The 72,089-nt window shown below is 46.0% G+C and overlaps 1 protein-coding gene across 1 annotated transcript; it reads right to left on the minus strand.

Moving 5' to 3' along the window:
- Positions 1-25,521: 25,521 nt before the first annotated feature.
- Positions 25,522-53,001, minus strand: LOC142254569 (transmembrane protein 272-like). Its single transcript, XM_075325681.1, has 6 exons — positions 52,941-53,001; positions 51,478-51,508; positions 46,999-47,058; positions 42,533-42,709; positions 39,862-40,030; positions 25,522-28,005 (listed from the first exon to the last, which is right to left on the minus strand). Exons 2-6 carry the CDS (start codon positions 51,497-51,499, stop codon positions 27,996-27,998), a joined length of 438 nt encoding a protein of 145 aa, XP_075181796.1. The 5' UTR covers positions 51,500-51,508; positions 52,941-53,001; the 3' UTR covers positions 25,522-27,995.
- Between the last annotated feature and the right edge of the window lie 19,088 nt (positions 53,002-72,089).

The raw sequence follows: 72,089 nt of genomic DNA on the forward strand, positions 1-72,089 counted from the left end.
CGGGAGGCGGTGCACCAACAGAGGAAGTTAGGAGCCAATTCACACACAGTTCAGTCAGAACTTAGCTCCGGGCGCAGCCAGCGTCAGGAGGTACTTGGGAACAGACAAGCAAGCAAAGACACGAGTCGGGGGCCCGTGGTCTAGAGCTGGAGACTCGACCCGGGTTTTTAGGAAAGAAGGAGAATCCCAGGGTTTGCAGGGAGTGCAGAAGGCACCCGTGACCTGTTCCACGGCCCAGGAGCTGGGGTGGAGGGAAACTGTCAAAAGGTGATGCATAGAAGGAAACACCGGCCTCGACCTCCAAAGTATCTGGGATCGGCTGAAGCCCATCACAGCGTAGCCCGGCACTCCAACGGCGGTGTGCTTCTAGTGAGTAAAAGAACTTGAACTGCACCCTCTGTGTTGTCCCATCACTGCCGGCGCTCCTAGCATCGCGCCCCTCCACTATAGGAGACTACTACTCTCACCATCCTCCCTGGGGCCCTAGCTCTGCCTGTGGAGAGTTGTACCATCCAAGCTGCGTTATCATCCACCCCAGAGAAGAAGTCACGCAGAGGCTGCTAATATTGGCGCACACCAGAAGTGGCATCACGAACAACTATTCCCATCATCCACATCCCAATCTTTTTTTACACCGCCAGGTCACGCCACTGTGACATCCCAAACCCACACCGGCCCGGTGACTAATACACCCCCAAGGCCCCGCGAACGTTTCAGTCTAATGACTGGGCATGCAGGGCTTCTAATGGGCCTGGGTCACTAGTATTTATTGATGATGTGACTGAAGACAGAAGCAGCCGGATGAATTCTGAAGTGTACAGGACAAGACTTTCTGCTCAGATTCCACCAAATGCAGCAAGTCTGATCGGACGGCACTTCACCGTACAGATTGACAATAATCCGAAACATACTGTGAAAGCAACCCGGGAGATTCTTAAGAAGTGGAATATCCTGCAATGGCCGAGTCAATCACCAGATCTCAACCCCATAAATCTGCATTTCACAAGCTTAACCCTTTCACTGCTGGGTGATTTTCCGTTTTTCCTTTTCGTTTTTTCCTCCTCTTCTTCCAAGAGCCATAACTTTATTTTTCCATCAATATTGCCATATGAGGGATGTGTTTTGAAAGACAAGTTGTACTTTTGAATGACACCCTTTATTTTACTATATATTTTACTAGAAAGCAAGTAAACAATTCTGACCAAAAATGTGCAACTAAACAATTGTTTTTTGTTTTTTTATTTACCATGTTCACTATATGGTAAAACTGGCCTAGCATTATGATGCCTCAGGTCGGTGCGGGTTCGTAGATACCAAACATGTATAGTTTTACTTTCATCTAAGTGGTGAAAAAAATTCAGACATTAAAAAAAAAAAAAAAAAAAAAAAAGAATTGCACTTTTGTAACCATTTTCCGAGACCCGTAGTATTCTTATTTTTCGGCATCTGGGGCTCAGTGATGGCTTATTTTTTGCGTCTTGAGCTGACATTTTTAATGATGCCATTTTGGGGTAGATGCAAATGTCTGATCGCCTGTTATTGCATTTTGATTCAATGTTGCAGCAAGAAAAAAAACATAATTCTGGTCATTTGATATTTTTTTTGCTATACTGTGTACCAATCAAATGAACCAATTGTATATTTTGATAGATCGGGCATTTCTGAATGCGTAGATACCAAGAATGTGTTTTTTATTATTATCATTATTATTATTATTATTATTACTGTCTGTAGTACCCGGTGTTGCCCGGGATAGTAACTAAGTGTCTCTCTCACTTTCCCTCTTTCTAAGGGCGGCTTTGCACGTTGCGACATTGCACGTGCGATGTCGATGGGGTCAAATCGAAAGTGACGCATGTGACGACATGGACTCTCATGGGTTAAAGTTTCTTAACATTCAGCCAGACTATTGTTCTTATGTGTGCTAAGTCATGTTTGCTTAGCTATTGCTCTCCAGACTTTTCCAGTAACCATTGTATTGTAGTTGTGTATTGATAATGTAATTACCTTAGTAGCCATTGTCTAGTCGGTGACTTGCCGACTCCATGTAGATATACTGAGTCTTTCTATGCACATCATTTAAATGAACATTATCCATGCAGCTTGAAATTCATCCAATGGGAGAAGCAATCTTGTCCAACCAATCGATGAGGATGCAGTGTATCCAAAGGGAAGGCTGTGGCTATAAAAGGGACTTCTTTAAGCCACCAGGGTTGATGAAGGTTGATGGATCCAGTCTAAAGGCCCCGTCACACTAACCAACATCGCTAGCAACATCGCTGCTAACGAACAACTTTTGTGACGTTGCTAGCGATGTTGCTGTGTGTGACATCCAGCAACAACCTGGCCCCTGCTGTGAGGTCGTTGGTTGTTGCTGAATGTCCTGGGCCATTTTTTAGTTGTTGCTGTCCCGCTGTGAAGCACAGATCGCTGTGTGTGACAGCGAGACAGCAACAACTAATTGTGCAGGCAGCAGGAGCCGGCTTCTGCGGAGGCTGGTAACCAATGTAAACATCGGGTAACCAAGAAGCCCTGTCCTTGGTTACCCGATATTTACCTTTGATACCAGACTCAGCCGCTCTCACTGCCTGTGCTGCCGTCTCCGGCTCTCTGCACATGTAGCTGCAGGACACATCGGGTTAATTAACCCGATGTGTGCTGTAACTAGGAGAGCAAGGAGCCAGCGCTCAGTGTGCGCTGCTCCCTGCTCTCTGCACGTGTGGCTGGACACTGGTTGCTGGTGAGCTCACCAGCAACTCGTGTAGCCACACTCCAGCGATCCCTGCCAGGTCAGGTTGCTGGTGGGATCGCTGGAGCGTCGCAGTGTGACAGCTCACCAGCAACCTCCTAGCAACTTACCAGCGATCCCTATCGTTGTTGGGATCGCTGGTAAGTTGCTTAGTGTGACTGGACCTTAAGCTCTTTGGAGCTGACTAGAGGATCAGGACATCTTATAGCTTCAATCTAGGGACTCCGGTTCCGGTTGGAGACCATATCCACAGCCTAGGGATTTCGACTCCGGCTGCCAGGATTGTAACGTCATACCAGGACTACCTAAGGAGGACACTCAGGTTGGGACAGTTCAGTCACCTGTTACAGACTTTGCAGACCTCACACAGCTTCCTGAATCTGGCGTTATTCCTTTCTCGGTGGGTGCCCGCCAAAAGCGGGGTGCTGCTGGACTGGAGTAAGCGGCCCTGGAAGCTCTGAGGCATGGACATTCTAAATCCCTGGTGAGCCAGCGGAAGGGTGAGACTCTGTTGCCTGTTACATTTGTGTGTTTTGCTGGTTATGTGTTATGTGCCGTTAATTGTTTGGGGATCCAATAAAGTCTAATTATTGTGGTTCCCTCACCCTGTGTTGTCTGAGTAGTGTTACGCCCACGGTTAAGGAGGCCGGCGTTCAGTTGGGATGAGCCCTGAGCCACGCTGTCTTTCTAAAGGCGGCGGGTTTTAGTGGACGAGAGCACCCACTGAGCCCCGTGTCTCCACAACGCACATCGTCGCAGTCGATATCGCAACGTGTAAAACCTTTTTGATACGATGAATGAGCGCAAAAGCGTCGTTATCGCATCATCGCTGCAGCCTCCGACATTTCCATAATGCCGATGGTGCGACAGGTACGATGTTGTTCCTCGTTCCTGCGGCAGCACACATCGCTGTGTGTAAAGCTGCAGGAGCGAGGAACTTCACCTTACCTGCCTCCCGGCTGCAATGAGAAGGACCTAGGTGGGCGGGATGTTTACATCCTGCCCATCTCCGCCCCTCCGCTTCAATTGGCCGCCTGCCGTGTGACGTCACTGTGACGCCGCACGACCCGCCCCCTAATGAAGGAGGCGGGTCGTCGGCCAGAGGGACGTCGCACGGCAGGTATGTGCGTGTAAAGCTGCCGTAGCGATAATAATCGCTACGGCAGCTTTCACTAGATATCGCACGTGCGACGGGGGCGGGACTATCGCTGCAGCATCGGTAACACATTGTTACCGATGTCGCAACGTGCAAAGCCCGCCTAACTCTCTGTGTGTCTGTCTCTATGTGTCTCTGTGTCTGTGGGTTTCTGTCTCTGTGTGTCTGTCTCTGTGTGTCTGTGTCTTTGTCTGTGTCTGTGTGTGTGTCTCTGTCTCTGTACCAGTCTCTGTGTGTCTCTGTGTCTGTATCAGTCTCTATAAGTGTATCTCTGTGTCTCTGTGTCTGTCTCTGTGTATTTCTGTATGTGTGTCCCTCTGTATGTCCCCCTGTGTGTGTCTGTCTCTGTGTCTCAGTCTCTGTTTGTCTTTCTGTGTCTCTGTCTCTGTGTGTCTCTCTGTTTGTCTCTACCGACATATTACCTCACACATAAGCTTCTTATACTAATAATGTCCTTCATTGCCTATAGCAACCAATCACAGCTCCTATTAATGACCTGTAGCTCCCAGCTCCAATGACTTTAATGGAAGCAGGTTTTTTGGTGAATAACTGTAAAGAGCTGGGTTAAAATTTCCCCTATAAACAGTCTATGACATTCGCTGAGTCACATGCAGCGGCTCTGCAAAGTTTTCTGATTTCTGATTGTAAATGCAACGGTGTGGATTCCTTTATAGGACACACACACACACACATACACAAACACACATACACTCAGCTTTATACAGTATATTAGATTGTGTTATTTTCAATGGGGTATAAGACGTGTGATTTGAGTTTTTGTGGGGTTTTTTATTTTTTCATAGTAATAAAATAAATGTTGTACTTTTTATTGATTTTATTAGTCCCCCTGGGGGACTTTATGTCTGCACTGTCAGATCTTTTCTGCTGATCAGAGCGATGCTTCAGCACCACTCTGAAGAGCACAAATGCTGTGTTCCTGTGAGTACCGGCGCTCAGCCGACATTTACAGGAACTTCATCATGACAGTGACAGGGGTCATCAGTTGACCCCCCCTCTGTGATGACAACCTAGCCACACCCTGTTATTGCATCATGGGGCTATTGATGGCAACGGGAAATGGCGCAATCCCAGCTGGCAAGTGCTAGATTGCACTGTCAAAGTTTGACAGCGCTATCTAAATATTTAACAGGCGCGGGTGGATCTCTGATCCACCCGCTCCTGTTAGCTGCACATGTGTGCTGATCAGATCAGCAGACATGAGTGGGGAATAATGCGGGCTCTGCATCAAAGTCAGGAACACAACCAAGGAATTATACAGTTAGGTCCAGAAATATTTGGACAGTGACACAATTTTCACGAGTTGGGCTCTGCATGCCACCACATTGGATTTGAAATGAAATCTCTACAACAGAATTCAAGTGCAGATTGTAACGTTTAATTTGAAGGTTTGAACAAAAATATCTGATAGAAATTGTAGGAATTGTACACATTTCTTTCCAAACACTCCACATTTTAGGAGGTCAAAAGTAATTGGACAAATAAACCAAACCCAAACAAAATATTTTTATTTTCAATATTTTGTTGCGAATCCTTTGGAGGCAATCACTGCCTTAAGTCTGGAACCCATGGACATCACCAAATGCCGGGTTTCCTCCTTCTTAATGCTTTGCCAGGCCTTTACAGCCGCAGCCTTCAGGTCTTGCTTGTTTGTGGGTCTTTCCGTCTTAAGTCTGGATTTGAGCAAGTGAAATGCATGCTCAATTGGGTTAAGATCTGGTGATTGACTTGGCCATTGCAGAATGTTCCACTTTTTTGCACTCATGAACTCCTGGGTAGCTTTGGCTGTATGCTTGGGGTCATTGTCCATCTGTACTATGAAGCGCCGTCCGATCAACTTTGCGGCATTTGGCTGAATCTGGGCTGTAAGTATATCCCGGTACACTTCAGAATTCATCCGGCTACTCTTGTCTGCTGTTATGTCATCAATAAACACAAGTGACCCAGTGCCATTGAAAGCCATGCATGCCCATGCCATCATGTTGCCTCCACCATGTTTTACAGAGGATGTGGTGTGCCTTGGATCATGTGCCGTTCCCTTTCTTCTCCAAACTTTTTTCTTCCCATCATTCTGGTACAGGTTGATCTTTGTCTCATCTGTCCATAGAATACTTTTCCAGAACTGAGCTGGCTTCATGAGGTGTTTTTCAGCAAATTTAACTCTGGCCTGACTATTTTTGGAATTGATGAATGGTTTGCATCTAGATGTGAACCCTTTGTATTTACTTTCATGGAGTCTTCTCTTTACTGTTGACTTAGAGACAGATACACCTACTTCACTGAGAGTGTTCTGGACTTCAGTTGATGTTGTGAACGGGTTCTTCTTCACCAAAGAAAGTATGCGGCGATCATCCACCACTGTTGTCATCCGTGGACGCCCAGGCCTTTTTGAGTTCCCAAGCCCACCAGTCAATTCCTTTTTTCTCAGAATGTACTCGACTATTGATTTTGCTACTCCAAGCATGTCTGCTATCTCTCTGATGGATTTTTTCTTTTTTTTCAGCCTCAGGATGTTCTGCTTCACCTCAATTGAGAGTTCCTTAGACCGCATGTTGTCTGGTCACAGCAACAGCTTCCAAATGCAAAACCACACACCTGTAATCAACCCCAGACCTTTTAACTACTGCATTGATTACAGGTTAACGAGGGAGACGCCTTCAGAGTTAATTGCAGCCCTTAGAGTCCCTTGTCCAATTACTTTTGGTCCCTTTAAAAAGAGGAGGCTATGCATTACAGAGCTATGATTCCTAAACCCTTTCTCCGATTTGGATGTGAAAACTCTCATATTGCAGCTGGGAGTGTGCACTTTCAGCCCATATTATATATATAATTGTATTTCTGAACATGTTTTTGTAAACAGCTAAAATAACAAAACTTGTGTCACTGTCCAAATATTTCTGGACCTAACTGTAAGTGTGTCCTTGGTCATAGAGTGGTTAAGACAAAACTTAAGGTGGAAAGACCCAGAAACAAGCAACAACTGAAATGAGCTACAGCAAAGGCTGGCAATATTGTATTATAAATGATGACCACTTACCTGCTACAAACCAGATAAAGCTGCTGATAATACATATATATTCTGCAGCAATGCACAATTTCTGCAGCTGAGATTTTAGAAGCAATAATACAACCAACACCAAATGTATGACTCCATTAATCAGGAGAAAGATAGGCATGTACGGCATAATTGGACAGTCATCTTTATGAATGGCTCCTGTGGATAAGAAGGAAAACAGAATAAGTGGTGGGGATCAGGTTACACAGAGGAGATTATACGGCACCAGACACTTACTCCTGTAGTGATAATCTCCTGCTGATAAAATACTGATTTTATTGAAACAGCAACATAGAGCCTAATAAATAACACATTGTTGGAATCAGGGTCTCTGTCCCAACATCATGCTGCTCAAAGATTACATAGCTGTCACGCATGACAGACAGTCATGTAGTGTCCAGCTGTAGAAGGTCACAGTGTGTGGCTACACAACCTTGGCCCTGGTATTCTATTCTTCCTGCTGGTGTAAATGGTATCCTATGTATCTTCTCTGCTTGGGGTTAATACCTTTCCTTTTAGGACCCTGCGGATATCCTCACCTCTCATCTGTTAATCATCATCACTTCCCCTTGTGTCCTTAAATACCCACATTGGTGTTTGCTGGTGATAGAGTTATATTCCTATACAGGCCTTGGATGCAAACAGTCAGCTTGTATTCATCTGAAGAAACATTGTTTGTTGTTGTTCTTGTCCCAGAGTCATCCTGGAGATTAGTTGTTCATGTACTTTCCCCTATGTGTGTTCCCTGTGTCTTCTTTAGATCTTAGTGGGGTTGACTAAGTGCTCATTGTGACGACATGGACTGTCATGGGTTCAAGTTTCTTAAAATCCAGCCAGACAGCATGATAGATTGTCTATAGACGGGGGAGAAGTCCCTCATTGCTTTTACAAGACTCTTGTTGACTCAATGTAATTGTGTTGGCCACTGAAAGCCAAACGTATTGTTTCTCCAGACATTTCCAGTAACCATTGTATTGTAGTTGTGTATTGATAATGTAATTACCTTAGTAGCCATTGTCTAGTCGGTGACTCCCAGTTTACATGTACACCCTCAGTCTTTCTATGCACATCATTTAAATGAACATTATCCATGCAGCTTGAAATTCCTCCAATGGGAGAAGCAATCTTGTCCAACCAATCGATGAGGACGCAGTGTATCCAAGTGGAAGGTTGTGGCTATAAAAAGGACTTCTTTAAGCCACCAGGGGTTGTTGATGGATGCTGATGGATCCAGTCTAAGCTCTTTGGAGCTGACTAGAGGATCAGGATATCTTATGGCTTCAATCTATGGACTCCGGACCCGGTTGGAGACCATATCCACAGCCTAGGGATTTCGACTCCGGCTGCCAGGATTTTATCATCAACCCAGGACTACCTAAAGAGGACACTCAGGTTGGGACAGTTCAGTCACCTGTTACAGACTTTGCAGACCTCAGACAGCTTGGAACCTGTGAGTCATGGACATTCTAATCCCTGGTGAGCCAGCGGAAGGGTGAGACTCTGTTGCCGGTTACATTTGTGTGTTTTGCTGGTTATGTGTTATGTGCCGTTAATTGTTTGGGGATCCAATAAAGTCTAATTATTGTGGTTCCCTCACCCTGTGTTGTCTGAGTAGTGTTACGCCCACGGTTAAGGAGGCCGGCGTTCAGTTGGGATGAGCCCTGAGCCACGCTGTCTTTCTAAAGGTGGCGGGTTTTAGTGGACGAGAGCACCCACTGAGCCCCGTGTCTCCACACTCATCCCGCCTGTTCATTAGCTAAGGTTATCCAGGGCCAGGTATCCTGCTTGGTGCAGAATCTATCTGGAGGAATAAGGGGAGCCAGGGGCCAGTTGTAGGCTTGGTCAGAGGTCACCTTCTCCCCATTCCCTAGAGACAGGGTTTCCTTCCCTGTCGCCATGGTACTTCCCCATACCTTCAGTGACTTTAGCAAAAATCTGCTATCAAATTCCCTTTAAAAAAATTGTCAATGCAATGAACAGTTATCACTTACCTAAGGAGGAAAACTAATTTGGCTAACACTTAAAGGGATATTCCCATCTCATACATTTACAGTATATCTGTGATATGCCATCGATGTATAGTAGATCTATGTCCCACCAATGGGATCCGCATCAATCATAACAACAGGGACTTTGTGGGCATTGCTGTCAGTGGTGGGCACAATGTCAATAAAAATTACTGGGAATTACGACCACATCTCCAATGAAATTGGGGCTCCATATTCGAAACAGATGTGGGTCCAGTTGGTGGGACTCAAATCTACTATTAGGCCATATCCCACCATAAACTCACACTACAAAATTAGAATAAGTTCAGATGGAGCGCCGGTGCTGGTACCGTGATACATAAGAAAAAAGTTTCTAAATGGGAAAATGTTTTTGCAAGAGAACAGCTGTTCCATCTTGTCTATCTCTCGACCGATCTCCTCTCACTTCAGGGGCTCCCACACAATGCAGCTCTAATGACTAACCAGACCTTAGGTCTGTCTCTATCACACGCTAGGCCCTGTCTGACCTTCTAAAAGAAAAACAGTCACTGTCCCTGCACTCAAGCCCATCCCACTCTTGGCTAGTCCCAAACATTAACTGTTTCTTGCCCTACTGTCATCAACATACCATCTATCACTAAACCTTTGTTATAATTCACATTTTACATTACGTACCACAACAATAACACATGACATAATGCACATTACACATCACAGTTCACATTACATATTATAAAAACAATATTGGTGTCTTTAAGGGGGGAACACGACATTATGTCAATCCCCCTTACATCATGATGCCGTGTGTGATGGTGGAATATGGGGGGGGTTGTGTATCATTTTGTGTAGGTTCGTATTTTTGGAATGGTGCTCTGTCCATTTTGTGTACATTGTCCTGTTAAGTTAGGTTAATCACCCCCTGCTGGGCTTTTGTCCCTAAGTCTTGGGGAGGGGGGCCTGGGATCCACCTAACTGTTTGCTAACTTGGGAGATTATGCAGTCTGTCTGAGAAAGAGAAGAGAGAAAGAGTAAGATTTATCCTCTGGGGGAGAAGCTACGGCTACAGGCAGCACCCCAGAGAGCCGTTGAGAAACCCTGATTCACCTAGAAAAGGACTGCTGGAGGATTGTGACTCATCCCCGGGACATTTATCCCGTTACTGGACTATTTTACCCTGTGTGTTGGATTATTTGATGGACATTCTGGATTGCATGGAATAAATATTTTTTGGATTGTTCAATCATCTCTCGCTCTGTTGTGTGATATCGGAGAAGGAACCTGCGACACTGTGAGTCCTTAACTTTTCACGTATTTGTGCCGAATCCTATCAGGCCCAATCAAAGCTGGAGGTCCTAGCCCAGCATCAGAGGTCCGGGGATTTTAGCTCAAGCTGATTTATACAGTTAATTTTCAGATGATACATTCCATGTATCTGGAGAACCAGTTTTCAGATAACCTATTAATTTACTATTAGTCACCGATCGTCCTACATGATAAGTAACAAGAAGAGAATGAAATGATCACTTACCCATAACAATCATAGCTATGCCTAATCCAAACCAGACAATTAAAAGAGATGTACGAACAACTAAAAAAAAATCAAAGAGATTGTAGGTAAATGACTTTTGTTAAAAAATAAAAAAAATAATGTAAAATTATTATTTCCTTATATGGGGGTCTTACAGGATTAATCTATTTTACTGTAAAAATAATAAAATTAGCCAATTACAGTATATGGCCATCACTGCTAAGCCCAATAATTGGCTGCAGTGGTCTCATGCTGTATTCATGATGTCACCACTGCAGCCAATTAACAAAGACCAGGGGAAGCGCTGGACCTGCAGAGGCTGAGAAAAACATGTTATTATTTACAGTGTACAAATCTTGTGAGTATAAAAAATAATAATCATAGAAAACACTTTCCTGTTTTTTTGGGGGAGTCAATCACCATATTCATATTATGCATTTCATCTACTTCAGCTGCTACATTGGAAATATCGTCCTTGATGCGATTTCTCCAGGCTTCATGAAGTCGGTGTGTTAGGATTCAGTGTGTAAAATGCTCCGACAAAGAACATTTAGACAACAAATCAATTACCACACCTCCCTTTTATACCTTTATGAATATGCGAGAGGATGGAGAGCTCTTAAATGCAAAATTAAATGCAAATTGTTCTTAAAAGTGATAGTTTTTGGGCACCTTTCACAACCTACTTTATAATTTTAGTGAAATACCACCATGTGACTGCAGGATAGTGAAGGAAAGGGGGCTCCTATGCTGTCTCTCATGCTAAGGGTCCCTAGGCTATCTGTAACGTCAGGGTTACCCCTAATGGTGGAGATGCCGGAGTCCTTTCCCTGGCTATTTTCCTGACCAGATCTAATCTGTTACAACCCCCCCCCCCCCCAAGGAAGGAAGGGGCAGAAGTATGATAGTAACAGAGAGTAACACAGACAGGGGAAAACCAAAACTCAGACACACTGCAAACTCACAGGAATAAACAGTAAGAGACTAAGGAGAAAAACAAGGGCAGTAAGGTAGCAACAAAAAGCATGTCATCAAAGAGACTAACAAGCAGCCCAGCAAAGATTAATAACTTTTTCTAGCCTGCCTATGCCTATGGGTCGACGCCAGTGTCTCCCTTCGCTGATCACAGACATCAGTGAATTTAGCAGGCAGAGGGCCAGAATCTGTAGTTTCCACAGATCCTGACGCCACCATGACAGTTGGCGATGCCTACAAAAACCCCCTTGTGACATGGGAGGTAAAAAAAGATACCAATAGCATATACCCATATGTACTGGTCTATAGCACCTTAAAAGACAATGTCTATAGATTTTTCGCCAAAACTATGCCCTTTATAAATCTACATCAATTGTCTAATAGTCAGATAAATGTGAAGTACTAACTTTTTACCTCTGTAAATCTGCCACACTATATTACCGTCTATTCACATACTATTGTGCATTTTGTACTTTGTGTATCTGAGTCCTACTTCTTCTTTCCATATATACAACATTACACTTATTGTTTTCCTTAACGTTTCTAACCTTACACTAATTCATCCCGTGGGAGAATTTAGATATGTTTATTGCACCTGCACTTTAATCCTTTTTTAATCATGGCCATACAATAGTATTATTACTTTATGCCTTTCTGTTTACTTTTTATCCAGATTTATTATTATCGGCTATGGCTCTTTTTTTAATTACCAGTTCCCATAGATTGGCTGTTAAAATCATCGGTATGGGAAGTAAAAGCCCCTGCTTGGCTTGAGATGCAGGTAAAGCAAACAAAGGTATCCAGCCGTTTAGATTTAAAACTTCACAAATTAATTGCTGCAGCTTAAAATGCTCCAGGTACATTGACAATATTGCATCAAGGCAAAACCTTGATCTAATGTGTATAAATAATGTAAAAATGTCATTTACTGAAAACAGCCAATAAAACAGGGATTGTGTCAAAATTTATTTTGTACTAAAGGCATCCATTAATTAATTATTGTAATCATGTTTAAAGATCTTAATTTATAGAAATTCAACACAAAAAGATGCAAAAGTATGAATATTGCACCAACCCCATATCAAAATAATTAATTATAGCATATAAATAATTAGTCCCAGGATCTAGGCAATTATAATCCAGTTATAAAATATAAAATGGATTAAATATATAAATAAATACAATAATATATGATGCATAGTAGCACTATGCATCATATACTATTGTATTTATTTATATAATTATTTATATATTTAATTTAACAGGAAAATAAATAGTTAATAAGGTGTGTATAATGGTAATAAATAATTTATCCTGTGACATAAGCAATTAAAGTCCAGTTATAAAATATATAAACCGGATAAAAGAAATAAATATTCAGATATTTATATTGCACTGAACTCAGTAGGAATTTAAATGTAATAATTCATAATTTGATAAATATTCACAAAATACGACTGAGCGGGACTAGTGCTATAATTACAAAAGATTGGAAATGAGTATAAGAAAATTTAAATGAGCAAAATCAAATGTAAGTAATGCAAAAGTGGCTGTGAATAAGTGATTTACTTAAAAGAAAAAAGTCTGTCCGATCCTACAGCTCCAACGTACGTTTCATGTATATGTTCACTTCTTCAGGGAGCGCTCCCTGAAGAAGTGAACACATACATGAAACATACGTTGGAGCTATATACAGTGTGTCCACCCTTATCCTGTCCACCGCCATTAACTTGAGAACGGCAGCAGCTATAGGCATAGAAGTGGTGTCTAGGTATAGTGAAGTAGCTATGCGCTACGCAATGAAACCACCTATAGCGCCACCTGGTGGAAAACAACGGAGTTAGCATTTTTATCTCGAAAACGGAACAGGATAGAGAAAAAAAGTAAATCACAAAGTTGTGGGGCATCATCAATTCAATACGAATCGACACCTTGCATACAGAAAAGCTATGATTAGAACGTCTAAAACTCACAAGGCTGCGGACGTGAAGCGATACCTCATGGAGACCTTCCTACAAGTCATTGGGTATGGTGGCTGTGTGGAGTGGCCTCCACGCTCACCTGACCTGACCCCATTGGACTTCTTTCTGTGAGGTCACATCAAACAGCAGGTGCATGCGACCCCTCCACCAACATTGCAGGACCTACGACGACGTATCACAGATGCTTGTGCAAACGTGTCACCTACCATATTACACAACGTGCAGCAAGATAAAGTATGCTGTGCAGAGGCCAGATGTGCATTGCAGCTGACGGGGGCCACTTTGAGCATCAAAGTTAAATGAGCGCCATAAGCGGGACCAGCATTCAATGTTTTCGGGGAGTCATGCGTTTCATATCATAGCATTTCTGTATGCAAGGTGTCGATTCGTATTGAATTGATGATGCCCTACAATTTTTTTATTCACTTTTTTCCTCTTTCTCATCCATTTTCGAGATAACAATACTAACTCCGTTGTTTTCCACCAGGCGGCGCTATAGGTGGTTTCACTGCGTAGCGCATGGCTACTTTACTATACCTAGACACCACTTCTATGTCTATAGCTGCCGCCGTTCTCAAGTTAATGGCGGTGGACAGGATATGGGTGGACACGCTGTATCATGATATACATTTAGCAAGCTCTGAATGAACACACTTACCTAATCCCCAGGATATTGCCATATCTTCAGTCTTATAAAAGCTAGTACCTTGTGCAAAAAACTGAGAAAAAAACAGATATTACTTTGCCAAAAAAACAACGTGCCCTCAGTGTAACATGCGGTATTGTGTTTTACTAACTGAAGACATAAGTCAGTAATCATCAACAATCAGAAATAGATGTTATTCGTTACATTATGTTGGAATCAGTAGATTTGCGCTTGATACATAGTCACTCACCTCTGATCTGTAGAAAATAAGGATATGGATTATAGTCAAAAGTTTCAAGTAGGAAACTTCTGTGAATAAGGAAACAAAACTAGAGTAACCACGTGACCGAGGGCTGTAAAAAGGTAGAAAACTGCCTGCTACTAATATTACAGATTAATGATGATGAATTATGGCTTTACTAATCTTTAAATATAATATAATTAATACTCAAAGTAGAAAGCGACCCACACAGCACAACCTTATATCTCCAGATGTAATGAATGACAACAGAACTGTCATGGGTGACAGACAGTCATGTGGTTTCTGGCAATAGAAGGTCACAGCGTTTGGCTGTACAAAATGCTCTCTGACTTTCTATTGTTCCTGCTGTCAGTATTCATTGTACTACGTAGCTTTCCTGCTGGGTTTTCATCTCTCCCCCTTTAGGACCCAGCAGAGCTCTCCTTCTGTCCAGCTGCTGATTATCAGTATACACCTTGTGCTTAAATACTCTCATCTTCCCTGGACTGGTGCTGGTGATATTATTCAGTTCATTCAAGCTCTGGTTGTAAGCAGGTGGCTTGTACTTGTGACGCCCTGGCACCGCCAGGTGGTCACACAAATAGGCGCCCGCACAACACCTTCCCTCACAGGGTTAAATTTTGCCAACCAAATCCTAGTCACCCCACCCACGGTAGGACAGGCACACCAGTGGGCCGGACCAGGCAGATGAGAACCGTCCACCTAGGGGTCTGGAGAACCTGGGGCGAGAAAAGAGTCAGTTCAGTTCAGTGGAGTCTAAGTTACAGTTCAAGTGGTGAGTGAGGAGGAGAAAGTGAAGGCTGAGACAGAAAGGAAAGGCGTCGGGGTTGGAGCCCCGGCGAACTGGCTAGGTGGCAGACAGTGGTCCGTGTCTGTCAGGAGATGGGAAGATGGCAGCCGGAGATCCGAGGTGGACCGGGGCAGAGTTGGAGCCCGCCGGTACTGACACTGGAGAACCGACCCGGAAAACGTGCACAGAGCGGGTACTTGGACCCTGAAGCCAGGACCGGAACCAACAGCCTAGCTAATTAACCAATTGAGGGCAGGATTACAGGTCCTGTCCCAACCAAAGTCCCAAAAGCAGACAACCACCCACAGACAGGGATAGGGCATCCGCTAGGGCCCGGTAGATCCCACGGGTCAGCGTCAGCGGGCATGGCTCCCAATAGAAGTACCGGCAGCGGACTCCCACATTCCACACCGGGAAGTCCACCATATCACAACACAGTGCAGAGGAAAGTGACACAGACCATCATCCCGGGTGAGGGTCCAGAATACACCCGGCCGCGGCGGCCGGCCACCAGCACCTTGGTTAACCATTGGACTTGTCTGATTTATTTAATTGTGAGTAAACTGAGACTCCCTGGTCTGACCAGGTGCGCCGGCCCCTGCCATCACCATCCCCTGCACCGAGTCACCGGCCCCGGGGCAACCATCCTTACCCACGGAGGGGTTAACAACCAGCTGCCATCCCATCGCCCCCAGGTGCCCCACAACAGCAGCGGTGGTACCACACTTCACCACACACCGTGGGTGGCGTCACAGACTGACTACAGCAAATCCCGTACAAATACGTCCCCTTTCATTTGGAGTGTCCGTGCGACCCCCGGGTCCGGAGGATCCCTCGAGCCACACTGCGGATCCGGATCAGAGCAGCCTAGCTGCTACTGACGTAGGGGCGGCACATACTCATCTGTAATATCTGTTATAAACAATTAGTAACATCCCTGTTGGAAGGTACTATGGGGTTACCATCTGGGTGTTTGTCCTTGGTACTTTGTAAGGTATATTCACTTGCTGGCAATAACATACCTGAGCTCTATATGGCTGTATTATCTGGGTTGATGTGTGGAGCTCTTTCTTCCTCATCTGTCGTTTATCCTGTTTATTTATTATATGTATTTTCCATCTCCCTGCACCTTTTTTGATATTTAATAAAAACATTCTTTTTATACCTTGATATCGGTGCTTTTTTCCTATCAATTCTGATTTGGAGATGTGATGTTATGTGGGCAAATATAAAGGCTTTTTTGTTCCCTGTTTGCATCATCTGTAGTATCATTGCTGAAGTTTTGTTGAACTTCTGCCTGACTCATTTGTGAATAAATAGTTCATGCACTTTTCCCCCCCATGTGTGTCCCCCCTTGTGTCTTCCTTTAGAGTTTAGTGGGGTTGACGAAGAGCTCATCCCACCCAATTCCAATTTAGGCTCCAGCACTAGGGTCATCCTAGGGTCAGGTATCCGACTCGGCGCATAGGTGCGGAACCTATTTAGGGTGGTGAGGGACCCCAGAGCCCAGATCAGGGTCAGCCTAAAGCCTGCTTTACACGTTGCAACGCCCCCATCCTATGTGTGGCACGTTCAATTTGTTGAATGTGCCGCACAAACGATTAACCCCCGTCACACGTACTTACCCGTCCATACGACCTCGATGTGGGCGGCGAACGTCCACTTCCTGGAGTGGGAGGGATGTTCAGCGTCGGCCAATAGAAGCGGAGGGGCGGAGATGAGCGGGACATAAACATCCCGCCCACCTCTTTCCTTCCGCATTGCCGGCGGGAGCTGCAGGACGCAGGTAAGATCTGTTCATCGTTCCCGGGGTGTCATACACTGCGATGTATGCTGCCCCGGGTACGATGAACAATCTGACGTTCAATTCTAGAGACAGGTATGATGTGTATGCGATGAATGTTTTACCGTTCAATCGCAATCGCACGTACCTGTCACACACTGCAATGTACCTTACGATGCCGGATGTGCGTCACTTACGACGTGACCCCGCCGACACATCGTAAGATACATTGCAGCGTGTAAAGCGGGCTTAAGGTTAGGTATCCGAATCGGCGCATAGGTGCAGAACATATCTAGGGTGGTGAGGGACCCCATGGACCAAGTCAGGGGTCATCATCTCCCCCTTCCCTAGACACAGGGTTTCCCTTCCGCCATTCACTCGGTACTTCCCCGTACCTAGAATGACACCACCCTACTGCTCCAAAGCTTCAACTAGAGATAAAATATCACCAGGTTTTTGGCAGAAAGTAAAAAGAAATTGACACATCTCTTAATGTGTCTAAAAATAGTTAAATTTAAGGGGTTGTCCTGGACTATTTTATTTTTTTTTACCATGGGCCTAAGAACTAACAGGCAGATCGGTCCTTGACGGCTTCTGAAGCTTCTCGTCCCCAGACCAGCTTTTCTTTTTCCGGGCTATACTGTCAACGGGCCGTGACTGCAGACACTGTGCTCATCGTTAGCTGGCTCCCCGCAGTTAGGCAGCAGGGAGCCTGGCTATCAATCAGCATGACGTCAGCAGTAACTCCCCGTCAACAGAGCAGAGTGAAAGAAAATGTCTGTGTCAGAACCACTGCACCCAGTAATCTAAGTGATACATCGTTGGATTCAGGGTCTCTTTGCATCCATCATGCAGCTCTCAGATGAGGTAACGAAAACTCGCTGACAGATTCCCTTTAACCTAAATTTCCAGGCACCATAAAGGGAAGTCACATAAATGCCTGGTAGAGAAAGTGTTTAAAGAGGATGTATCATTTCTGAGAAAAACTCAAGTGATAGGAAATTACAACATAAGCCTTTTTCTAAAAATCTATCATTAATAAAAGAGGATTTACCTCCTTAAAACATGGACATAACTTCTTTATATTTTATACCGCCATACAGCGCTAACCACTGAGCCACTGTGCTGATTTACCCAATAATTTAATCAAAATAATTTCCCAAGTGTTTTTGAAGCTGCCATCGAAAATTAAAAAAAAAAATTAAAAAATCTGCTAAAAAAAGCGTTTAAAAAAATTATGCGTGAACATTGCCTTGGGAGGGGGAGACATGCTGTTATTGAAACATGTTACCCCCATTTTATTTGGTCTTTTCCTCTCCTTTGATCTTTGTACAACTTTTAAGCAAAAGAGTAAATTAACCTTTTGCCAATGTACATATCTTTATAAGATTTCTGTCTGTTTTTAAAGGGAATCTGTCAGCAGGTTTTAACTATGTAATTTGAGAGGAGCATGATGTAGGCAAAGAGGTCCTGTTACCAGCGATGTGTCACTTACTGGATTGGGCTTTGCTTTTTAATAAAGTGTTTTATCAGTAGGAGATTATCACTATAGGACTATGTGTCTTGCGCCTCCTAGTCCAACCAAGATCTAACCACTAATTAGAAACTTTCTGTTAATATACAGTGTACACAGAATATGCTAATGTGTGGCTGGTGATATGGGGCTCAGCATTCTGAGCTCTGTTAGGAAAACACAACAGTTGCACCTAGTAAGCTAAGTGATACATTGCAGGAATCAGGGTCTTTGTTTCTTCATCATGCTACTGTCAGATTACATAGCAAAAACCTGCTGACAGATTCTTTTTTAATACAAACCAAACTCTTTTTTAACCCTGCAGTGGTATCTTCCTAAGTTCTCACCTGGACAGTAATTATTGAAATTAAGTCCAATTTGCATTTTTTTTCTGGGAGATATACTTTATTTTCTAGAACAATTTCAAGGGTGCTAATAATGACGTTATAGAACTTTCGTAGTTTTAGAATACCTTTAATGTATGTTCACTAGTCCGTGTGCCTGTCTCCTGCCTCTGACGCGCGTTTCATCTCCTTCATCATATTTATATGTATTGGTGTGTTTTTTCTTTTTTTTTATCTTGCATAGTGTCAACATACAGTGTACATTTTCTTGTTTACAGCAGACTACCAGTCTGTCTGTATGTAATAATATTGTACATGTGTATTATTTTTTGATAAATTATTGCTTTTATGCTTGTATCTTCCACACTGGTGATGTTTCTTGCATTTTATACTACTTTTAGAACAATGTAATAAAACTTGTGATATCTTTTACTTGTGTTAGTATGCCTTCATCCCTAATCTCATTGCAGTTTGTGGATATTCTGTAAGAAGATGAACAAGGCCTGGATTGGCCCAGACTTCTCAACTCCACCGGATGACAGCAGCGGAATATGAAGTCAATTCTAATGTTCATTTGTTTTCTACAATTCTCTAACATATATATATATATATATATATATATATATATATATATAGTACAGACCAAAAGTTTTGACTCACCTGCTCATCTCTAGAACAACAACAGGAGACTTTGTGCAGCAGGCCTTCATGGTAAAATAGCTGCTAGGAAACCACTGCTAAGGACAGGCAACAAGCAGAAGAGACTTGTTTGGGTTAAAGAACACAAGGAATGGACATTAGACCAGTGGAAATCTGTGCTTTGGTCTGAAGAGTCCAAATTTGAGATCTTTGGATCCAACCACCGTGTCTTTGTAGAAAAGGTGAACGGATGGACTCTACATGGCTGGTTCCCACCGTAAAGCATGGAGGAGAAGGTCTGATGGTGTGGTGGGGCTTTGCTGGTGACACTGTTGGGGATTTATTCAAAATTGAAGGCATACTGACCTTAACCCAATTGAAAACTTGTGGAAGGAGCTCAAGATTAAAGTCCACATGAGACACCCAAAGAACCTAGATAACTTGGAGAAGATCTGCATGGAGGAGTGGGCCAAGATAACTCCAGAGACCTGTGCCGGCCTGATCAGGCCTTATAAAAGACGATTATTAGCTGTAATTGCAAACAAGGGTTATTCCACAAAATATTAAACCTAGGGGTTGAATAATAATTGACCCACACTTTTATGTTGAACATGTATTAAAATTTAACTGAGCAACATAACTTGTTGGTTTGTAAGATTTATGCATCTGTTAATGTTTCTGTGATGCGGTCTGTGCTGACGCTGCTGGGGGAGTGACCAGGGAGGTATGGCGCCATGCTTAAAAGCATGTCTTATTCACAGCGTGGTCATCCCCCTGATGAAATGATCACACTCATAGGATCGTGAAACGTATACGTCGGGGTCTCCAGGGGGACCTCCTGCTGCCACTCACTGGCTGTGTGTGCTTTATGGGTATGCTTCCATTCAGGGTCCGCGCCCATTGTTTTCTACTCTATGCCTGATTCAGGCTCAATGTGATTGCCACCTTGTTTTGCTATGCAAATGTATTTTTCATGCCTACAATAGCATTTTGCCTGTGCTTCTATGGTTATATGTGATGCTGACGCTGTGTTGGATCATTGCATTTACAATTTATGACTCCTGCTTTACTTATGCGTATTAGCACTGATTACATGATTCATTCATGGCTCTCCCATGAGCACTTATGTTTCATCTTTTGCATATGCTATATGATATTTATTCATGGGTATTGTACTGATGGCCTTGAATTTTCCCGATGCATGATTTAATGGGGGGCACGTATTTTGTGCTTATGACATATTCCTCCATTTTTCACTGCATCTGGTTGTAATTACACGTGCATATTGGTCACATTTATGCAATTATGTTGCCATCCCAACAGTTTCTCATGTCTATTTAATATTTATTATCTCATGGTGGCCCATTGACACTATATTGTATGTTCTAACATCATCCATACAATTTCTTGTATCACACATGCCTTTGATGTTGCCGCTTATCCTCTATTGTGCCAGTCCTGTGTTTCAATAAATTTGTTATCTTTGCAATACACTCTGTTTGTTCTCCTTGTTCTTATACGACCCCAAGAATACCATCCCTACAGTCAAGCATGGTGGTGGCAGCATCATGCTGTGGGGCTGTTTCTCAGCCAAGGGGCCTGGCCATCTGGTCCGCATCCATGGGAAGATGGATAGCACGGCCTACCTGGAGATTTTGGCCAAGAACCTCCGCTCCTCCATCAAGGATCTTAAGATGGGTCGTCATTTCATCTTCCAACAAGACAACGACCTAAAGCACACAGCCAAGAAAACCAAGGCCTGGTTCAAGAGGGAAAAAATCAAGGTGTTGCAGTGGCCTAGCCAGTCTCCTGACCTTAACCCAATTGAAAACTTGTGGAAGGAGCTCAAGATTAAAGTCCACATGAGACACCCAAAGAACCTAGATAACTTGGAGAAGATCTGCATGGAGGACTGGGCCAAGATAACTCCAGAGACCTGTGCCGGCCTGATCAGACCTTATAAAAGACGATTATTAGCTGTAATTGCAAACAAGGGTTATTCCACAAAATATTAAACCTAGGGGTTGAATAATAATTGACCCACACTTTTATGTTGAACATTTATTAAAATTTAACTGAGCAACATAACTTGTTGGTTTGTAAGATTTATGCATCTGTTAATAAATCCTGCTCTTGTTTGAAGTTTGCAGGCTCTAACTTATTTGCATCTTATCAAACCTGCTAAATCTGCAGGGGGTTGAATACTACTTGTAGGCACTGTATTTTCAGTTGTTTCACACTTTTTTGTTAAGTATTTCATTCCACATGTGATAGTTTTGATGCCTTCAATGTGAATCTACAATTGTTAGGGGTACTTTGCATGCTGCGACATCGCAAGCCGATGCTGCGATGCCGAGCGCGATAGTACCCGCCCCCGTCGCAGCAGCGATTTCCTTGTGATAGCTCCGTAGCGAACATTATCGCTACGGCAGCTTCACATGGACTCACCTGTCCTGCGACCGTCGCTCTGGCCGGCGACCCGCCTCCTTGTTAAGGGGGCGGGTCGTTCGGCGTCATAGCGACGTCACACGCCAGGCGGCCAATCGGAGCGGAGGGGCGGAGATGAGTGGGATGTAAACATCCCGCCCATCTCCTTCCTTCCGCATATCCTACGGAAGCCGCAGTGACGCCGGTAGGAGATGTTCCTCGCTCCTGCGGCTTCACACACAGTGATGTGTGCTGCCGCAGGAGCGAGGAACAACATCGGACTGTCGCGTCAGAGTAATCATGGATTACGCCGACGCTGCACCGATGATACGATTACGATGCTTTTGCGCTCGTTAATCGTATCATCGAGCCTTTACACACTACGATGTCGCATGCGATGCCGGAAGTGCGTCATTTTCAATTTGACCCCACCGACATCGCACCTGCGATGTCGTAGTGTGCAAAGCCTGCCTTAGAGTCATGAAAATAAAGAAAACTCTTTGAATGAGAAGGTGTGTCCAACCTTTGGTCTGTACTGTGTACATATATATATATATATATATATATTTATTTATATATATATATATATATATATATATATATATATATATATATAATGTGCGTGTACCCCGAGGAGTAAATGTTTTTCATCTCTTGCACTTAGTGCATAGGCTTTACTAGTCTCGGAGTCCCACTCCTAAATAATGGGAAAAAAAATGTATTTTGAGGCCCACCTCTACCTGTCTTCCAAGGAGTATTGGAGTCCCTCCTTCTAATTTTTAGCAGCTCTTGCTCATGGTGCTAAGGCCTTACTAGTCTAGGTGTCCCACTCCTTAATAATGGGAGAAAATGGTTTTCTGAGGGCCTTCTCTTCTTTGTGTCTACCAGAGTTTTTTTTATTTTATTTACTATGTTCACTATATGGTAAAACTGACCTGACATTATAATTCCCAAGGTCAATACAAGTACGTAGATACCAAAATTATATAGATTTTTTTTTTTTGTTATTTAATTGGTGAAAAAAAATTCAGAAATTAAAAGAAAATAGCGCTTTTGTCACTATTTTCCGAGAACTGCAATGTTCTCACTTTTCAGGACCTGGGGCTGTGTGATCGCTTAATTTTTGTGCTTAGAGCTGACAATTTTACTGATAGATTTTTGAGTAGATGCAATGTTTTCATCACCTATTATTTTATTGCAATGTTGCAATAACCAAAGTAACATAATTCTGTTTTGTTTTTTTTTCGTTATCCTATCATATTCATTTATTTTATATTTTTATAGCTCGAACAGTTCTGAATGCAGTGATACCATATATGTGTACTTTTTTTTAAAATGTTTTACGTACAATGGGACAAAAGGGGGGTGATTGGAACATTTGTGTTTTTTTTTATTTTTTTTCATATTTAAAACTTGAAGCGAGGTCCCAGTCCCCGCTTATTACTGTAAGTCTGCTCAAGAAGCAACAGCTCTCAAGCATGGTTCTCCACCATGGCCGGATGGTCTCTCGAAACTGGTCACGGATCTTATCCTACAACTGGCCACAGATCTTCCTCTGGAACTGGTCACGGGTCTTTGGCTGTAAGTGTCACAAGGAGGTTTTTACAAGCATCGCTGACTGTCATGGTGGTGTCAGGATCCGGGGAAACTTCAGATTCTTGCACTCTGCTTTCTAACCTCTCATGTCTGTGATCAGCGCATGGTTACTTGGGTGTCAACTCACAGACCTGTGGTTCATAGTCAGGCTAACAAATGTTAATCTCTACTGGGCTGCTTGTTAGTATCCTTTGGTCACATGCTATGAGAGAGCCAGTCACATTCGCTCTCCTCCTATATATGCTGCTTGGACACCTGCATTAGTGCCAGCTATAGCTTGATTATTCTGGCCTGGAAAGGTGGATTTTTCCAAGCTTATTTCTGGATGTCATATTATTGTTGTATGCAGTTGTGGTGTTAACCCTTGTTGCCCTTTTGTTTCTGCCATACTTCATTTGCTTTTCCCATTTGTTTCTTACTGTTTATTCCTGAGATTGTGCAGTGTGACTGAGTTTCTGTTGTCCCTGTGTGTTTCTTCTGAGTTTCTATCACACTCCTGCCCCTTGCTTGTCTGTGGTGTGGTAGGGGGAACAGATTAGTGTTAATCGGGGGAGAGTAAGGTACAAGACTCCGCCATCTCCACCATTAGGGAAAATCCGGAGGTTATGACAGTAAGCCTACTCCGCTGGTCACACGACTATCCTGCTATAGGTTCAGGTGCCAACTCATTTCCTTCTCTGCTCTCTTGGGCTTTTATAATTAACAACTGACCTGGTGACTCATCCAATCTTCTCCCTTGGGGACAAATACTTCACTCTTCGGTTCCTGTCATTGTCATTCTCTTCCCTTTCTCCATTATTAATATCTTTGGTCAGCAGATGGCGATGTTTATTTGCAGACACTTTATTTAAGCACTAGTGTGTGTGTGTGTGTGTGTGTGTGTGTGTGTGTGTGTGTGTGTGTGTGTGTGTGTGCCTTCCCTCCATCATCCCTTTATAGTCCAATGGCAGACTACACATCCGTATTTTCCCAGATTAAACACGTACCCATTAAAATATATCTTGCTATCCACATGTACATTTGTGTGGTCTGTGTCTGTGCAAAATTCACAGAAATACAGTGGGTATGGAAAGTATTCAGACCCCTTTAAATTTTTCCCTCTTTGTTTCATTGCAGCCATTTGGTCTGATGAGACGAAGATAGAACTTTTTGGTGATAAATTTAAGTGATATGTGTGGAGAAAATCAGGCACTGCTCATCGCCTGCCCAATACAATCCCAACAGTGAAACATGGTGGTGGCAGCATCTTGCTATGGGGGTGTTTTTCAGCTGCAGGGACAGGACGACTGGTTGCAATTGAAGGAAAGATGAATGCAGCCAAGTACAGAGATATCCTGGAGGAAAACCTCTTCCAGAGTGCTCTGGACCTCAGACTTGGCCGAAGTTTCACCTTCCTACAAGACAATGACCCTAAGCACACAGCTAAAATATCAAAGGAGTGGCTTCAGAACAACTCTATGACCATTGTTGACCGTCCCAGCCAGAGCCCTGACCTAAACCCAATTGAGCATCTCTTGAGAGACCTGAAAATGGCTGTCCACCAACGTTCACCATCCAACCTGACGAAACTGGAGAGGATCCTCAAGGAGCAATGGGAGAGGATCCACAAATCCAGGTGTGAAAAACTTGTTGCATCATTCCCAAGAAGACTCATGGCTGTACTAGCTCAACAGGTGCTTCTACTCAATACTGAGCAAAGGGGCTAATTACTTATGATCATGTGATATTTCAGTTTTTCTTGTTTAATAAATTTGCAAAAATGTCTACATTTCGGTTTTTTTTGTCAAGATGGGGTGCAGAGTGTACATTAATGAGAAAAAAAAGTAACTTTTTAATTTACTAAGTGGCTGCAATGAAACAAAGAGTGAAAAAAAATAAAGGGGTCTGAATACTTTTCATACCCACTATATGTTCAGTTTTTTTTCCGGCAGCTTGGATGAAAAATGCCAATACAAGTCTATGGGTCCATGAAAATCACAAACAGCACACAGATATCATCCGTACTCTGTTTAACATTGAAAAGGATAGGAGAAGATTTTAGTTTATTTATTTATACCTCCATGAAAAACACTGATGATTCAGATCCAAAACACTGATGACACAAGTACCGTTTTTTTGTGTTTGTGAAAAATACTGATGTCTGAACCAGGCCTTAGGCGGGCTTTGCACACTACGACATCGCAGGTGCGATGTCGGTGGGGTCAAATTGAAAGTGACGCACATCCAGCATCGCATGCGACATCGTAGTGTGTAAAGCCTAGATGATACGATTAACGAGCGCAAAAGCGTCGTAATCGTATCATCGGTGCAGCGTCGGCGTAATGCATAATTACGCTGACGCGACAGTCCGATGTTGTTCTTCGTTCCTGCGGCAGCACACATCGCTGTGTGTGAAGTTGCAGGAGCGAGGAACATCTCCTACCGGCGTCACCGCGGCTTCCGTAGGATATGCGGAAGGAAGGAGGTGGGCGGGATGATTACATCCCGCTCATCTCTGTCCCTCCGCTCCTATTGGCCGCCTGCCGTGTGACGTCGCAGTGACGCCGCACGACCCGCCCCCTTAATAAGGAGGCGGGTCGCCGGCCAGAGCGACGTCGCAGGACGGGTGAGTCCATGTGAAGCTGCCGTAGCGATAATGTTCGCTACGGCAGCTATCACAAGGATATCGCAGCTGCGACGGGGGAAGGGACTATCGCGCTCGGCATCGCAACATTGGCTTGCGATGTCGCAGCGTGCAAAGTACCCCTTAGTGTTTGGTCAGTGTCCGTTTTCACCATCAGTGATGTTCTCATATTCCAGTATTTGAATAGCTGACGTCTAAACGAGGTCTAAGGCCACATTCACACGTCTCCAGGTTCCATGAACATGTTTTACGCATATTTTTTGCTGACATAACATGTACCCATTCTAGTTTATGAACAGTTTGACATCCAAATACTGATATAAAAATACTGACCAAACACTGACATGTGAATAAACCATAGAGGTGGCTCATACAAATATTTCATGGATAGGACTAATACTTAGTCTCTTCACATGTCGATGATTTTCTGGAGACAGAGTAGTCCACATGTAATAGAGGAGACATATCCGATACTGACCCAAATGTCTGGCATCAGTTTGCTGTCCATTTACTGTCTATGTAGTATAAGAAGCTGGAGAATGTTTTTTTTTTCCACCTGAGAAAAAGTGATGAAACTCTGATGGTAAAAACGGATACTGGCCAAACTATGATGAAGCTTTGAAGGGAATCTGTCAGCAGGTTTTTGCTACCTCATCTAAGAGCAGCATGATATAGGCAAAGAGACCCTGAGTTCAATGATGTATCACTTAGACTACTGTGTGCAGCCATTAGGCCACAGTGAAAGATTTTAGATTTTGCATGTAGCAGAGCTGGGAGAGCTGACCCCGCCCATACCAGGCTTTCAGTGTACATTCCATAGTAGACAGAAGCTGCTAATCACAAAATGAGGCGGAGTCAGACTTCAGCTCATGCACTGCTGAGATCCACTAATGATGAAGATAAGAGGCTTAAAATAACATTGCAGGTAAATAAAATAAAACTGAGATAACAGACACAGGGCTGAGGTTTCTGTTTAACTCTTACAGCATGCTGTCTTCAGATTACAATGCAGAAACTTGTCTTGAAGGCCTTCTTGATACCTCTATGTTTCTGGTTCATGTGGTTTCATTTTTTTTTTTACGGTACAGCACATATCTATTATAACCTATGGGGCTGCTTACATGTCCGTGTTGCCGGTACATGTAGCATCCATGTTTTACAGATACAACACATACCGATTATAGCCTACGGGGCTGCTCACGTCTGTGTTTTTATGTGAACCATGTGTCCATGCAACACACTTGGAGACACGTCCGTTTTTTTCCGGCAGCATGGATGACAATGGCCAATACAAGTCAATGGCTCCGTGAGAAACGCATACAGCACACGGATGGCGTCCGTGTCTCATCCGTGTGTCATCCATGATCTGTTCGGGTTTAACATTGCAAAGTATAGGAGAATCTTTTTAATTTCATTCATTCTTTATCCATACAGGAAAATAAAATAATGCAAAGATGCAAAACATTTACACCATTTTTTTCGCATACGTGTTTTATACGGATGTGTGACGGAGACCTAATAAGAAAAACTAATGAAACTTTGACCAAACGTCTTGTACAAGAAAAGTCACTGACATCTGAAGATTCGTACCAGAAACTTGGAACTCCATCATCATTTTTTTTTCCATACAAGAAAAACGGATAAAAATTGATTTTTTTTTCTTGCGCATAAGAATAAAAAAAATACCCAAAAACCTGTCGTGAATATACATTATTGCTCCACAGTTAGACGTGTCACATTTTTATATTACAGGATTCATGATACAGTCCTCTGTCTGGTTAGAAAAATCATTAAGCGAAGCCGCCATGGTAGGTGAATCTGCTCACATATGAAGGATTCTAAGATTCGCATTCCGCCTTCTTTTCACCTATCATCATTTTCTGGTAATTGCGGCTCCGATTTCTGTTCACTATGCGATTTGTCACTCAAGCCTAAAACACAATAGGGGGGGGGAGAAAAATAATTATAATTAATTATAATTTTATTCATTTATATAGCGCTATTAATTCCACAGCGCTTTACATACATTGGCAACACTGTCCCCATCGGGGCTCACAATCTAGAGTCCCTATCTGTATGTCTTTGGAGTGTGGGAGGAAACCGGAGACCCCGGAGGAAAGCCACGCAAACACTGGGAGCACATACAAACTCCTTGCAGATGGTGTCCTTGGTGTGATTTGAACCCAGGACCCCAGTGCTGCAAGACTGCAAGAAACATCAGCAAAAGATTACTTTTCATGTATCTAGCAAAGAAGTAAAAACTGCAATGTCATAATTATGTAATGCCAGCACCACCTACTGCGATACAGTGACAAAAAAAGAGACGTGTTACTCCTGTGTTTCCTCGAAAATAAGCCCTAGCAGGAATTTCTTGCTTTTTCGGAGTAAGCTTAAATATAAGTCCTGCCCAGAAAATAAGCCCTAGCAGGGTTCTTCAGCATTTTTGGTCTAAGGCTTAAATATAAGCCCTACCTAGAAAATAAGCCCTAGCAGGGTTCTTCAGCATTTTTGGTCTTAAGGCCGCTTTACACGCAACGACATTGCTAACGAGATATCGCTGGGGTCACGGAATTCGTGACGCACATCCGGCCTCGTTAGCGACGTCGTTGCGTGTGATACCTACGAGCGACCGCTAGCGATCAAAAACACCTCGGTTACTTACCGATAGCCGGTTTTTCCAGAACCCATGACAGCACCACGTGAGAGAGGGATCCGCCCAGCGAGGACAGGAAACCATTCTGAAATAAAAGGGCGGTACCTCTCCCCTTCGTCAGTTGATTACCGAGAATTGAGAGGACCTCCAACAAACGTTAGAACTTAACTCTATCACCAACTATAACACACACATGCACACCCAGAATAGTGCACACTAAGGGTGAAAAGGGAGGGATTATATGGGTGCTGTCATGGGTTCTGGAAAAACCGGCTACCGGTAAGTAACCGAGGTGTTTTCCCCTCACCCATGACAGCACCACGTGAGAGATTTCCAGAGAATAACGTAGTAGGGAGGGACCAACGTCTCAATCACCCTTCTACAAAACGAGAAATCAGCCGAGGAGGATAGATCTAACCGATAGTGACAGAAGAAAAAGGAGAATGTGAAGACCAGGTAGCGGTCCTACAAATCCGGTCAATAGATACTTGCGTCTTCTCAGCCCCGGAGGGCGACACCGCACCGGTGGAAAGGGCCCTTAAGCCCTCAGGGAAGGGAGCCCCACTAGATGAGTAGGCTAAGCAATGGCCTCCCTAATCCACCTAGAGATAGTGCAGTTTCACACCCACAGACCTTTCCTACTACAGAGAGGGCTATGAAAAAGTACTGTTTTCCCCACACTATACGTCACTGAGAAGTAGAGAAGCAGGGCCCTATGAACCTCCAATGTATGAATCTGTTTTACCCCTGTATTTGTAGGATTGCCGCAAAAGTAGGGAGGATTATACCCTGCGTGCTATGGAATCGAGAGGCGACCATTGGGAGAAAGGGTCCTATTAACACCTGACCCGGCCTATCGTTGAACAACTGAGCGTAGGGCCGTACTACCGAGAAGGCGTGTAAGCACTAATTCTGCGAGCGAACGCCAAGGCCCAGAGCAAAATCGTTTTCAATGTTAGGGAGATTTTTTTTTTTTTGGCAATAGGTTCAAAGGGAGGACTTGTGAGGGCGTCCAACCCTAATTTGATCCCCCGGTGGAACTGTCAGGCATGAACTCACAACCCCAAAAACCTTGAACCCACCGGTCTGCTGCAAGTTTTCCAATGTATAAGGTTCCCAGGGCAGAACAGGAACCCCTAGAGTGTACACTGAGATTCCTAGATCAACCCCGTCTGCAAGAATACCAATTTGCACGGAATAGGAACTCATACCCAAGGGACCATTTGCAAAGAAGGGGAACTGTTGCCCCCCTCTCCCATAGAGTGTAGTGGTAACCGGTTTATGGCTCTTCCGCAAGGAAGAGACCGGGTCAGAGGAGAACCCTTGCGTATCAGCAACAACCTCTCAAGTTCCATGCTGCGAAATGAAAAAAAAACATTTCCTGCACGAGGAACACAGGTAACTGCACTAACAGGTCCGGAATCCCCGGCAGAACCCCAGGATCCGGGACAGACAATGTCCTCAGGAGAGAGAGCCATGGCCCCTTGGGCCAGAAGGGGGCGAGGGGAAGGACCCTCGCCCGAGCTTCCCTGAGCTCTTGGAGAACCATTGAGAGCATGACAACAGGGGGAAATGCATAGGCTATTCCGAAGGTCCATGAAATGGAAGTGCATTCACCGCAAGGGCTGGATTGCTGGGAACATGGAACCAGAAGTCCATATGCCAGTTTAGCCTGGAGGAAACAGGTCTCTCCGTGGTATTCTCCACAGAGCCACTACCGTTGAAAAGATCCGCGGATTCAGGGATCATTCCCCTTGCCGCGGTTGATAGCGCCTGAGGTAAGCTGCCAACTACAGGAACGGCCCATCGGGATTCAAACCCACAAGCTCACACATCCAAGGCCACAAGCTTACCACGAGACCATGGAACGAACATTGGCATTTAGAATCCAGTGAAGTGTAGAGCCGAAGGGGATTCTGTCCCGCCCAGTAAAGACCATAAGATGCCAGAATGAGGGATGGGGATCTTGCCCCCCCCCCCCAGCATTACAGTGAGGAGACGGTAGACTGAGTGACCAACAGCAACCGAACGAGCTGACCCTGGAGGGGGGGGCAAAGGGAATGTAGTGCTCGTTCTTCAGACCCTAGCGTCAAGAGGCGTGAGGGCTGTGCTGCTTCCTGCGCTGACCACCAACCCAGGGATATCTGCACCTGGAGGCGAGCATCCCCAACCGTACCGGCTGGCATCAGCAGTGACCACCTTCAGATGCCGAGGTAGCCAGGAACCCCACAGACAGGTTGCCTATGGATGTCCACCAAAGCAGGGAAGTCTCGACTGGCAAGGAGAGAATGACGTCCCCTTCGAAATATCATCCTAAGGGCTTTCCTTTTGTTCTTTTTTTTTTTTTTTGTTTTTGTTTTTTTTTTTGTTTGTTTGGCAGACAGGATTTGCCATTGGAGAGCCCTGGAGTGGAACAGGCCCCATGGAACCGCCGGTAAGCACAATATCATAGTGCCCCGCAGAGATATAGCGTGTCTCAGAGACATGATGGCATGGCAGAGTGCCCCCAGGGCCTATTCTGACACCTTGAGTATCTACTCTGCTGGAACAAAAGGGATAACCTTTGGAAGGGCTGCTTAGCGTCGGATACGTTCCCCAACGCATCTTCCAGCTGTTTACCAAAAGGAGCAGAGCGACATATGGCCCTGAACATAATTCATGCTTGGTTTGCAGGCATATGGGACAGCCCTTCAACCATAATGCCATTCTGGCCAGATTAGACAATCCTGCACAACGGGCTCCCAGCCTGATAGCATCAGCTGACGACTCTGCAAGAATGCCGCTGCTCCCTGCAGCAGTGGTAAGTTTAGAAAAAGATATACTCCCGAGTTTTATCCTTCAGCTGATCTACATCAGTTTGTAGCCAGATCCTGAGAATCACGGGCCGTGCAGGGATTTGGCAATAGCCGGCTTCAGAATTCCTGCTGATGTTTCCCACAAGTGCGTGCATACAGGAGCGTGCACATGGGACCTGGAGAGTGAGTGCCGTAGCTGACAGTAACAAGCCCCCACTGTTAGTGACAGCTGTTAAGACAGAGCTGTCACTGTGTACATGTCAATGTGTAGGCATGGACCCCAACTTATGCTGTATGTCATAGGGGTGTTGTTGCCAACCGTGGAGGCTGCCGCTGCTGAATTGTCACAAAGGAAGGGGCTGCTACAAACCATAGAGCAATACATTGTGAGGATTAGCTCAGGTAGGCATATCCAAGGTCACAGGACGACAGTATCTTCATAAAAAATTCCAGCCGGTTATGAAAAACTTGTCATAAACGGTAAACACTAAACATAACAGGCCTCTCCTGGCTTAAGGCAAAAACATAGCACAACCACATACCGTGGGCTTCCAGTCCAATACGGTCTCTATTGGAAGTGTGGCGCCTGTACACACTGGCTCCTGCCAGGGAACAACACTTGCTGTGGCTCCGTCCAAAAACCCAGAGACACTCTGCAGACTCCTGTCTGTCTCTCCACTCAAGGAGAGCTTTGGTCCAGTAGCCACAGCACTAACCAGCCTGGCTTGCACACCACTTCCAGTCTAAACCCAGACTGAATTCCAGAGCCCTGTGTTCAGCCTCCAACAGGCTGATACATCCAGAGTTCCCTGCTCTGCTCTCACACTCTGCAGAACACACACTGAGTCTCCTAATCAGACCGGACACACCCACAGGTGGAGGTCAGTGATTCTCCACCCTGCACAGTACACTGAGCTTATTAAAGGGAACCTGGCCCTTAGTTGCAGAAAGAAGCCTTTGTGGAACTACAAGTCCCATAGCAACCTCTTCAGGTTAATATTGCAGCGACCTTCTCCACTGCGACATATAGCGACCATTTACCGTATTGGTGGTCGCTACCTCACAACATATACACATTTGTAACTCGCATGCAGCAATCCATAGATCGAAGCAGAGACATTGCCATCTATGCCCCACACAAGGGGTCTCCGACACACTGCCCGCAGGCCATATCGGCTCTCTGCACAGGGGACACTCCGTATGGATTTTAGGAGCCACCTAATGATGCAGATGACATTCACGAAGATCACTCACCACCACAGGAGATCAAGGGTACCGGTCCTGGAGGCTGCGTCGGAACATCCACAGGTCCCGCAGAAGTCGTGGAGCCACAAGAGGATTTGCCCTTCTGGCTATTGAGGCCGGGCAGGTCTGTTTCACTTAGAACGGTGACTGTTCATACGGCTATGCTGCCGGTGCTCCAGAGAGTGCTGCTGCCTTTCTGAAGCCATCCTGGGATGTAGGCACGAGCACCCGTGCTGCTCCTCCACCTTCCGGTCCCATAAGGTGCCCCCCCCGTTTCAATGCGCCCAGCGGTGTCCAGACGGCCGGCGTCTGCCCTGAAACACCGCCGCCTGCCCTTAAACACCGCCGCCTGCCCTGAAACACCGCCGCTGCTGCTGCATGGGCGCCACCATCCTCTTCAGGAGACGTCACGCAAGCACGCCTCCTGTACCCTGCATGCCTTGCGCGCGTCCCAGAGTGTGCCACATTCGGAAGTCCTAGGCAGCAGGGGAGCGCAAGGGGGGAGGACGGAGCGGCAGTCCGGAACCCCTGATGGGCCCTGCCACACCCCCCCGCACGGACACCAGGTTCCCTAAGGGCTGGTGGACGGCGCTTCCAGCCCCGAAGAACGGCACCGCAGGACTCACCCTGCTTTTCCGGACACCGGACGGGGCTGGGTAAATACAGCTTCTGTACTTCAAACTTCTTACTTCAACCGCCGTATTCCAGAACAAGGTCTCCCATCAAGGACAGGAAACCAACTGACGAAGGGGAGAGGTACCGCCCTTTTATTTCAGAATGGTTTCCTGTCCTCGCTGGGCGGATCCCTCTCTCACGTGGTGCTGTCATGGGTGAGGGGAAAATACTCACCTCATCGTTGATCGTTGACACGTCGTTCATTTCCCAAATATCGTTGCTGGTGCAGGACGCAGGTTGTTCGTCGTTCCTGAGGCAGCACACATCGCTCCGTGTGACACCCCGGGAACGACAAACAACACCATACCTGCGTCCTGCCGGCAACGAGGTGGGCGTGTCGTTAATGCGGCTCGTCTCCGCTTCTATTGGTGGGCCACTGTGTGACGTCGCTGTGACGGCGCACGAACCTCCCCCTAAAAAAAAAAAAAGAGGTTGTTCGCCGGCTACAGCGACGCCGCTAGGAAGGTAAGAAGTGTGACACGTCCTAGCGATATTGTGCGCCACGGGCAGCGATTTGCCCGTGATGCACAAACGACGGGGGGGTGCTTTCATGAGCGACATCGCTAGCAATGTCGCTGCGTGTAAAGCAGCCTTAAGGCTTAAATATAAGCCCTACCCAGAAAATAAGCCCTAGCAGGGTTCTTCCGCATTTTTGGTCTAAGGCTTAAATATAAACCCAACCCTGAAAATAAGGCCTAGTCGCGGTTCAATGATGAAGTGCCCATGCAGCTTAAAAAGTTAAAGAACAGGACACTTCATTATAGACAGCGAACACCCCACCAAAAAAGATAAGAAAGAAGAGGAGACCCCGTGATCATAATCCCCAGACTGAGATGTTGTGGTATGTGAGTGGCTGCGGTGGAACGCATTGAAGACATCTGGTGGAACGCATTGTTGCGCTCCACCACAGGTCCTCTCATTAACAGCGTCCCAGGTCCCCGTCTGCCAGCAGTAGTGCAGTGTCACCAGATGTGTGTGCCGGCCAGATGGAAGCAGGGGATGACCACTATGGTAAAAGACAGGGACCTACAGGAAGCGTCCGCTGAGGACCTAGGAGCGACGCAGATGTCTCTGGTGTTTGGTAAGTATGATTCTCCTGGGGTGGGAGTGTTCTGCCTTTTTGGGTGGGTGGAGTAAACTTACTCTCAACCTGTGTTTCTCTGAAAATAAGCCCTACCCCAAAAATAAGTCCTAGCAGGAATTTTCAGCATTTTCAATGTAAGGCTTAAATATAGGTCCTACCCCCAAAATAAGCCCTAGTTGCGAATCAATAATGAATTGTCTATGTAGCTAAAAAAGTTAAAAAATCCTACAGGACACTTTATTAGGCCTCTTTCACACGTCCCTGAAAATCATGCACGTTTTTCACGAACGTGTCAGAAGTGCGTTTTGCCCTTGGTGAGCCGTGTGTATGGCACACATGTGTTCTCCGTGTGTTATCCGTGATAACACACGGAGGACGGGAACTTTCTACTCACCTGGCGTTGCTGTCCGTGGTGCTGATCTTCGGTCTCCGGTCCTGCCGACTCCCCGCTGCTGCTGCTGCTTCCGGCCGCAGTGAAGTGAATATTCAATGAGCATAATGAGCGGGGGTCGGCAGCAAGTGACAGCAGCGGCAGAGACAGCAGGGCAGGAGAAGGTGAGTAAAGGTTTTTTTTTCTCACAGACACATGTCTTTTCTCCGGTGCGTGTCACACGGAACACATCCGTGTGGTCCGTTAGCATTACGTGTGACACGTTTGCGTTCCATTTGACACCTGTGATTTCAGAGAAAAATAGCCTTGTCGGCATGAGAAACACACGGACACACGTAAGTACGGAACGGACACACGTTCCGTGCGCAAATACTTACGTGTGTCCAAAACCATAGGAATACATAGGTCTACGTGTGTACGTGTCTCCGGTACGTGAGAAAACTGCCAAACACGTACTGGAGGCACGTACGTGTGAAAGAGGCCTTAAAGAAAGCAGACACCCCTAAAAGCGAGAAGAGAGACCCCGCAATCATACTCACTAGACCGATACATGTGGAACGTGAGGACCTGTGGTGGAACACATTGAGGATCTCCGGGGGAACGCATCAATGTGTTCCACCGCAGGTCCTCAATGCGCTCCACTACAGGTCCTCAAGTTCACAGGGTTCCAGGTCCCCCTGTCTGCTGGAAGCAGTGCGGTATCACCGTGTGGGTGATGTGATGTATGATGTGATGTGGGTATGTGATGGCCAGCTGGAAGCAGGGGAAGACCTCCATAGAAAGGTCTTGAATAAACTGAAGAATATCACCACCACCAGTTCAAGGAAGGAAGAGGTAGTTAAGCACCAATAGAATGCAGATGGTCAACAGCTTGGTGGAAGGAGGGCTCCTGCTGGGTCCAAAAGAGGGAGAGCTGAATCCAGCAGGAAAGTTACCTATACCAATGAATATTGATAGCAGGAACAATGGAAAGTCAGGGAGTATTCTGCGCAGTCAAACACTGTGACCTTCTACAGTCATGGCCAAAAGTTTTGAGAATGACACCAAAATTATATTTTCACATGATCTGTTGCCCTCTGGTTTTTAATTGTGTTTGTCTGATGTTTACATCACATACAGAAATGTAATTGCAATCATATTATGAGACCAAAAGGTTCTATTGACAGAATGAGTTAATGCAGCAAGTCAATATTTGCAGTGTTGACCCTTCTTCTTCAGGACCTCTGCAATTCTCCCTGGCATGCTCTCAATCAACTTCTGGACCAAATCCTGACTGATAGCGGTCCATTCTTGCATAAGCAATGCTTGCATTTTGCCAGAATTTGTTGGTTTTTGTTTATCCACCCATCTCTTGATGATTGCCCACAAGTTCTCAATGGGATTAAGATCTGGGGAGTTTCCAGGCCATGGACCCAAAATCTCTATGTTTTGTTCCATGAGCCATTTAGTGATCACCTTTGCTTTATGGCAAGGTGCTCCATCATGCTGGAAAAGGCATTGTTGGGCGCCAAACTGCTCTTGGACAGTTGGGAAAAGTTGCTTTTGGAGGACATTCTGGTACCATTCTTTATTCATGACTGTGTTTTTAGGCAAGACTGTGAGTGAGCCGATTCCCTTGGCTGAGAAGCAACCCCACACATGAATGGTTTCAGGATGCTTAACAGTTGGCATGAGACAAGACTGGTGGTAGCGCTCACCTCTTCTTCTCCTCCTAATAAGCTGTTTTCCAGATGTCCCAAACAATCGAAAAGGGGATTCATCTAAGAAAATGACTTTACCCCAGTCCTCAGCAGTCCACTCCCTGTACCTTTTGCAGAATATCAGTCGGTCCCTGATGTTTTTTCTGGAGAGAAGTGGCTTCTTTGAGGCCCTCCTTGAAACCAGGCCTGGCTCAAGCCATCTCCGCCTCACAGTGCGTGCAGAAGCACTCACACCAGCCTGCTGCCATTGCTGCGCTAGCTCGGCACTGCTGGTAGTCCGATCCCGCAGCTGAAACAGTTTTAAGATACGGTCCTGGCGTTTGCTGGTCCTTCTTGGGCGCCCTGGAGCCTTTTTGGCAACAATGGAAGGTCTCTCCTTGAAGTTCTTGATGATGCGATAGATTGTTGACTGAGGTGCAATCTTTGTAGCTGCGATACTCTTCCCTGTTAGGCCATTTTTGTGCAGAGCAATGATGGCTGCACGTGTTTCTTTAGCGATAACCATGGTTAACTGAAGAGAAACAATGATACCAAGCACCAGCCTCCTTTTAAAGTGTCCAGTAGTGTCATTCTTACTTAATCATGACTGATTGATCGCCAGCCCTGTCCTCATCAACACCCACACCTGTGTTAATGGAACAATCACTAAAACAATGTTAGCTGCTCCTTTTAAGGCAGGAATGCAATGATGTTGAAATGTGTTTTGGGGGTTGAAGTTCATTTTCTTAGCCAATATTGACTTTGCAAGTAATTGCTGTTAAGCTGATCAGTCTTTATGACATTCTGGAGTATATGCAAATTGCCATTAGAAAAACTTAAGCAGTATACTTGGTAAAAATTAATATTTGTAGCATTCTCAAAACTTTTGGCCATGACTGTATAGACCGAAACCACATGATTGTCTGTCACCTGTGACACGCTCATGTCAAAAACCCTCCCAAAATACTCAATATGTGAAAATGGCCTAGAAGGTGATTGATTTCATGAGTCTGTGTCTCAGTCCACTCAGCCTGACAGCTGCAGATTGTACTGAGCAGTGAAAGATCTCAGCAGGGAAGAGGGATATTGAGGAAGTTGAGTTAAACTTTTATAAAACCACTAGCTGTACTCCCGTCTTCGCCCAGGTTAATAACTGCTGTAAACAAAGTAGAATGTATTAACAAAAATGTATTCTGCACACAAAAACCACAAAACAAATAGATAGAAATGTAATTATTAAATTGTTGCCTATATTAACCAATCAGAGCTCAGATTAATTAACTGTAGCAAAATAGAAGCTAAGCTGTGATTGGTTGCTATTGGCAGCCTGATAAATCTCCAGGCAACAGAAAGCCCTCCCCCTGACAGTATATATTAGCTCACACATACACATTGGAACGCGTGGGGTTAAAATTTCGCCTCACAACATAGCACCCGGCACTGCCTGGGATAGTAAGGCGGGCTTTGCACGTTGCGACATCGGTAGCAATGTGTTACCGATGCTGCAGCCATAGTCCCGCCCCCGTCGCACGTGCGACATCTAGTGACAGCTGCCGTAGCAATTATTATCGCTACGGCAGCTTCACACGCACATACCTGCCGTGCGACGTCGCTCTGGCCGGCGACCCGCCTCCTTCCTTAGGGGGGCGGGCCGTGCGGTGTCACAGCGACGTCACACGGCAGGCGGCCAATTGAAGCGGAGGGGCGGAGATGAGCCGGATGTAAACATCCCGTCCACCTTCGTCCTTCTCATTGCAGCCGGCGGCAGGTGAGGTGATGTTCCTCGCTCCTGCGGCTTCACACACAGCGATGTGTGCTGCCGCAGGAACGAGGAACAACATCGTACCTATCGCACCATCGGCATTATGGAAATGTCGGAGGCTGCAGCGATGATACGATAACGACGCTTTTGAGCTCGTTCATCGTATCAAAAAGGTTTTACACGTTGCGATATCGACTGCGACGCCGGATGTGCGTCACTTTCGATTTGACCCCATCGACATCGCACGTGCAATGTCGCAATGTGCAAAGCCACCCTAACTGTCTCTCTGTTTCTCTCCCATTCTCTGTCTGTCTACCCCTTCTGTATATATCTCTCTGTCTCTCTCTCTCTCTTTGTCTGTCTGTCTCTTTCCCTGTCTGTCTCTTTCTCCGTCTGTCTCAATCTCTTTCCCTGTCTGTCTATCTATCTCTTTCCCGGTCTGTCAATCTATCTCTGTCACTTTCCCTGTCTGTCTCTTTCCCTCTCTTTCCCTGTCTGTCTCTTTCCCTCTCTTTCCCTCTCTTTCCCTGTCTGTCTCTTTCCCTGTCAGTCTGTTTCTTTGTCTGTGTCTCTCTCTTTGTGTCCGTCTCTTACCCTGTCTATGTCTGTTTCTTACCCTGTCTGTGTCTGCCTCTTTCCCTTTCTGTGTCTGTCTCTTTCCCTGGCTGCATTGTGACACGCCAACATTCCATATAAGGACGTGGCTGCACATTCTTCAGAAGTTCTGGCTGCACTGTGGCTCCCAGCTCCATTCGCTTTAATGGAGGCAGGTTTTTTGGTGAATAACTGCAAAGAGCGGGGTTAAAATTTCCCCTCAAAACATAGCCTATGACGCTCTCGGGGTCCAGAAGTGTGAGTGTGCAAAATTATGTGGCTGTAGCTGCGACGGTGCAGATTCCAATCCCGGACACACACACACACACACACACACACACACACACACACACACACAGCTTTATATATTAGATTGTAACATGGATCTTCCAAGTATATGCAGCATCCTCATCTGCTCTAAATGATCTAATCAATAATGGAAGCAGATTGTGTTGTAGAATCTGGTGCCAGATCCACTTTAATACACCATAAATTGCAATTGGTCAAATTCAATAATTAATGATACAAGTAATATGCAATAGTGATTTTTTTCACCCCTTCCCTAGACAATAATATATATATATATATATATATATATATATATATATATATATATATATATATATATATATACACACACACACACACACACACACACACACACACACATTATGTATATATATATATATATATATATATATATATTTAGTGTATGAATATGTATATAAATATATATATATATGTAACTACATTTTATATATATATATATATATATATATATATCTTTAAATATCATATATACATTTAGGGCAGTTTTATAAAGCTCCAGGATCAGGACTTACATTTGTCAATAACCAAGAGCATTAAAAATAGAAAAATTAAAAGCAAAAATCAGTAAAAACAACTCACCTTTCATAAAAACATATCTTTAATGAACAACCAATGCATGGAAATATCAAGCTAAGGCCAATAAGAACGTATTCAAATATCAAAACTCCAAAAGCAAAGTAGTAAAGCGTCTCGTTACACAGGTCCGGTCCTTTATCCTTACTGTACAGACTAAAGACCCAAATACTTCCTAAAATGGAGAAAAAAATATACAAAAATAAGCTTCAAATAAATATGAAATCCATTTCACTGGAAATTACATCAGAAACGTGAAGATGGGGCCCCAGTGGAAGACCCTAAGGGCAACTCACCCACCATGTGTCCGTCACTATATAATACTGGGGTCATATCTGGTGATAAATGTCTATTTGTTGTAATGTAATATATTTTCTAATACACCTTAATTAAAAAGTCCCTATAGTTACCTTTCTACTTTATCGAACTGCTTTATTTTTTTTACCTACTTTCATTTTGAGCAAATTTCGTTTGAAAACACTCAAACGAAGCGTCATCAGGGGTGCAGCCTTTTCCCCCATCTTGAAAGGAAGCGTCATCAGTGACGTCTGTTTCAGTGGCTGGGCTAGTCCCGGCTCCATTGAGCATTCGTCAGCTGTCAGTTCTGACATATGCTCAATACGAGCTTCCTTGTTACTGTGCAATATTCTTTTGAGTGCACAGTGACAGTGCACTCTCTCGCCGGCTCTAATGAGAATTGAGGAACCGGCAAGAGTGCACACTACCACTGCACATTGTAAGGTGGAACATGGTGAGCAGAGACTTAATGTCATGCGATGTGCTGCTCTATACACACCCGGTGTCATCGCGAATTTGGACTCTGTTTACATTGCAAAGTCTGACACGCCACTTGGTACTTCTCTGTTGTGTAGTCAGAACCAGGCATCTACCAGTTTTGTCCTCACTGGTGATCGATCAGGCAGGAATTAATTCCTGCTAGCCTGTGAGTTGCTACGAGGGTCACAGGTTACTGAAGACCTATCATAGCCACCCCCGCCCACTAAAAGATGGTGGATCCTGTTCCTCCATGCCAAATATAGTGAAAGAGATACCGGTCTTGATGTTTGGTGATTCAGCTGCCGGAGCACTGTTGTATGCTATCGTAGAGAGTTATGGAGATACCCTTGTCATTGTGTATTACCTTCCTTTTCTTTATTTCCCCCCTATACACATATTGTCTTTACTTCCATGGTTGACTGCTGTGTGAGTTTTAGGTCCTCCCTGTCTGTCTATTTCTGTGGGGAATTATCACTCCAGTCCCAACCCTTCCCGGGGTGAGGGAGAGGATATGAGATCAGGGCTTCTCAGGAGTTGGGTTACGCTGGGGGTCCAGCCCTTGCCACCATCAGACGTACCTCTGGGACCAGGGACAGTTAGGGCCTCCCCTAGCCTGAGGGTCAGTTTAGAAGTCCCGATTCCCAGTAACTCCATTACTACCATGACACTTAATTTACCTAATTGAGTCACGATTTCTCCACTCAATCGTCTTGAATGCAATGAGTGAGGTTTTTTTGCTCTATGGAATAGGGCCCTGATGAGCTGTCAGTTTGGTGAGTGACAACTCAGTCATCCTGTCTAGTGCAGAGACGTACTGAGTTGTCAGTATGTTGATTGACAGCTCAGCTGTTCAGTCTGGGATTGGGAGGTGCTGGGCTTCTTCAGAGTTTTCCCTGTTCTGAGTGATTGTAACATCTGCCCTTGACCACAGACTCAGGATGACTGTCACGGACAGACTAGAGGCTAGCCACCAAGTTGGCAGGATCTCAACAACCCTGAAACCCTTTAACCCCTGTACAGGGATTTGGAATTACACAAGGTCCAGGAGATCACTGCCTATGGAAGGCTGCAATCCAGGAAAGAGTGATTGTCAGGGAGGGTCCAAACCAGGAGGCACAAAAAGGCACAAAATCAGCAGGCAAGAAGGTGGTCAGGAAGTCAGGCAGAGGTCAAAACTAGAGATGGCAGTGAGGTACAAAAATGGCAGGCAGGAAAGTAGTCAATGAGCAGGCAGAGGTCAAAACACAGGGATCAATAGACAGGACAGAACAGGAACCAGACACTAGCAGGAATACAAAACTATCTATGGCAGTGACCAGCAGACAGGAGGAGGAATAAGAAGGTTGTGGTGTCTTCCCATTGGCTGTAGCTAAACTGTGGTAACTTCAGCTGGAAGACACACGCCACCTACAGTCAGCCAGTGGTACTGCAGGTCTCAGGGAAAACCAGCTTAGTGGATGGGCGGAGCCTGCGCCCACCAGAGCCACTGGCACTGACTCCTCTCCTATCACCAGCATAGTCCATGGTGGAAATACGGTAGTGCCTGGTGACCGAAGCAGAAGTCGCAGGAGCAGACTCTGGTGAGGACGTGACAGTGATTGCCCAGCTATTTAGCTGAGCTGTCAGTCTCAGTTCACTGCATGTTGGCCTTGTTTACCTGTCCTCTGTGTTTTGCTCTATTGCTGCCAGGCCTTGGACCTCCTCTAACCATCCGCTTGCCTCTTTGCTTTGATCCGCTATCCTCCTGGTATTCTGACCCTGCACCGTGACTTGACTACACCATTGTGTTTCCCCTTAGTTCATGATGTGCTCTCTTGGTATCTGATCCCGAAACGTTTGACTCCCCTGCCTCACGACTTGTCCCAATAACCTTTCCATTTTAATCATCAGAAATACCCACCTGTTATGAACCAAGCAAAGGTGAAAAATCCAATCAATCCTTCGAGAATTAAACTGCATATTTCCAACACACCTCTTAGAAGCAATATTAAAACTACCACCAAGTGTGTGACTCCAAAAGCCAAAAGAAAGATGGGTATGTACGGCTGGACTGGGCAATCGTCTTTGTATATGGCTCCTGTGTAAGAGAACAGGATAGTTGTCATTCGATAATTCTATAGACCAAGTCATTGAGAGTCATAACAGTACAGTGAGGATCCTTCCTTAACATGGAGTAATATTTTAAATAGGACAATCCCTTTAAGACAACCTATTGATAAAATGCGAAAAAATCACTGAAGATGCCATAATTAGGAATTTACCTGGTGAAATAAGTATGATTTGTAGTGTTTCTGGTTTGACCCTATGCCAGCCTTCATTCCTAATATTGACCAGGACTTAGATAGTGGTTACTCTCCTCTCAGGTACTGCAGCTCAACTCCTATAGAAGTGAATGCGATCCGAGCTGCCATTTTAGGCAATGTTCACTACTAGTGATGAGTGGACGCATACTGTAAAAGCCCGGATCCGCGTGGTTTCAAAGGTACCCAGATACCGCACCCAGGCCCGGGATTCTGGGTGTTGATTCAAATCCGGCACCGGAGAAATTAAAAGAAAAAATAAAGAAAATAAGTGCTTCGTACTTACCGAGGCTCCATCACGGCCTTACACTATTCTCCTTCACTTCCTTTGCCACTCATTATTGCTCATCCATATGCACTGATTTCCTCACCCACCGGCATCTGTGATTGGTTGCAGTCAGATGTGCCCCCAGCCTGTGTGACAGCGTCTGACTGCAACTAATCACAGGCGCTATCATGCGGTATCATGGTATAAAAATAAATAAATAAAATATTTGGCATTGGGTCCCCCCATATTATGATACCCAGCACAGATAAAGCCTACGGCTACAGGCTGCAGCCCCCAGCTGTATGCTTTATCTGTGTTGGTATCAATATAGCGGGGAATACTATGCCAATTGTTTTATTTTAATTATTTTTATACCACGATAGACGGCGTCTGTGACTGGAAGCATCAGACCCGCTGTCACTCAGGGTGGGGGCTCATCAGACTGCAACCAATCACAGACGCCTGTGGGCAGGGAAAGCAATGCATATGCAATGAATGCCAATGCACAGCACCAAAAGGGAATGTGAGGCCTGGAAGAAGTGTACAGCCACACCGGAGCCTCGGTATGTACAGCGCACCTGCTCCTATCCCCCTATCCATTCTACCAACATTTTTAGTCGCCAGATTCTAGTCCTCATAGACTTATATGGGGACCAGAATGCAGCCCGGAACTGGATTTTAAAAAACGGCAGGGAATGTGCTGCAGCCGTGCCGGAGCCTCGGTAAGTACAGCGTGCCTGCTCCTATCCCCTCTATAAGATCTTTAGTCACCAGATTCTGGACCCAAAAGTGTTATATGGGGACTGGAATTTAGCCCGGAACTGGATTGTAAAAACCAGATCACTGGCATCCACCAATCCCGGTTATCTGTGAGTCCGCACATCACTATCCACTGCACAATGTAGACTGCTGTGGTGTGCCATTTCATACACTGCTGACATTGGGATGCCATAAGTTTGCACTTTGGGGGGAGAGCAGAGTGTCAGACCCCTACCATATTGATGTTCTATACGAAGGGGTACTTTGCACGTTGCGACATCGCAAGCCGATGCTGCGATGTCGAGTGCGATAGTCCCCGCCCCCGTCGCACATGCGATATGTGGTGATTGCTGCCGTAGAGAACATTATCGCTACGGCAGCTTCACACGCACATACCTGCTCGGCGACGTCGTTGTGACCGCCGAACAATCCCTCCTTCAAGGGGGAGGTGCGTTCGGCGTCACCACGACGTCACTAATCGGCCGGCCAATAGAAGCGGAGGCGCGGAGATAAGCGGGACATAACATCCCGCCCATCTTCTCCCTTCCGCGTTGCCGTCGGGACGCAAGTAAGGAGATGTTTGTCGCTCCTGCGGGTTTACTCACAGCGATGTGTGGTGCTGCAGAAACGACAAACAACATCGTACCTGCGGACGACCCGACATTATGAAAATGACCGACGCTACACAGATTAACGATTCGACGCTTTTGCAATCGTTTATCGGCGCATCTAGGATTTACACGTTGCGATGTCATTACCGGCGCCGGATGTGCGTCACTAGCGACGTGACCCCGACGATATTTCGGATGCGATGTCACAACGTGTAAAGTACACCTAAGACTAGGTTCAGATGATTGTATTTGTGGGGTGTTTGCTATCCAAAAAACAAAAATCGGATTGCATTCGGACCAATGTTATTCCATGGGCCCATGCATAAGTCTGATTTTGAGTTTGTCCGAACTGGGGGGGAGGGGAGGGGAAGAAGGCGAGTGAAGGGGGAATAGGAGGGAGGGGGAAAAAAATTGTTGCATGCCCGAGTTGCTGCCATAAATCAGATCGCACTCAGCCATATAAGTCAGTGGGTCTGTAGACGAAAATTGGACTGCACTCAGATGACATCCAAGTGCAGTCCAGTTTTCGTGCACTGACAGAATAGAGAAGATGGAGACATTTTTTTCCTATCATTTCCACATTTGAGAAAATCAGATGAATCTCTGATTAGCAAAATTGATCCGATTTTATTGGATGAGAAAACAAAAACAACAAACAGTCATGTGCACCGAGCCTAAGGATAGGTTAGCAGTACAGAGCAATGCGCGACAAATAAGAGCAGGTTTATGTTCTTGTCCCCGGTTAACCTCTGGTTCTCTAATGTCTTAGGTTATTATTGGGTAAGATTCTTTGCTTCTTCTTCTGACTCATTGTCTTTTCCCTTTTTCTAGATGTGATTTGGCTACGTTCCCACAATGAGTTTTTGATGTTGCAGATTTTCTTCCCCCTTTAATTACATGTGATTATTTGCTGCTTTTTTTCATTACTTTTTTTACATTTTGCTTTTATCACATTTTTGACGCTGCGGTTTTTATCTCTTTTTATGATTTCATGCTTTATATAAAACCCCTTTGTTTTTTATACTTGGCTCTGACAGAACGGTTCTTCCACTCTCTCCCTTCAGTTTTCTGGTATTGACCCATAGCCTCGGTCATGTCCCATGCTGTCTGCTTATACTTTGGCATCTGATGACACCTCAGCGCATAGTTAACATCTTTTAAAGGGAATCAGCAGGTTTTTTGCTATGTAATCTGAGAGTAGCAAGATGTAGGGGCTCAGACCCTGATTCCATTGATGTGTCAGTAACCAGGCTGTGTGATGTTGTTTCACTAAAAACAGTGTTTTGTCCCCAGGAGATTATCACTAGGTGACTCATGCCATGTAGTCCTCCTGCTATGTATAACCACGCCCTCTCCACTGATTGACAGCTTTCTGCCTATGCACAATATAAACAGAAAGCTGCCAATCAGTAGGAGATTATCACTACAGCACTAGGTGACTCATGCCATGTAGTCCTCCTGCTATATGTAACCCCGTCTCCACCACTGATTGGCATCTTTCTGCCCATGCACAGTGTAAACAGAAAGCTGCCAATCATCAGAAGATTATCACTACAGCACTAGGTGACTCATGCCATGTAGTCCTTCTGCTATGTGTAACCCCATCTCCACCACTGATTGCCAGCTTTCTGCCCATTCACAGTGTAAACTGAAAGCTGCCAATCAGCAGGAGATTATCAGTACAGGACTAAGTGACACATGTCATGTAGTCCTCCTGCTATGTATAATTAATCAAGCCTTCACCACTGATTGCCAGCTTTCTGCCTATGCACAGTGTAAACTGAAAGCTGCTAATCATTGGTCGGGGCGGGGTTATACAGGGCTGGTAGATCTACCGTAGAAAAAACTAGGATATTATCAGTATGACAGCAAGCAGCCCAGGAAGTGACACATCGCTGGAATCAGGGTCTCTTCCCCTATATTAAGCTGCTCTCAGACTAGTAAAAACTGGGTGACAGATTCCCTTTAATGACAATCTAAGCATTTTTGATTCACCTCGAATTAGAACGATGTGTATTGAATTTAACATCTGAATTCAAGAGAAGCTCCCAAATTCAATTTTCAGAAGATCATCTCTTTATTTAAAGAGAACCTGTCACCATGAAAATGCATCAAATCTGCAGGCATCATGATATAAGAGCAGGGAGAGTGGAGCAGACTGATCTATTTTTGTGAGAAAAGATTCCACTTATCCTGTGTTTCAACTGTTTAGCTCTCTGCTCTTTCTGAGGCTTTCAGTCCTGTGGGCGGTCCTATCAGTGACTGACAGCTCTCTCTGTGTGCACACTTATACAAAGCAGTCTGTCACTTGCTGATAGAAGCGCCCACTGAGCTGAAAATCCAAGAAAGAGCAGATTAAACGGTTGAAGCACAGGATATACAGAATCTTTTCTCACAAAACTACAGTAATGTCATTAGTATCACTTACCGATTGCAATCATGGCTATGCTTAGTCCAGTCCAAACAGTCAGACTAATGATTTGCAAACCTAAAAATGAAAGATTATAAATTATTTTTTTTTAAATTCCATTTTATACTACAAATTTAACTAAAAATTTGCTGTGCTCCTGAACCTTTTTGTACTGTGATTGTGCGACTTTTGTTGCTCAGCGCTTTATACGCCAGTTGTGCATTAGTCCTTCACGACACAATCACCGTAGGATACAATATTACTTACTATGTTATTGTCATGCGCTGTTCGGATCCGAACTCGCGAATTACAGCAACATCATCGGACCCTGTTCACATTGCAGAGTCCAACAGGCAACCTGGTGTCTCTTAAATGCTCTGCTGGGCGTCGGCTGAGTTGTTTTCGCTGCTCCCAGCCATGCTCCCTTTTTAGATCTGTGTGCAACTCTTCTGAGAGTCGGTGTGCTGATCACCATCCACAGCTGGGAATGAATGAGAAAAGGATCCAGGGCATTGCTTCACACAATTATTCACCTGTTTTACAGTCCAAAACACACTGGTAGAGATCGGTGCTGCTCTGGGGTGCACATGATAGGAAAGACAATGTTTCATATGGAATTGTAGAAAATGGCACTCACCAGATCTTGCTGTGCAGAAGATTATTTTATTCAAACGTGGAGGTTACATGTGTGGGGGGGTCGGCGGGGAGGGAGTGCATGCCGGACACGTCAGACGACGGGCGTTTCGCACTTACACTCAGTGCTTCAGCTGGACCAGCTGAAGCACTGAGTGTAAGTGCGAAACGGCCGTCGTCTGATGTGACCGGCATGCACTTCCTCCCCGCCGACCATCCACAGCTGGGCTCTTCCTATTTAAGGCTGGAGAGAATGTTAGGAGATCGCCGAAGATAGCTTCAGCGATCCGGGTCTTTGTGGTTATCCACAGTTGCTATTTTATGTGGTGTGGTTGTTTCCCTGTTGTGAGTTTATTCTCTACCCGTTTCTTTATTCCCTTGTACACATATAGTCTCTCCTTTGTGTTTGAGTGCAGTGTTTACGAGGTTTCGTTCTCCCTTGTCCGTGTCTTTTCTGTGGGGAATTGTTACTGGATTTCTGGCCCGCTGGAGTAAGATCAGGGCTTGGACAGGAGTCAGGGTCATGCTGGGGGTTCGGACCTGGCTACTATCTAGTCTACCTCCGAGATAAGGGACAGCACAGGATGTCAAGTCTGAGGGCCAGCCTAGGGGCCCCTGTTCTGTCAGTACATACCCTGTGACAGTTCTTTGCTGGTCTGATTTATGGACCAGTCTACTGCATGTAAATATCAGGCACCTCGGCCAATATGTGAACAAGCAGACGCCGTTGCACACGGAGCCAGTCACGTCCGCAATATGCTGCGTTTTAGGACAGCAATGTGAACCCAACCTGACTGGAAGATCTAACCGACTACAATGAGCATTTCACTGTTATCGGGTACCTGCACTATTTGGCTGTCTAGTAGCACCTTTCTGCAGTAAAGTGTGGTACTACACTACATGTTCTGTACTGAATGAACCACTTCTTTGTTAACCACCTATCATTGCTGAGTTGGATCAATATCGAAAATGTTTCCGCGATTTTGAATGGACCACTCAATCCGGAAAAAATCATAGACATGTGAACAGCCCCACACATGTGAATGAGCCCTTACCGGAACCCCTGCAGCTGTTCACTCCCACTCATTGGGGCGGCTCAGGGAGCAGCTAGAGTCACCAATCACTATTCAGCGAGCCCGTGGTTATCATTACCCCCTGCGCCTTGTCTGACAGTTTGCTCTGCATAGGCTGTCAATCAAGGTGCAGGGGGATTTAACTGTGCTGTCTTAGTGCAGTAAAAAAACATTTTTGTAGTTGTAATGTTCCTTTTAAAGATTCACCCGCACTGTCCTTACAGGGAACCAATAATCATGTTTTCCCATTGTTAAATGTCTGTACGTACATTATATCCTAACAATCTGTTCTGTGAGCCTCCATCCCAAAATACCACTAAAAATATCTCTATTCTCTGCACTTTTGCATTGTATTTGGCACAAAGGGGTTCATTGGATGTGTATGGACCAACTGCGGCGCCACCTGTGAGCTCAATCAAAGGTAGAGGAGTCCAGTCGGCGCCAAGGTTGGTCTACATAAATCCAGTGAACCCCTTGGTGCCCAGCAATCCAATGGGTATGTATGGACCAACTGCAGCACCTCCTGTGAGATCAAAGGTGGAGGAGCCTAGTCAGTGAGCTCCTTGGAGGCACCAAGGTTGGCCCACACACATCCAGTGAACCCCTTGGTGCCCAGCAATCCAATCGATGTGTATGGACTAACTGCATTGCCTCCTGTGAGCTCAATCAAAGGTAGAGGAGCGCTGTCAGTGAGCTCTCTGGAGGCACCAAGATTGGTCTACACACATCCAGTGAACCCCTTGGTGCCCAGAAATCCAATGGATGTGTATGGACCAACTATACCGCCTGCTATGAGCTCTAAGGTAGAGGAGCCCAGTAAGTGAGCTCCTTGGAGGCCCCTAGGTTGGCCCACACACATCTAGTTAACACCTTGGTGCCCAATAACCCGATGTGTGTGTATGGACCAACTGCAGCGCCACCTGTGAGCTCAATCAAAGGTAGAGGAGCCCTGTCAGTGAGCTCTCTGGAGGCGCCAAGGTTGGTCTACAAAAATTCATTGAACCCCTTGGTGCCCAGCAATCCGATGGGTATGTATGGACCAACTGCAGCGCCTCCTGTGAGTGTCAGTGAGCTCCCTGGAGGCAGGTTGGTCCATATACACCAATCAGATTGCTGGGCACCAAGTGCCATATAGGAGAGTGAGGAATACACATTATTTTTAGCAGAATGCGAAGCTGCAGGAGGGCACGGAACAGATCGCTATGATCGTATTTAGGATTACTGTACGGATGCCAGTTTAATAATGGGAAAACTGATGACCAGTTCCCTTTCATCGCTCTCTCTTACAGTCTATAATATCAAAATCATCACCACTTTCATGCCTTTAACTAACAGAGAAGTTCTTGATTGAGGGAGATACATAATTTTTGCCTTAGTGATCAAATATTTACTTTAACCATCACCAACATTTATTACAATGCGCCTATTGTTTTGTGTGTTTATATATATACCGTATATATGTATATATATATATATATATATATATATATATATATACACGGTATATATATAGAGCTCTGGCGAAAATTCGGAGACCACTTCCAAATTTTCACTTTTCCTGATTTTTCTCTTTATATTTTTGGGTAAAATGGAAATTGTTCTTTTATTCTATAAACTACTGACAACGTCTCCGAATTTCCAAGCAATAAATTTTGTATTTATTTTCTGAAAATGAGAAATGGTCAGAATAACAAAACAATGCATTGCTTTCACACCTCAAATAATGCAAAGAAAACAAGTTCATATTCATTTAGAAACAACAATACTAATAATGTTTTACCTCACGGAGAGTTCAGAAATCAATATTTTGTGGAATAACCATGATTTTTAATCCCAGCTTTCATGCGTCTTGGCTGCTTTCCACCAGTCTTCACGCTGCTTTTGGGTGACCTTATGCCACTCCTGGTGCAAAAGTGTAAGCAGTTCTTTTGTTTGATGGCTTGTGACTATCCATCTTCCTTTTGATTACATTCCAGAGGTTTTCAATGGGGTTCACGTCTGGAGATTGGACTGGCCATGACAGAGTTTTGATGTGGTGGCCCTTCATCCACACATTGATTGACCTAGCTGTGTGGCATGGTGCATTGTGCTGCTGGAAAAACCAGTCCTCAGAGTTGGGGAACATTGCCTGAGCAGAAGGAAGAACTGTTTTTCCAAGATAACCTTGTATGCGGCTTGATTCATATGTCCTTCGCAAAGTTTATATTCCACAAAATATTGATTTCTCAACTCTTTCAGAGTTAAAACATTATTAATATTGTCGTTTCTAAATGATTATGAACTTGTTTCTTTGCATTGTTTGAGGTCTGGAAGCACTGTGCATTGTTCTGTTATTTTGACAATTTCTCATTTTCAGAAAATAAATACAAAAATTTTTGGCTTGGAAATTCGGAAACGTCAGTAGTTTATAAAATAAAAGAACAATTTACATTTTACTCAAAAATATAAAGAGAAAAATCAGAAAAACTGAAAATTTGGAAGTGATCTCCTAATTTTTGCTGTATATAAAACAAAACAATATTAAAGGGGATTCAAACGGCATCTTTAGTGGCCAGAAAATGCCAAAATGAAATATCACATAAGCATGGCATTTCAGGTTCACAACCATGCTCTTCTCTACTATCTATAACACCCCAATAATATGTTTTTGGGGTAAATTAATTGTCTATCACAGCACAGATTATATCACCTCTGCAGCTTTCAATACCCAATTTCAATTTAATTGTATAGTAAATATTTACATTTGGAAGTCACTTTGTACAGAAAAGGTTTCAAAGAGATACACACTTACATAAAGTGCAGGAAGACTCCATTATTCCAGTCTGCAAAACACAAATGACTTAGATACAATAGATGTACAGCTACAATAGATAACATAGATACAATATATCTTAATATATAAAGCTGAGAGTATGTGTCTGTGATGAGTGTGTGTGTGTGTGTGTGTGTGTGTGTCAATGTGTGTGTGTGTGTGTATGTGTGTGTGTGTATGTGTGTGTGTGTGTGTCTGTGATGTGTGTGTGTGTATGTGTGTGTGTGTGTGTCTGTGATGTGTGTGTGTGTCAGTGTATGTGTGTGTGTGTATGTGTGTGTGTGTGTGTCTGTGATGTGTGTGTGTGTCAGTGTGTGTGTGTCAGTGTGTGTGTGTATGTATGTGTGTGTGTCCGCTAAAGGAATCCACACCGTCGCATTTACAATCATGACATTTTTCACAGATACCTCAAGTGATTCAGGGAACGTCATAACGTCATAGACTATGTTTTAGGGGAAAATTTAACCCCACGCTTTACAATTATTCACAAAAAAAACCTGCCTACATTAAAGTCAATGGAGCTGGGAGCTACAGATCATTAATAGGAGCTGTGAGTGGTTGCTATAGGAACAAAGGACATTCATAGTATAAGAAGCTTATGTGTGAGGTAATATGATTTCTGTGGAGAGACAGACAGAGAAAGAGACAGAGAGAAAAACAGAGAGACAGAGAGAAAGATACACAAAGAGAGACAGACAGATAAAGACAGAGAGAGAAACAGGGTCAGAGACAGTCAGAGAGACTGAAAGCTACACAAAGAGAGACAGAAAGAGAGACAGACAAACGGATAGAGAGACAGACAGAGGGAAACACAGGTAGATAGAGAGACAGAGAGGGAGAGAGACAGACCTAGAGAGAGACAGAGATGGATAGAGAGAGGCATAGAGACAGACAAAGAGAGAGAGGCAGTCAGAGAGAGGCAGGAAGAGACAGAGAAACACAGAGAGAGAAAGAAGTGGATAGATAGATACAGAGAGAGAAAGACAGAGAGACAGAGAGCTATAGAGAGAGACATAGAAAGACTGATAGAGACAGACAAAGAGAGAGAGAGGCAGACAGAGAGAGGCAGGGAGGGAGAGGCAGACGTCAGAAACAGACAGAGAGGGATACAGAGAGACAGGTATAGAGAGAGAGAGAGACAGAGACAGATGAGACAGACAGAGGCAGACAGAGACAGGCAGAGAGAGTGGTAAGAGAGACACTTAGTTACTATCCCAGGCAATACCGGGTACTACAGCTACCGTAGTAGATACATAAAATTGATACAATGTATTCATAGACAGTAGAGAGATAAATATTAGATAGATGTAATAGATAATAGTTTCAATATATTCGCTTTTTGAAAATTATACATAAGATATTTTATTGTGTTCTTAACATTTACATTATCAGTCTTATTATGATATAATGTAAGACATACAGAAGAATCTAGGCACACATACCTCTGACGGTCAGCAGTCTGCAAAGTGACTAGAAAGACTGATACAATCTCTGACATCAGCAAATAGCAAATGGGAAGTAAAACCTCTGAGAACATCAGGATGTTGAAAGCCAAAATCTCACGTAACCCCGAAGTCTCCCACATTGCAACATATGAACTTATATCACTACAATTTGATCGTTCTGGTCCCCATTCAGGGATATGGATCCTTTCTGATCTCTCCTGACTCCAGTCCATGTGGAAATCAATTCGGTATTGAACAGGATTTGTAAATATTATAATGTTTCTGTCACGATTCCTCTGTGCAGAGCATCTTGCACTCAGGTGATGCTCTGCAGAGTCAGCAGTGACATTATCCCTCTGTACAGAGCATTGTGCACACAGGTGATGTTCTGCTGCACTTTCCTGAACTACAGAGCTGGCAGTGACATGTTTCCTTTGTGCAGAGCATCTTGCATTTGGAGATGCTCTGCTGTGTTTTTGAGCACTAGCTGACAGGTTGTTTGACAGCGCAGGATTCCATGCAGGTTCTGATTTCTCCGGTGGTCCACCATCCTGGTAATTGCTCGTTTCTTTACTGGGCTTGCTCCCCCAGAACCTCGCCAGTAGTACTTTCTGGTTCTGCAGTTGTGCTCTTGGCTTATTTTTGTGCTTGTGTTCTGATCTAAGCTTCTTGACCCCGGACCGTTGTTTAACTCCTCTCTGCCCGTTGCCTGTTTTTGTCGTTACCTCCTGGCTTTGGACCTTGGACCACTCCCTGACCACACCTCTGCCTGCTCCCTGTTTTTATCGTTACCTCCTGGCTTTGGACCTTGGGCCGCTCCCTGACCACGTCTCTGTCTGCTCCCTGAATCTATATATATGCTCCTGGAATTCTGACCCTTTGCCTGTGAATTGACTGCGCTTCTGTTTACTCCATGTGTCATGATGTGTCCTCCTGTTTCCTGACCCCGGCTTGTCTGACTACTCTTCTGTCTATACTAACCATAACTAGCATCACAGTTTCTGACCGCCCCCGAGGGATGGAAAGAACTTACCAATCTATTTTCCTATAAATATATATTTTGTATAGATTTAGTCATTTTTAGCAGCAGGTAGTATACGCATACACACAGGCAATGTCTCTGATCCACCTAGAGGTTTATTAACTTAATACATTTTCAGCGGACTCCAAATGAAGAAAACAGCCTTTCAGCGGCACAAGGGTTAACAGTAAAGAAACAATTCATCCCATGGATTAAGTCCACACAGGCCTCCTTCACACATCCGTGTCTCCGGTACGTGTGACGTCCATTTTCACCCATAGCGGAGACACAGAGATATGTAGACCCACTAAAATTTATGGGCTTGGTCACACATCCGTTTTTTGACATGGACCGTGTGTCTGTGTGCTCCACGCGGCAACATGTCCATTTTCTGTCGGCACCATGAGTGTCACACGAACTGCACAATGATATGCTCCATGTGATATCAGTTTGCACATACCGGAGAAAACACAGGTGACATAAAAAGAAACAAAAAACCAAAAGGATATAGTATCAGGGGTATCAACTATTAAACCAAACAAAACACTCCTAATAAAATTGTATACTTTATTTCTATATCAATTAAAAGGTAATATCCATACAAACAGAAACACACAATGTGCATAAAGTGTTAGATACACCGGATGGAATGTGTAAGGGTAATTGTATCTAGGGGCCGTGCAGATCAATGGTAAATAAACCTAATAGATTCAGATGCGGGACCCTACGGGATATGACTCACCCTTAATTGGTTCCTGCCTAGCAATGGGGCTTTAAGCACCCTAACTTTCTTGGTGCCCCCATTCCACGGCGGCTGCCCCTATTGTATCCCTTACTCACTTAAAGATAACCATAACCAAAAATCCAGAATAAAGTGCTAAGTGCAAATACACATATAAAACATATACATACAGTACAGACCAAAAGTTTGGACACACCGTTCTCATCTCTAGAACAACTGTTAAGAGGAGACTTTGTGCAGCAGCCTTCATGGTAAAATAGCTGCTAGGAAACCACTGCTAAGGACAGGCAACAAGCAGAAGGGACTTGTTTGGGCTAAAGAACACAAGGAATGGACATTAGACTGGTGGGAATCTGTGCTTTGGTCTGATGAGTCCAAATTTGAGATCTTTGGGTCCAACCACCGTGTCTTTGTAGAAAAGGTGAACGGATGGACTGTACATGGCTGGCTCCCACCGTGAAGCATGGAGGAGGAGGTGTGATGGTGTGGGGGTGCTTTGCTGGTGACACTGTTGAGGATTTATTCAAAATTGAAGGCATACTGAACCAGCATGGCTACCACAGCATCTTGCAGCGGCGTGCTATTCCATTCGGTTTGCATTTAGTTGGACCATCATTTATTTTTCAACAGGACAATGACCCCAAACACACCTCCAGGCTGTGTAAGGGCTATTTGACTAAGCAGGAGAGTGATGGGGTGCTACGCCAAATGACCTGGCCTCCACAGTCACCAGACCTGAACCCAATCGAGATGGTTTGGGGTGAGCTGGATCGCAGAGTGAAGGCAAAAGGGCCAACAAGTGCTAAGCATCTCTGGGAACTCCTTCAAGACTGTTGGAAAACCATTTCCGGTGACTACCTCTTGAAACTCATCAAGAGAATGCCAAGAGTGTGCAAAGCAGTAATCAAAGCAAAAGGTGGCTACTTTGAACAACCTAGAATATAAGACATATTTTCAGTTGTTTCACACTTTAAGTATTTTATTCCACATGTGTTAATTCATAGTTGTGATGCCTTCAATGTGGATCTACAATTTTCAGAGTCCTGAAAATAAAGAAAACTCTTTGAATGAGGTGTGTCCAAACTTTTGGTCTGTACTGTATATACATATACATACATATACATACATACATACAACAGACACAGATAAATAAAGCGGTTGCTACCCAAAAGACTCAACTGCAAGAAATATTTACACTAGGTGACACTTTAGGGTTACCCAGGACTGGTATCGCCAGTAATTCACTGGATCGATTGAAATTGAACAACATGAGATCGAGGCACTCTAGATTGTCACTCATTAAATTCACTAGCAAAGAAAGATGCAAAATAACATACAGCTCACTGGTTGAATGTCTACAATCCAGGGATTACAGTTCACATATAAGGATAAAGCACCGTACTCCATTATTCCAAGGGTAACATGTCCCCAGAAGCATCCCTAGAAAGAGGCATAAATCATATCAGGTGACTATAAATAAGTGGGTGGCAAAAAGAAGTACACCCATTGGATACTGTACGATTTGTTGGTAGCGCCTCCAGGCCTTCTGTCAAGCCATGCATGTCAGCAAAGAATGACAATTCATATGTCAGCAATGCTCAGTTGTGTCTTTGACTCGTCCTTATCCTAACGCATTTTCCCCCATTTGTGCCTGGGGTTCATCAGGGGATCAAAGCTGACAACAGGGGAGAAAGTCACATCCCCGTCGTCCTTTCCAAACAGTTCAAGAAATATATACCCGGTATCAATACACTCACCAGGTTATACTAGCACCGGAGAGGCCAGCCAGCATCACCAGGCTATACTAGTACCGGAGAGGCCAGCCAACATCACCAGGCTATACTACTATCGGAGAGGCCAGCCAACATCACCAGGCTATACTACTATCGGAGAGGGCGGCCAACATCACCAGGCTATACTACTATCGGAGAGGCCGGCCAACATCACCAGGCTACACTAGTACCGGAGAGGCCGGCCAACATCACCAGGCTATACTACTATCGGAAAGGCCGGCCAGCATCACCAGGCTATACTACTGTCGGAGAGGCCGGCCAACATCACGAGGCTACACTAGTACCGGAGAGGCCAGCCAACATCACCAGGCTATACTACTATCGGAGAAGCTGGCCAGCATTACCAGGCTATACTAGTACCGGAGAGGCCGGCCAACGTCACCAGGCTATACTAGTACCGGAGAGGCCGGCCAGCATCACCAGGCTATACTAGTACCGGAGAGGCCGGCCAACATCACCAGGCTATACTACTATCGGAGAGGCCAGCCAGCATTACCAGGCTATACTAGTACAGGAGAGGCCGGCCAGTATTACCAGGCTACACTAGTACCGGAGAGGCTGGCCAGCATCACCAGGCTATACTAGTACAGGAGAGGCCGGCCAGCATCACCAGGCTATACTAGTACCGGAGAGGCCGGCCAACATCACCAGGCTATACTAGTACCGGAGAGGCCAGCCAACATCACCAGGCTATACTACTATCGGAGAGGCCGGCCAACATCACCAGGCTACACTAGTACCGGAGAGGCCGGCCAACAACACCAGGCTATACTACTATCGGAGAGGCCGGCCAGCATCACCAGGCTATACTACTGTCGGAGAGGCCGGCCAACATCACCAGGCTACACTAGTACCGGAGAGGCCAGCCAACATCACCAGGCTATACTACTATCGGAGAAGCTGGCCAGCATTACCAGGCTATACTAGTACCGGAGAGGCCTGCCAGCATTACCAGGCTATACTAGTACCGGAGAGGCCTGCCAGCATTACCAGGCTATACTAGTACAGGAGAGGCCGGCCAGCATTACCAGGCTATACTAGTACCGGAGAGGCCTGCCAGCATTACCAGGCTATACTAGTACCGGAGAGGCCTGCCAGCATTACCAGGCTATACTAGTACAGGAGAGGCCGGCCAGCATTACCAGGCTATACTAGTACCGGAGAGGCCAGCCAGCATTACCAGGCTACACTAGTACCGGAGAGGCCGGCCAGCATCACCAGGCTATGCTAGTACCGGAGAGGCCGGCCAGCATTACCAGGCTATACTAGTACCGGAGAGGCCGGCCAGCATTACCAGGCTACACTAGTACCGGAGAGGCCGGCCAGCATCACCAGGCTATACTAGTACCGGAGAGGCCTGCCAGTATTACCAGGCTATACTAGTACCGGAGAGGCCGGCCAGCATTACCAGCTACACTAGTACCGGAGAGGCCGGCCAGCATCACCAGGCTATACTAGTACAGGAGAGGCCAGCCAGCATTACCAGGCTACACTAGTACCGGAGAGGCCTGCCAGCATTACCAGGCTATACTAGTACCGGAGAGGTAGAACACAAGGTGGAACACTAGAACCTAACATGATTAATTTATCCAATGTCACTAGACCCCATAATGCACAATAAACAAACCAGAGAAATGGGGGTCCACTAGTGAGGCCAAAGTGTGGCAAAATAATCACAAGGAGTAAAAACCTCTTATAATAACCACAGAAAGTCTTTATTAATGGAAAATTACAGCCATAAGAGGAAATAATTTAAATTACATATTAACAACAATATATGGGGATCAGGTGAGAAACCGGAAAAACCGATACCAATCACACCAAGCAGATTATAAGAGGTTTTTACTCCTTGTGATTATTAGTACCGGAGAGGCCAGCCAGCATTACCAGGCTATACTAGTACCGGAGAGGCCAGCCAGCATCACCAGGCTATACTAGTACCGGAGAGGCCGGCCAGCATCACCAGGCTATACTAGTACCGGAGAGGCCAGCCAGCATCACCAGGCTATACTAGTACCGGAGAGGCCGGCCAGCATCACCAGACTATACTAGTACCGGAGAGGTCAGTCATCATCACCAGGCTATACTAGTACCGGAGAGGCCAGCCAGCATCACCAGGCTATACTAGTACCGGAGAGGCCGGCCAGCATCACCAGACTATACTAGTACCGGAGAGGTCAGCCAGCATCACCAGGCTATACTAGTACCGGAGAGGCCGGCCAGCATTACCAGGCTATATTAGTACCGGAGAGGCCGGCCAGCATTACCAGGCTATACTAGTACCGGAGAGACCGGCCAGCATCACCAGGCTATACTAGTACCGGAGAGGCCGGCCAGCATCACCAGGCTATACTAGTACCGGAGAGGCCAGCCAGCATCACCAGGCTATACTAGTACCGGAGAGGCCGGCCAGCATTACCAGGCTATACTAGTACAGGAGAGGCCAGCCAGCATTACCAGGCTATACTAGTACCGGAGAGGCCGGCCAGCATTACCAGGCTATACTAGTACCGGAGAGGCCGGCCAGCATTACTAGGCTATACTAGTACCGGAGAGGCCAGCCAGCATTACCAGGCTATACTAGTACCGGAGAGGCCAGCCAGCATTACCAGGCTATACTAGTACCTGAGAGGCCAGCCAGCATTACCAGGCTATACTAGTACCGGAGAGGCCGGCCAGCATTACCAGGCTATACTAGTACCGGAGAGGCCAGCCAGCATCACCAGGCTATACTAGCACCAGAGAGGCCAGCCAGCATTACCAGGCTATACTAGTACCGGAGAGGCCAGCCAGCATTACCAGGCTATACTAGTACAGGAGAGGCCGGCCAGCATTACCAGGCTATACTAGTACAGGAGAGGCCGGCCAGCATCACTAGGCTATACTAGTACCGGAGAGGCCGGCCAGCATTACCAGGCTATACTAGTACCGGAGAGGCCAGCCAGCATTACCAGGCTATACTAGTACCGGAGAGGCCGGCCAGCATTATCAGGCTATACTAGTACCGGAGAGGCCGGCCAGCATCACCAGGCTATACTAGTACCGGAGAGGCCAGCCAGCATCACCAGACTATACTAGCACCGGAGAGGCCGGCCAGCATCACCAGGCTATACTAGTACCGGAGAGGCCGGCCAACGTCACCAGGCTATACTAGTACAGGAGAGGCCAGCCAGCATTACCAGGCTATACTATTACCGGAGAGGCCGGCCAGCATCACCAGGCTATACTAGTACCGGAGAGGCCGGCCAACGTCACCAGGCTATACTAGTACAGGAGAGGCCGGCCAACATCACCAGGCTATACTATTACCGGAGAGGCCGGCCAGCATCACCAGGCTATACTATTACCGGAGAGGCCGGCCAGCATCACCAGGCTATACTAGTACCGGAGAGGCCAGCCAACGTCACCAGGCTATACTAGTACAGGAGAGGCCGGCCAGCATTACCAGGCTATACTATTACCGGAGAGGCCGGCCAGCATCACCAGGCTATACTAGTACCGGAGAGGCCGGCCAACGTCACCAGGCTATACTAGTACAGGAGAGGCCGGCCAGCATTACCAGGCTATACTATTACCGGAGAGGCCGGCCAGCATCACCAGGCTATACTAGTACCGGAGAGGCCGGCCAGCATCACCAGGCTATACTAGTACCGGATAGGCCATCCAGCATCACCAGGCTATACTAGTACCGGATAGGCCATCCAGCATCACCAGGCTATACTAGTACCGGATAGGCCAGCCAGCATCACCAGGCTATACTAGTACCGGATAGGCCAGCCAGCATCACCAGGCTATACTAGTACCGGAGAGGCCGGCCAGCATCACCAGGCTATACTAGTACCGGAGAGGCCGGCCAGCATTACCAGGCTATACTAGTACCGGAGAGGCCAGCCAGCATCACCAGGCTATACTAGTACCGGATAGGCCAGCCAGCATCACCAGGCTATACTAGTACCGGAGAGGCCGGCCAACGTCACCAGGCTATACTAGTCGCAACTGAGATACTGGCTTAATACAAAGGAATTTCTCTTGTTGTTTCCAAACGAAATGAACTGCTTTATTTCAATCAAAATGGACTATTTGATATGGCACTTGCCACAATGTCTGATGAATCTGTATACAATTTTTTCATGTTTCTTGTATAAATATGACAAATGTGAATCACTTTAACTAATTTTGCATAAATTAGTGGTTTTCCAGTTTTGTGAAAAATCTTAATGGAAATTTTATGATCACTCACTGCTCACAAAGTATTTTTTCCACCTTAACACAATAATATAATATTGTATCATATTGATATTAAATTTGTAAGACCTCATATGATTGCTCTATATTTTCACTCATGCATTCTTATAGTTTGATATAAATTAATAATATATAAGTATAATATACACATAGACAAATAGAAGAGTCATGTAGATAATATATATATAAATATATGATTCTTTCTTGTTATTGTTGGTATAAATGGCATGAATGTATGATACATTCATTTGTTATTTGGTATCATTCATGTATGAGATTTTTGTTCTTGAGTATCAGGGACATTTAACAATAATAAAAAATAATAGAGCATTCATATGTGGTTCTAACAAAAGTACTCTGTTCCACATATACATATATATGGTTTTTTTTTTCACTTGCTCACTTTTTCTCATCCAGTTTTGCCTGCTGACACATATGTTTCCATTTCCGCTTGATTGCCCCAGAGGGAGAGGAGAGTATATAGCGGCACTGGCAACATTCACTAGTTGTTATGATTAAGGGCGTTAAGCCAGAAACGCGTTAACCACGACTATGCCATGTCTGTATTGCACTGAATAAATCACCTGGTCACTCAGCTGGATCGCTTCCCTTCATTTCTCATTGCTGCGGCCAGGGCACGGCCGGATCCATGTCTGAGGTGCGGTGAGGTCAGACGTGCGTGAGCTGGATTCCTTTACAGGCTATACTAGCACCGGAGAGGCCGGCCAGCATCACCAGGCTATACTAGTACCGGAGAGGCCAGCCAGCATCACCAGGCTATACTAGCACCGGAGAGGCCTGCCAGCATTACCAGGCTATACTAGTACCGGAGAGGCCAGCCAGCATCACCAGGCTATACTAGTACCGGAGAGGCCAGCCAGCATCACCAGGCTATACTAGCACCGGAGAGGCCAGCCAGCATCACCAGGCTATACTAGCACCGGAGAGGCCAGCCAGCATCACCAGGCTATACTAGCACCGGAGAGGCCGGCCAGCATCACCAGACTATACTAGTACAGGAGAGGCCGGCCAGCATCACCAGGCTATACTAGCACCAGAGAGACCGGCCAGCATTACCAGGCTATACTAGCACCGGAGAGGCCGGCCAGCATCACCAGGCTATACTAGCACCAGAGAGACCGGCCAGCATCACCAGGCTATACTAGCACCGGAGTGGCCGGCCAGCATCACCAGGCTATACTAGCACCGGAGAGGCCGGCCAGCATCACCAGGCTATACTAGTACCGGAGAGGTCAGTCATCATCACCAGGCTATACTAATACCGGAGAGGCCGGCCAGCATCACCAGGCTATACTAGTACCGGAGAGGCCGGCCAGCATCACCAGGCTATACTAGCACCGGAGAGGCCAGCCAGCATCACCAGGCTATACTAGCACCGGAGAGGCCAGCCAGCATCACCAGGCTATACTAGCACCGGAGAGGCCGGCCAGCATCACCAGACTATACTAGTACCGGAGAGGCCGGCCAGCATCACCAGGCTATACTAGCACCAGAGAGACCGGCCAGCATTACCAGGCTATACTAGCACCGGAGAGGCCGGCCAGCATCACCAGGCTATACTAGCACCAGAGAGACCGGCCAGCATCACCAGGCTATACTAGCACCGGAGAGGCCGGCCAGCATCACCAGGCTATACTAGCACCGGAGAGGCCGGCCAGCATCACCAGGCTATACTAGTACCGGAAAGGTCAGTCATCATCACCAGGCTATACTAGTACCGGAGAGGCCGGCCAGCATCACCAGGCTATACTAGTACCGGAGAGGCCGGCCAGCATCACCAGGCTATACTAGTACCGGAGAGGTCAGTCATCATCACCAGGCTATACTAGCACCGGAGAGGCCGGCCAGCATCACCAGGCTATACTAGCACCGGAGAGGCCGGCCAGCATCACCAGGCTATACTAGCACCGGAGAGGCCGGCCAGCATCACCAGGCTATACTAGTACCGGAGAGGCCGGCCAGCATCACCAGGCTATACTAGTACCGGAGAGGTCAGTCATCATCTCCAGGCTTCCTAGTAACGGAGAGGCCCGCCAACGTCACCAGGCTATACTAGTACCGAAGAGGCCGGCCAGCATCACCAGGCTATACTAGTACCGGATAGGCCAGCCAGCATCACCAGGCTATACTAGTACCGGAGAGGCCGGCTAGCATCACCAGGCTATACTAGTACCGGAGAGGCCTGCCAGCATCATCAGGCTATACTAGTACCGGAGAGGCCGGCCAGCATCACCAGGCTATACTAGTACCGGAGAGGGCGGCCAGCATCACCAGGCTATACTAGTACAGGAGAGACCAGCCAGCATCACCAGGCTACACTAGTACCGGAGAGGCCATCCAGCATCACCAGGCTATACTAGTATAGGAAAAGCTGGTCAACATCACCAGGCTATACTAGTACCGGAGAGGTCAGTCATCATCACCAGGCTATACTAGTACCGGAGAGGCCGGCCAGCATCACCAGGCTATACTAGTACCGGAGAGGTCAGTCATCATCACCAGGCTATACTAGTACCGGAGAGGCCGGCCAGCATCACCAGGCTATACTAGTACCGGAGAGGTCAGTCATCATCACCAGTCTATACTAGCACCGGAGAGGCCAGCCAGCATCACCAGGCTATACTAGTACAGGAGAGGCCGGCCAGCATCACCAGGCTATACTAGCACCGGAGAGGCCGGCCAGCATCACCAGGCTATACTAGCACCGGAGAGGCCGGCCAGCATCACCAGGCTATACTAGCACCGGAGAGGCCGGCCAGCATCACCAGGCTATACTAGTACCGGAGAGGTCAGTCATCATCACCAGGCTTCCTAGTAACGGAGAGGTCAGTCATCATCACCAGGCTATACTAGTACCGGAGAGGCCGGCCAGCATCACCAGGCTATACTAGTACAGGAGAGACCAGCCAGCATCACCAGGCTACAGTAGTACCGGAGAGGCCATCCAGCATCACCAGGCTATACTAGTATAGGAAAAGCTGGTCAACATCACCAGGCTATACTAGTACCGGAGAGGTCAGTCATCATCACCAGGCTATACTAGTACCGGAGAGGCCGGCCAGCATCACCAGGCTATACTAGTACCGGAGAGGTCAGTCATCATCACCAGGCTATACTAGTACCGGAGAGGCCGGCCAGCATCACCAGGCTATACTAGTACCGGAGAGGTCAGTCATCATCACCAGTCTATACTAGCACCGGAGAGGCCAGCCAGCATCACCAGGCTATACTAGTACAGGAGAGGCCGGCCAGCATCACCAGGCTATACTAGCACCGGAGAGGCCGGCCAGCATCACCAGGCTATACTAGCACCGGAGAGACCGGCCAGCATCACCAGGCTATACTAGCACCGGAGAGGCCGGCCAGCATCACCAGGCTATACTAGCACCGGAGAGGCCGGCCAGCATCACCAGGCTATACTAGTACCGGAGAGGTCAGTCATCATCACCAGGCTATACTAGTACCGGAGAGGCCGGCCAGCATCACCAGGCTATACTAGTACCGGAGAGGCCGGCCAGCATCACCAGGCTATACTAGTACCGGAGAGGTCAGTCATCATCACCAGGCTATACAAGCACCGGAGAGGCCGGCCAGCATCACCAGGCTATACTAGCACCGGAGAGGCCGGCCAGCATCACCAGGCTATACTAGTACCGGAGAGGCCGGCCAGCATCACCAGGCTATACTAGTACCGGAGAGGTCAGTCATCATCTCCAGGCTTCCTAGTAACGGAGAGGCCCGCCAACGTCACCAGGCTATACTAGTACCGAAGAGGCCGGCCAGCATCACCAGGCTATACTAGTACCGGATAGGCCAGCCAGCATCACCAGGCTATACTAGTACCGGAGAGGCCGGCTAGCATCACCAGGCTATACTAGTACCGGAGAGGCCTGCCAGCATCATCAGGCTATACTAGTACCGGAGAGGCCGGCCAGCATCACCAGGCTATACTAGTACCGGAGAGGGCGGCCAGCATCACCAGGCTATACTAGTACAGGAGAGACCAGCCAGCATCACCAGGCTACACTAGTACCGGAGAGGCCATCCAGCATCACCAGGCTATACTAGTATAGGAAAAGCTGGTCAACATCACCAGGCTATACTAGTACCGGAGAGGTCAGTCATCATCACCAGGCTATACTAGTACCGGAGAGGCCGGCCAGCATCACCAGGCTATACTAGTACCGGAGAGGTCAGTCATCATCACCAGGCTATACTAGTACCGGAGAGGCCGGCCAGCATCACCAGGCTATACTAGTACCGGAGAGGTCAGTCATCATCACCAGTCTATACTAGCACCGGAGAGGCCAGCCAGCATCACCAGGCTATACTAGTACAGGAGAGGCCGGCCAGCATCACCAGGCTATACTAGCACCGGAGAGGCCGGCCAGCATCACCAGGCTATACTAGCACCGGAGAGGCCGGCCAGCATCACCAGGCTATACTAGCACCGGAGAGGCCGGCCAGCATCACCAGGCTATACTAGTACCGGAGAGGTCAGTCATCATCACCAGGCTTCCTAGTAACGGAGAGGCCAGCCAGCATCACCAGGCTATACTAGTACCGGAGAGGTCAGTCATCATCACCAGGCTTCCTAGTAACGGAGAGGCCCGCCAACGTCACCAGGCTATACTAGTACCGGATAGGCCAGCCAGCATCACCAAGTTATACTAGTACCGGAGAGGCCGGCTAGCATCACCAGGCTATACTAGTACTGGAGAGGCCTGCCAGCATCATCAGGCTATACTAGTACCGGAGAGGCCGGCCAGCATCACCAGGCTATACTAGTACAGGAGAGACCGGCCAGCATCACCAGGCTACACTAGTACCGGAGAGGCCAGCCAGCATCACCAGGCTATACTAGTACCGGAGAGGCCGGCCAGCATCACCAGGCTATACTAGTACCGGAGAGGCCGGCCAGCATCACCAGGCTATACTAGTACCGGAGAGGCCTGCCAGCATCACCAGGCTATACTAGTATAGGAGAAGCTGGCCAACATCACCAGGCTATACTAGTACCGGAGAGACCGGCCAGCATCACCAGGCTATACTAGCACCGGAGAGGCCGGCCAGCATCACCAGGCTATACTAGCACCGGAGAGGCCGGACAGCATTACCAGGCTATACTACTATCGGAGAGGCCGGCCAGCATCACCAGGCTATAGTAGTTGTGGAGAAGCTGGCCAGTATCATCAGGCTATACTAGTACCTACTAGTATACTAGTAAAATGTGAAAAATGGAATCTGTATTACTGCCATGAACATATGTCCTATCATGCAGTTAAAAAATTTACTTTCTTAATTGATTTGTAGTCTTTCGTTTGTGAACCCGGCCCCACCACACCTATTGCCAGTCCACATTATACATATATAGCCTGGGTCTCAGCTTCCCATACACGGTAAGTTTTTTTAACTGCATGAGAGGACACACACAAGCTGGGGACCCCAACATAGAGAAATACTTTGGCGTAGTGTTGGGGCTCTGTTGCATTGATCAATTCAATAGCTAAATTTCTCTTGATTCATATGTTCATGGCAGTAATGCAGATTTCATTTTCACATTTTGATTCTTACATATAGCTATTGGATTTTTCATGTCAGTATTCACACAGCAGTTTCTGCTTTTCATATATTCCCTTACATAGTCACTGGTGTGCATACCTTATCTCCATATAGTGTAGATTTTTTAGGTTTTTGCACCCAGTTCAGACTCAGAATTGGTGTTCCAGACGTTATTTCTTAATTGTCATGTGGGACCTTGTCCAGGCAATGATAACTTCCTTGTAATGCAAGTCACTACTTACGGGTAAGAGTAGTCAGGAAAGCCGGGGTCTGGTAACAGGGGGACATGTATGGATACAGGGAGTTCACAGAGGCGTAGTTAGGTCACAAGCCGGGGTCTAAATTCCAGGAAGGCACAAAATAGATTCAGGGAGTAAACTGAAACGTGGTCAGGTAATGGTCAGAGGTCAGAAGCCAGAAGCCAGGAGGTCACAACGGGAAGAGGGAGCGAGCAGAGAGGAGTCAAACAACGGTCCCGGGTTAAGAAACAAAGATCAGAACACATGTAGGAACACAGGCCAAAGCACAACAACTGAATCAGAATGTATGACTGGCAAGATTCTGGGGGAGCATGCTCAGTAATGTAGCAGAGAAATTACCAGGAAGATGAAACACCTGAGAAATCAGCACCTCTCAGAATCTGCATGGAATCTTGTGCTGGCAATAAACCTGCCAGCTCAGTAATCCAGAAAAACACTGCAGAGCATCTCCTAGTGCAAGATGCTCTGCACAGAGGTATCGTGACATTTCTGCTGATAAAACCATCATTGTAAGTAAACAACTGTCTATTGACAGTGAGCTGCTAATCATTGCTGGGGTGTGGTTGGACCAAGTCATATGTGGGACCTAGTCCAGGCAGTGATAACTTCCTGCTGATAAAACCTTCATTGTAAGCAAACAACAGCACACAGTTTAGTAAGTGATACATCCTTGGAATCAGTATCTCAGCCCCTACCTCACTCTTTCTTCAGATTACATAGCAACAACCTGATGACAAATTCCTTATAAAAAAAAAAGAAATTTTATTGTTTTAATAAAATTCTCATTTAAAATCAGATATCTTTAACTATACAGTACCGGACAGGCAGATGAATGAAAGTATACATACCTCTTGAAATCGGCAGACCACAATGTGACTTACAAGTTTTATTATTCCAACTTTTGATACCAGTAAATGGGAAGTAAAACTAAAGAAACCACAGACATCAGAAAAGGTGTTGAACTATGAGATGTTTGACTTTCCAATTTAAAAAACCAAACCTTTTTTGAAAGCTATGTAATGACACACAGCCCAGCTCTTCTTCATGATCTCTTTGCTCCCATCTACCTACTGTGTACAATAGAGCAGGGCTGAGTGTCATTACAAACACTTCTTGCAGTTCATGGCAGTCAGTGTTGGGGGAGAGACATTAGAGCAAAGCTGAAAGTGCTGTGAGATGAAAACTGCGAGAGGTGTTTGTACTGACACATAGCTCTGCTCTACTCCACACAGTAGATACCTGTGCTGTGAGATGAAAGCTGCGAGAGGTGTTTGTACTGACACATAGATCTGCTCTACTCCACACAGTAGATACCTGTGCTGTGACATGAAAGGTGCTAGAGGTGTTTGTACTGACACATAGTTCTGCTCTACTCTACACAGTAGATGCCAGCATCATAGATCATAGAAAAAAAGCAGGACTGTGTCTCATTAAATGTTTCACAAGATTGGTCAATATCATGGAGAGGATGAAGAGCATATTCCAAACATAAATCCTTGCTAATGTCCATAAATTTGAATCTAACCTAAATTGCAAGTTAATATCTACACAAGGAAGATGAGAAATTGAAAATATACGGTACATATTTTATTCAGCATTCCAGCCACTATTCCACGATGTGGACAGTTTAGCATGCTAAAACTGGTGACAGGTTTACTCAAAAAAACACAGCCTTAGCAACATAAAAGTGAACTCTCCATAAAAACAGTTGGTAACCTAGTAGTAACTAATTACGCATTGACAGATTATTCAATCTTTTTCAAATTAAGAAATAGTTAAAAAATGATCCCTCTTGTGATAAGGCAGAACACTGACTCAAACTGATGGTGTCGCTGTCAGAGGTAACATCATCCTGCTGAAAGTATTCTTTCATATATTCCACAACATCCTCAGCTTCCTCCCGACTAATATGTTTGCTGTAGAAAAAGGTGGCCAATTATGGTCGTCCAACTGCTACTGCCAGTGATGGTGTTTGTGCTTCTGCTTCTCACATTCTGGTCTGGTTTTCTTTGCTTGTTTTTTACATTATTGCATATATCGTGCTTTCTATTTTTTCTTTTATTGTATATTTTGTATAGAATTATAGTTAACATTTTGACATTTGCCTATACCTGTGCCCGTACCGGTGTTCCCTACCCTTGGATTCAGCTGCCGTAGTACTGAGTCTCCCCGAGAAGCACCTGGTGGCTACCTTCCAGCACAAGTCTACCCTGACCATCAGAGGCTCTAATGAAGATCAGGTAGTTTCTTAGTGACACCTCTCAGGTTGAGCTGGTACTGCGGCCCAGTTGGTCCACTCTCGCTCGCACGTGCAAGCATAACAGCATGAATGGCACAATTGCAGCCAGGTGCCTATTTCTCAGAAACGTTGGGGCATTTCAGAGGAAACATAATTGAAAGAGTGAGGGGTGTTGGTATATACAACAGTTGAAGGACTTCTTTATGTGTGTGACTGCATATTTTACCTCATGTTCTCTCAGAAGTAAAGAGTTTGTTATCCCATGTAATCTGCTCTGTGAACTTTCTTCTGCAACTGGGAGGCTAGAAGCTGTGCTGTGCAACAAGGAGGACTACATGGAGAGATGAGACTAGTGCAGAATTTTGTACCATTAACGGTATGTGCGCACATAGCAGATTTGTGTGCAGATTTTCTGCCTACACAAAACTGCATGTTTTGGAAGGAAAAACATGACAGACAAAATGCTCGATTTTTATTGCATTTTCACGTTTTTTTCCATGCGTTTTGATGGTTTTTTTAGTCATGTTGATCGCGGGGGTTCAGGTGCTGTATCTCTGCAATCGCCGCCGGGTCTCTGACTGATGTTACAGCTGAGACCCGGCCAGAGTGGTGCCTGTGCCACTCCTGATAGCTTAACCCCCTGAATGTTGTGATCGCAGAATTCAGGGGGCAGGGAGAGCAATCACTTACCTCACCCTAGCGATCAGGTCCCTGTAATATGATCACACGGACCCAATCACTGCAATAACAACCATGAGTCTTCACCATGATGACCCTGGGTTACTGATCTACGGAGAGCCTCAGACACCATGCAAGGAACTGCATCCTCTTGGGGATGCAGGACTTACCCCCTGGGATTTGGAGTACCTGTGCCGACACCACCAAAGCACAACCAAAATCCTAGTTCTCCACTCCATACTGGGCGTAGAGGGTTAACCATGTAAGGGGATGGTCACCATGGAAGGAATGAGTCCCAGGATTAGCCAGCCTAGTGGGAGGGGTCAGCAGTGAGTCGAGAGAAGTGAAGCACACAGAGAGGTGTGCAGACGTGCCGGAGCTGGGTCCGTGCAGCGGTGACCCCGGGAGCACGGGAGAGAGTTCACCAGGGCGGGCACGGACAAGTACCGCTGGGACCGGAGCACGCACGGGGCACAGGGCCCTAGATCAGGCGCCAGTTCTACATGGCTTGATAAATACCTGCCCAGTGAGGACACCTTCATTGACTTCATCGAACCAAATAATCCGGGGGCATCAGCAGAAAACTAGGATCGGGGTTCAGACACTTACCTCCCCACAGGGTCCGCACTGCCCGCCGTATGAAGATGGAGACTGTAACCCCCAAAAGGGACAGTCGGGCCTCAAACGCTTCACGCTATGGGGACCTATCCAACAGAGAGTGCCGGGGACAGACCAACCTGGGTTGGCACTGATATTCCAAGGGACCTGAACCAGTATCCAAGGGCCTGAGTGAGTAGAGACTGTTCAAGACAACCTGGTGTGGTCTCCGTTATTACCCTGTCACATCTTCCAGGCACAGCCCTACCTCCGGAGGGCCTAACATCATTGCTGCTACCATCACCAGCTCTGGTAGTACCCATATTCAGCAGCGGCTGTTCTCCACCTTTAACCGCAACCCGCAGGTGGCATCACATGAACTTTAACTCTTATCTCCCCTGTAAATATTCCTCTTTTACAAAAAAAAGCCCCATGGCACAGGACTGGGCAACAGTCACCAGAGTGACATTCCCATTTCCAACCGCCCGGGACCGAGTACCCTCTTCCCTGAGCGCGACACACAGCATAGGATTATATTTGCAGGAAAAAATGCAGAAAGAATTGACATGATGCAGTTTATTTCTGCACCAAAATCTGCAACATGTGCACAGCAAGTCAGGATTCTCATAGACTTTGCTAGGATTCATTTTTCCTTGCAGTATTGATTAAAGGGAACCTGTCATCAGAAATTTTGCTTTAAACCTAAATGTTTCCCCTTCTGCAGCTCCTGGGCTGCATTCTAGCAAGGTTCCTGTTGGTTTTTTGCTCCCTTTTAGACCAAATATAATACTTTATAAAGGTGTACCTTTTGTGATGCTAATTTTCTAAATCGTCCATGGGGGCGGGCTCTCTGGTGTCCGTTATGTCCATCCTGCCGATTTACGCCGTCCCCCAACGCAGCATTTCATACTTCCAGGATGCCGCCCAGTGAGCCCGTGGTCCGGCGCATGCGCAGTGCCACTGTAGCGGGACTGTGCACTGCGTGCACTGTGTGACCGCTGGTGACGTTTGCGCAGGCACGAGAATGGGCGGCGCTGTGTTGTCATCGCAAGTGCCCGCAAGTGCCCTGTAGAGGGTGGGCTCTCTGGTGTCCGTTATGTCCATCCTGCCGATTTACGACGTCCCCCAACGAGATTATGGGCGGCGCTGTGATTATCATTGCAAGTGCCCACCCATAATCTAGTGCACGCGCTTTCCTCTCTGCCTCCAGCGTTCTGCGCAAGCGCTGGCCATAACCGGTGGTGTCCTGCTCCGATCCTCCCATCTATTTCCTGCTACAGGGAAAGATGGGAAAGAGGGGACGTGCGGTCATCTGGCCAGCGCTTGCGCAGAATGCTGGAGGCAGAGGGGAAAGCGCGGGCACTTGCGATGACAACACAGCGCCGCCCATTCTCGTGCCTGCGCAAACGTCACCAGCGGTCACACTGTGCACGCAGTGCACAGTCCCGCTACAGTGGCACTGCGCATGCGCCGGACCACGGGCTCACTGGGCGGCATCCTGGAAGTATGAAATGCTGCGTTGGGGGACGGCGTAAATCGGCAGGATGGACATAACGGACACCAGAGAGCCCGCCCCCATGGACGATTTAGAAAATTAGCATCCCAAAAGGTACACCTTTATAAAGTATTATATTTGGTCTAAAAGGGAGCAAAAAACCAACAGGAACCTTGCTAGAATGCAGCCCAGGAGCTGCAGAGGGGAAAACATTTAGGTTTAAAGCAAAATTTCTGATGACAGGTTCCCTTTAAAATCTGCAAGAAAAAAAATGCAAGAAGAAATGCAGCAAAAACGCAGCTTTGGGCACACAGCTTAAACCATGAGCTTTTGGCCTCTTTTGCACGTCCAATCTTCTCGTACAAGTGGTATCTGTGGTTTTCATGGATAGACCTCATACATGTGATCGTCTACGGGATCACTCACGTGTATGATTTTTGCGGATTGAGAGAACACCAGAAAATCATGAAGATATGTCCGATTTTGATCCTAG

This window comes from Anomaloglossus baeobatrachus, chromosome 10 (genome assembly GCF_048569485.1).
Source record: "Anomaloglossus baeobatrachus isolate aAnoBae1 chromosome 10, aAnoBae1.hap1, whole genome shotgun sequence".
NCBI lineage: Eukaryota > Metazoa > Chordata > Amphibia > Anura > Aromobatidae > Anomaloglossus > Anomaloglossus baeobatrachus.

Excerpts from the sequence above, each read along its gene's own strand:
- LOC142254569 (XM_075325681.1), bottom strand. The coding sequence starts at position 51,499 with ATGGAGTCTTCCTGCACTTTAT. Across the intron at positions 42,710-46,998 it reads CATAGCCATGATTGCAATCG|GAGCCATATACAAAGACGAT; the intron begins GTAAGTGATACT and ends TCTCTTACACAG. Across the intron at positions 40,031-42,532 it reads CTTTGCTTGGTTCATAACAG|GAAGTATTTGGGTCTTTAGT; the intron begins GTGGGTATTTCT and ends TCTCCATTTTAG.